Source organism: Armigeres subalbatus, chromosome 1, assembly GCF_024139115.2.
Source record: "Armigeres subalbatus isolate Guangzhou_Male chromosome 1, GZ_Asu_2, whole genome shotgun sequence".
Taxonomy (NCBI): domain Eukaryota; kingdom Metazoa; phylum Arthropoda; class Insecta; order Diptera; family Culicidae; genus Armigeres; species Armigeres subalbatus.
This window is the reverse complement of record NC_085139.1, coordinates 11,861,975-11,934,063: the sequence shown is the minus strand read 5'-3', so window position 1 is coordinate 11,934,063 and position 72,089 is coordinate 11,861,975. Positions and strand designations below refer to the sequence as shown.

Below are 72,089 nucleotides of genomic sequence, written 5' to 3'. Positions count from 1 at the left end.
CAAATAACGACAACAACAATATTATTCTCTCCAGAATAACAAATAGTCGTTTAATATACCATTTGATGTCTTTATTTCGAAATATTTCAATCAGCCCGAGTAATCAAATAAGAAATGCAATTCTTTTCAGTGAGCTCAATCGAAACGATTATTTTTATAAGATGAATATTGCATGCAAGTTATCAAAGTCACAGAATATTTCGTATGGTTCTTGTCTGGGATGAATTAATTGTGTATGTATAACAGTTTTTGAATATTTCATATTGGATTGAATTCAATTAGTGCACTATCACTTTATTACTGAACAACATAGCAATTCATTTTAAATTAGAGCTAATGCCTACTATTTTTTGTCTATTTAACTATCTCTCACTACAAGCTGTTCTTGTATTTTATTATTCAATTGACATTCATATGATAATATGTCAAAACTGCCGAAAACTGTTCTAACTAGAGCTATCGCATACCCACCAATACACCCACACTCATTCCTATACAAACGATGAGTTATTATGTCAATAATCAAGCCCTTGAGCCGTCAGTCTCACGCTCGTCTTTCCACAGCCGCCACACGGCTGCCGAGGTCGATTTCGCCGTTCTTCCTTCTACTACGAAACAACAACCAGCCTACTCTGATTAGTGGAGGCACATCTGTTATCGATTGCTACGCACAACGGAGACGGCTTTTCAGCTGCGGCAGCGGCACTGTGACGATGAACGACATCAGCAACATCTACTACGGACCCCTTCCGGAGGATTCGCCGTACGTGAAACCGTTCCGCTTCCACTACACGCAGAATGGGAAGGAGAAGTCGTGGGATTTGCTAAAAGTGCACGATTCCGTTTCGATCGTCGTCTTCAACACCAGCAGACAGAAGTTGGTGCTGGTGAAGCAGTTCCGACCAGGTTAGTTGGTAAATAAGGATGAATTGCAGTAATTAATCGATTTCTACTTTCTAAGCCGTCTATCACGGGTTGGTCAGTGCGGAAGCGGGAGCTGATGGGCGAAGTATTGATATGACCAAATATCCTCCCAGCTTGGCGGTCACCCTGGAGCTGTGCGCTGGAATCGTAGACAAACCGATTCCACTGGCAGAGATAGCAAGGGAGGAAGTGTTGGAAGAATGCGGATACGATGTCCCCGTCGAACGGCTGGAGCAGATAATAAGCTACCGGTCGGGGGTTGGTACATCGGGGGCATTGCAGGTGATGTTCTACGTGGAAGTTACCGACCAGGATAGGGTTGCTTCGGCAGGAGGAGGCGTCGGCGATGAGATTATCGAAGTGGTGGAATTTAGCTTGGAAGAGGCGGCAAAGCTGCTGGAAAAGGGAAGTGTACTGACGAGTCCACCGGCATTCCTGTTTGGAGTTCTTTGGTTCCTGACCAATCGAGCACCGAAGGCTTGATTGTAAAACAAAGGGTTTTATTAGTTTTCATTTGTTAACTGTTAGACGTTGAATAAAATAAGGGCAATAGTTTTTTGCCGAACTCATTTCAATTCAATTACTTTTCTAGGAACTTTTTTCAAATGGGCGTAATTGAATTTGGCCTTGAAATTTGAAACTTCCAATTCTTTTTTTATTCAACATATTTTGTTCAACTGACATTACTATCAGATAGATTCTTTCTGCTGGGCACATTAGTTAACGAAAATACAGTCGACTCTTCACATCTCGATATCTAAGGGACCATCGAGACAGGGAGAGATCGAAGAATGGAAGAAACATTACAGAGGCGAATGGCTGCCAGAGGCTGGCTAAAGTGTGGTGACCATATGGTATCCTAAAGGAGGACATGTCCTCCTTTTACATTAAAAATCAGATGTCCTCCTTTTGTGCTAAAAAAACCTCCTTATGGATATTAGAGAAAACAACAAATACAATACTACAACACAGATCAAACAACATTCTCAAATAAAACGTTGAACACGATTGTGCTTTTTTACTCTCTAATCTGAAATATTTTTCTTTAAGTTTTCGATAAAAATCAATGTAAATATAAAAAATAAATTACGGTAATTGGTGCCAAAGATTTCAGAAGAATCGGAAATGTGAAAAAATGCTTCTCAATACTTTCTACGATGGGTGTTTAAATCGAATTGCCTTTTGAACGCATCGCACATTACGTTTTTTTAATATGTGAGGCGAATAGAAGCTGCCATGCTATGCCTAAAATGGATTAAAAATTTGAACTAATTTGAATAGTTTTGAGTTTCTTCAGTCTAATTTTCAAATTGTTTTGAAAAATTCTACTGGTATGCTGAGCATTTTCTGATCGGTCCTGATAGAACCTAATATTAGGTCAGTTTACATTACTAAATGTTTAGAATTGTATGCGATTATTCTAGTATACATTATGTGGAATATCTAAAAAAGGCTAGCATAATTATTTTCAACATTTGTGCACTGTTGATTTAAAATCTCCCATTATAAAAATGGTGCTTGTAGTTTATAACTGGAAAGTGATAGGCTCTATCAAAACAGTCGGAAATGTTTCATCTGGAGATGTTATGTTAAAAAAGTAGAAGAAGCTACGAAGGACCTCCGTCGGCCTTCGCAACCTAGAGGCTACTGAACGAGCTCGAGATTCCCAAATTGGACGCATAGTCAAATCACTCGCAATCCATTTCTCAGGCCAATACTTCCACATGTGTATAGTACACGTCATATATGAATTTTCATAACATTGTAAATTAACGTCCAAGTCGGGTGGTTTAATCCTCGGAAATAGGCAATTAACTTTGATTGAACTGAATTCGAACGGATTTAAATTGGATTTGGATTAGATTTTGTTTGGATTTGGATTTGATTGGAATGGATTTGAATTGGATATGAATTGCATTTGGAATGGATTTGAAACGGACTTGGATTAGATTTTGGTTGGATTTGGATTGAATTTGGACTGGATTTGGATTGGATTTTATTTAGATTTGGATTAGAATTGCATTTGTTTGTATTTGAAACGGATTTAGATAGGATTTGGATCGGATTTGGATTATATTTTGATTGGATTTGGAATGGGTGTGGAACAGATTTGGATTGAATGTGGAATGGATTTGAATTGGATTTGGATTGGAATTGGATTGAATGTGACTTGAATTTTTATTGGAATTGGATTGGATTTGAATTGTTTTGTTTTCATTGTATTTGACAAAATCTCAAAATTGATTGTTCTCAATTCACTACATAGATTCAAATCTAATGGCTGCGATCGCTGCGATAGATTTGTGGGACAAAATAGGGACAAAAGTATGAATTTACAATGGAAAAAATCAGCGAAAGAGACAGGAGATTATAGAAGGATTACAATAAGCAATATCGGTTATAAAATTTATGCGAAATGATTGGTAAAGAGATTACGAGAATATGCAGGCGATCCTGGATATCATCAAACAGCATTCACGCAGAACAGATCAACGGATGACCAAATGTTTTTCACAAGAAGATACTTGGAGGAATATTGGAATAGTGGAAAGTCAATCATTCTTTCATCGATTGATATGAATAAGCTTTTGATTTCGTAGAAATTTCCTCGGTGAGTAGAAGATTGCAAATGATAATTATTTTATAATTTACACAGAAAAGAAATAATAGTTTTTGAATATAACGTAATATTCTTCCAATAATCCTAATAGGTACAACAAATACTAGAGGAACTGAATGTGCCAAGCCATCTCATAGATAGGGTGATGGATGCTTTGAACATTGAGCGTACCTGCGTGTTATGGGAAGGAGTAGGAAATTAAAAAGAACTACCCAAGCTTGAATCTACTAGAATCAAACAAAAGCAAACTTCCAGTAGTATTAGCCTTCGCATATGACCTATTAATAATCGCCACATCATTGAAACAGACAGAATCATTTTGTAAAACTGTAAAAACTGAAAAATAAAAAGCGAAATGGTGATAATAAATATAAGAAATATTGAGAAAAAATCCAGAATCACAGATTTATCATTGCAGATAACGGAAGCAAGTCACGAACGAAATCGCATGAAGTCACCATATATTCGAGGTAAGATCTAAATATTATGATCTTATAGTACGCATAATTAAATACGCGCCGTTTACAAAATAGTCTTGTAATTATGGTGTAAATACGCAGCTTATTATAAGATTGTTTAAATGATGGAAGTGTAAACACAATCCCATTATCCATATTATATTGGCAATATGTTTGTGCGGGGCTTGTTGATGGTGAAAGTGACCTCGGAATGGTTGTGAGTTACCAAACCTTCTGAAATGGGTCACCGGATCGCAACAGAGCTATCACCTTCCAACTCCCGGGCTAAAAACGATTGTAGGCAACTACAGTCATTTTTCTTCCATAATACCACTGCCAGACAGTGGGGGTTGGATTGGACACACACAAAATAGGGACAAAAGTATGAATCAAGATTCGTCTTTCGCAACCCATCATTGATCAACCCACGACCTCCCTGGGAGTCGCAGCCCACAGTTTGGAAAAAAGCTTAAATAACTTTTAAAAAAATCATTGCGTTCTATGGTAGAGGATTTTTTTTGCCTTTTTTAATGAGAAAAGAAGGGAAATGTGGGGTTTGAGTAAGTTACCATCATTGTGTGATTATACATTAAGGTCACTCCTGACAGAATCCCAGTTTCAAAGTGCTCGCGTTCTCGGGGGCACACCACTCGATACGGAAGCAACGCACAACTGTCACTTTTATATATTTCGACGCAGCAAAGCTGAATCAACAAAAATGACAGTTGTCCGCCGCCTCCGTATCGAGTGGTGTGCCCCCGAAAACGCGAGCACTTTGAAACTTGGATTCTGTCAGGAGTGACCTTAACACCTCAGCGTGTCTATCGGTGCGCAGCAAGCCATGACTCGGCCTCTTCTGGTCAGACCTCTGTGGCGTCTCCACTGCTTTTCTCAATTTTTATAAACGATGGCTCGCTGTGTGCAGATATTATAGAAATTTATAAAACATTAAAATACGACAGGACTGCTTGGAGCTCCAAAATATGGTGCGTATCTTCGCGGATTTGTGTGCCGCAGTGTCGAAAACTAAAACATCATTATATCCTTCCCGGACAATGACGAGTTCTTCTCATCCCCAATCGACAATTGGGCTTCATTATATCTCAGAACCCACTACTGTTCGGTAAGTTATGGGGTCAATTGCTGTCATATGGAGTCCATTCCATGCCAGTTGGATCGCTTGAATAGAAACTATTTGAAGAATGTAAGATATGCACTTCATGCACATGTGGCGTGACCCGATGAACAAGCCACCGTACGTGGAACGTTGCTGCCTTCTGAAAATAGAACCATTTCACGCGAGGCAAACAATTGTTTAGGGTGCTTTTGCTGGGAAGCTGTTAAGGGAGATACCGAATGTTCTGATATGTTCCTGATATACATCTCCTACGGATTCCATAGCGTCTTCAAAAATAATAGATTAATCATGGAATGCGGGACAAGTAGGCTTAATCCGGGACTGTCCCGCATAATCCGGGTAGTCTGGTCGCTTTAAACTAATCTTACGCATACAAAATTTGAACTTCCGAATAGCTTTGTAAAATCCGGCAACCTTATTAATTTTGCAAAATCCAAGATATATGATCCTACAGGTAATCCGAATATGGCTACTAAGTCAGTACATTCCAAGATAAATTTCCAGATAATATATTTGGCTTTCCGTGTACTGCACAGAATACTTCTCAATTTCTCTGAGATTTTGTTATATCATAGCTAAACTGGTAGTCTCATGTACATTAACGCCGACAAGTGGCTACATGAAATCTAAATTTGTTTTAACCAAAATCAATGCTCGCAGGACTTTGAGATTTTCTTGATCGTAAACATTTTTTTGTTGGTCTTCCATACGCAACTAGTAGTTTCACTAACTGCAATACATTTTTTCGGCCAGCTTTCAGACACGCCTTATAGTTTTCTAAACCATAAACCATTTCCCACCGGTCTTCCAGACGAGGCTTTGATGTTCTTTAAACCACAAAAACATGTTTCCAGTTCTCTTTCAGACGCGCCACCACAAACGAGCTTCCGACGGTATTCGAGACGCGTCTTGTGATTTTGCAAACCACAAACCAGTTTCCGACGGACTTCAAGGCGCGCCTTGTGATTTTGCAAACTAAAATACATATGGTCGGGGTTCAGCCAAACCGCACCAAGCGGCTTTTCGACTGACTTGTGATATTTTGTTCGTAAAAGGACAACGGAAATAGTTTCATATCAATTTAAACGTACATTTACAGTAGAATATCCTCAGTTATGGGGTTGAGGAATACAGGATACGATTTACGATCAATTAAATCTGCTAAACTAAAGTTTGAGCAGAAAAATCGGTAATTTTTCGTTGGCGCTTGGTGCTTTTTGGCTGAACCCCGACCATATATCACTCTTCACAATTTAGGGTCACTCCTGACGGAATCCAAGTTTAAATATGCTCGCGTTTTCGAGGGCACACCACACGATACGGAAGCAACGCACAACTGTCATTTTTATCAATTCACGCATGCTCAAGGAATCAATATTCGAGCAACGCCTAACAATATACCCTTTGTCGTCAACAGAGTTTGTTACTGACAAACGCATCTAGCGACAAACCTTTATCAGAACCTGAACCTGAACACAATATGACAAGAATCATTTGCCTTGCATGCTCTGATATTTCCGAGAATACGATGCTAATTTTGTAATCATTGTTCGATCCTCGAACATTTCCATAAAAGCAGAAACTATGATAGCATAAAACCGAAATTTGCTCTAGAAATAATGCAAAATAACGAGATGAAAAGTTAGCAACAAGATTGTCTTCTTTTTTGTTGCTGACAAAATTTTTCGAATCTTTGTCATTATTATCTCCGGCGCAGCAAAGCAAAATCAACAAAAATGACAGTTGTGCGCCGCCTCTGAATCGAGTGGTGTGCCCCCGAAAACGCGAGCACTTTGGAACTTGGATTCCGTCAGGAGCAGAGGCGCATCCACGTTCCGAGTCGTGGGTAGGACAAATAGGAAATGCCAATTTGGGAAACAGTTCTGGTATTAACAGTAGCATTAAGCGATTCGCAGGCGTTACAAGACTATTGTGTCACTTACATCCGTTAACACAAATACTACTTTTGGACTGGTCGCTGGAAGCAAGACACTCTTCAACAGTCGACTCTTGAAATGAAGTTTTGGAGCCTCCGAGACTTCTGAGCATCCTGAGCCCCTTGAAAGCGGCTTACGAGCCACTTAAAAGAAGGCTTCTGAGCATGTTGAAAGTACGCTTCTAAGCCTCTTGGCATAAAAATTTCGTGCCTCTTGAAGGGAAGCTTTCGAGCATTTTGAGAGGAAGCTTAAGTAGAGCCTCTTGAGGGGATTCTTCCGAGCCTCTGGAAGAAAGGCTTCCAAGCATCCAAAGAAAGGCTGCAGAGCCTCTTAAAAGGTAGTTTTCGAGCCACTTGAAGAGAGGCTTTAGAGCCTCTTAAAAATAGGGTTCTGAGCCTCTTGAAAGTATGCTTCCAAGCCTCTTGAAAGAAGAATTTTGAGCCTCATAAAGGGAAGCTTGCGAGCATCTTAAAAGGACCCTCCTTCTTGAAATTAGGCATCCGCGCGTTTTGAAAAAAAGGTTTCAAAGGCTCTTGGAAGTACGCTTTCAAGCATTTTGAAAGAAGAATTTCAAGCTTATTGAAAGGAAGCTTCCGAGCCTTTAAAATCTCTTGAAAATAGGCTACCGCGCCTTTTCAAAACAGGCTTCCGAGCTCAAGAGCTTCTTGAAGGGACGCCACTGAACCTCTTGAAAGTAGTCTTCCAAGCCTCTTGAAAAAAAACTCCGGATACTCTTGAATGGTGCTTCCCAGCTTCCTTAAAGGAGGCTTCCGAGAAGCGTAGAACGATTCTTCTAATTCTCTTGCAACGAAGCAACTGAACTTTTCGGAAAAAACATCCATGCCTCTCAAATGTAGACTTTCGTACCTTCAGACTCTAGATTTTAGTTCAGAAGCGAGTTGTTAGCATATTATTCAATATTTTGTTTCGAATAGGTAGGGGAAGATCCATAAAGTACGTCACGCAAAAATCTGCGATTTTCAACCCCTCCCCTTCGTCACACTTTTGTATGTAATACACCTCTAAATTTTTTGTATGGATCGTCACGCTGCTCTGAACCCCCTCCCCTGGGCGTGACGTACTTTGTGGACGGCCCCTAGATTGCATTGCAGTTTTTTAAAATTTGTTCATTCAACGTTTTGTCCTTTTGATCTTTTTATCGCCCTTTATACACTGTGCTCGTTTTGGAGGGCAGGATTCAATAGGCTTTGATTTACTAATCGTCATGCATATTATATACAAGACATAGTTTTGAAATAAAAAATTTCACAATTATCAAACTTTATCAATAATTTTGATTGTAATTGTAATACAGTCGACTCTGTCGAATTTCTAGACTACTAGACCATTTTCTGACAATAACAAACACAACAAAAACAAGAGATGACATTTCACGCAAAAAAAAGCGTTCCCGAATTCGTGAACCAGCGAAAATACACCGTGATTTAATTCATGTATGTGGGAACACCAGTCACGTTTTCCAGAACGTTCCAGAAAACGTGACTGTATTCCCGAATCCGTGACTGTTGTTCCCGAAAAAAACACCGTGAACTCGGTAGTTCACGAATTCATGAACTTTTTTTTTGCGTGTTGTTTTGTTATCGTTTTTCATTGCAACGAGCTTTTATCGATCTAGTACATATTTCAATTTTCCTTCCATTCCAAGATCTCTCCTTATATCGATGGTCCCTTCATTATCGAGATGTGTAGATGCGACTGTAGAGCCGCCATTACTCATTCTTGTCCGAGGTACCCCCTGGGGCCAGCGAAGGTACCCCCAGGAGTACATGTTCCCTGGGTTGAGATCCGCTAATATAGATTACCGAGACTTTCAGCCCGAGGCTGGCTCGTCTCGAAGAATCTGTTTTCGGAGCTCAGAACCCTTTAAGGTGAAGGTGGGTTGAGTACCAAAACAAAGCTTTGGAAATATTGGTACAATAAAAACTGTCATATACTGTAGTAGTATTGGTATCGTATTTTTAAAAAACATAAAATATTGGTAGGGTGGTTCAAAAAACGACCCAGCTCCAACACGCTCAATCGATTCCGTCCCATGCTCCGAGTGTACTCCAAAAATCGAATTGAACAAAAACTGGTTGGGCACAAGCCGGTTCAAGTTTGTATGAAAACTAGTATGGGAAACAAAACCTTCCGTTACACTGGCTACAGCGCCTCCCCTCCAAACGCTGGCGAAAAGAGAACCCACATAGCTGAAAGCAACATTCTAAAGACTTCACTGAACGAAAATCGCACCGCAGGAAAGATCCATTGATTACGTAACGCAAAAATAGCATTTTATACCCCGCTCACCCCCATGTCACACTTTTTGTATGAAGTATCTGCCCCTGGTGCAATAGATATCACAGACAAATTTTGGCTATTTTGTTGAAGCACACGTTTCTGATGCCACACTGATGCCTTCTGAGAAGCCTAATAAATATCTAAAAGCCTAATTAATCATGCTAAAGACACGCAACCTCGATTGAAATCGACTTCTAACTATTGGAACGACCATTCAATATGGATTGTCTACAGAGTTAAAGCTCTTGAATATTTCATCCATTCATATGGTCTCCCCCCTCGCCACCGCCCAAAGACGGAGCGCCACAATCAGAATAATGTAAAATTCAACCTCGCCATATCAACTGTCATACAAACCTGAAACGACCTGTGCACGGTAAGCCTCTATTCAAACCAGCCCAAACCATCGGATGACACCCAAATTATAAATTAAGGGTATGCGATAACACACTTTTTCTTAACGAAACGAAACGAAACGAAATTAAAAATGTCTATGTTAATTCGAAACGAAACGAATCGAAAAATAGATTTACTTTCGATACTTCGAAACGATACGAAATCAAGGTTCATTCAATTCGAAATTTTTCGAAACGAAACGAATTTTTTTTTTCTTTCCGCGGAATTTTTATTGAATTGGTTTAGGTTTTACATAATGTTTCTGATATCATTTTTTCGAAGTCAAATAACTGTTTTGCGACCAATAGAGTTATAGTAAAAGAAGAAGGGTATGATAAATCACCGCGTTTCCGTATATATGCTATTGACGATAAGGCAATACACCAGCATTTGTAGTGCTTCCAAAGGAATTAATCGTGGAACATGATCAATTTTTCATGTCTGATTACATTAACACTCTAAGCCCGACTTCTTCAATTTTGAGTCGGATCACTTTTGTACAAAATAGGATATCCCAAAAATTGAGTTAACCTGCCGGGACTCGCATTGTTGTAAAAAGTACAACACATTGAGTAAAAATGAAATATCTTTTTAGTCAGTTGACCAATTTGCACCAAACCACCATGTATTCCTCTACAAAATTAGTTCTCCATCACTTGAGAAAATAATAAAAGTGATTTGATAGAGTGACCAGTAATGAATTATCTATTTATTTCAATAAAAATTCATCCTAAAAGTAGCGCGATTTTTTCTATATTATTTCTGACCATAATCTTGGAGTTCATTCGCAGTTCTCACTCACCTATGACCGTAGGTGGCCACCAGGCGGCCTTCCGGAAAACCCAGAACGTCCGTAAAAATGGTCATTTTGGGAAGTTTGTCCTAGAGCAGCGCAATGTTTTCTAAACCATTTCTGACGGTGATTATGATGATATTTCACAGTTCTTACTCAGCCACCAGACGCCTTCCGGATAATCCGGAGCGACCGTAAAAATGATCATTTTGGAAAGTTTGGCTTAGAGTAGCGCATTTTCTTTTAAACCATTTCTGACAACAACCTTGAAGCAGAGTGTATGTGATTAAGAGTGGCGACACTTTCAGAATTGGAACAAGCCTTTCCGCAAATCTGGAACTTCCGCTAAAATGGTCGTTTTGTACAATTCGTCCTAGACCAATATTTTTCTTCTAAATCATTTTCGATAATGACCAGGGAGTTAGACAATGCTCTTTACCATACAATATTGTATAGAGTTTTCCACCTTCACCATAGGTATAATAATAACCCAAGAATATACTACGCAAACAAATGAATGATGAATTTTATCATAATAATACTAAAATAGTAGTCATTGATGAAAATAACCACATCAGGTATTCGAGCGATATTGAATACCAAATCAATACCTCATCTAAGTTAAGTTATTCGACAAGTATGATTTGTTTGTAATGGCCATCTAAGTTCCTGAAAATACCTTAATGAGGTACCATACCTACTTGATGTACATACAGTACACTTTGCCTTACTCTATGTACTGTAACTCGATGTGAATCTTGGCTAGTATGATCAGTTTCTTGATAATAATTTAGATGAATAACGATAATACGATAGATAAAATAACGATAATACGATAGATGAATAATTGATAATAATTTAGAATAATAACGAGTGGCCAACCCCAACAAACATTGAATGCTGGTAAACTGCCGCTAACCGCATGTCGAGCGCATCTGTATATAGACGCCATGTACATATGTGCTGGACTTGCGGTAAGCGGCAGTAAAGGTCTTGTTTAGCCAAAAAAAAAGCTACTTCAGCTAAAAAACTAAATTGTTTGTTGGGATGCGATAGGAACGCAAAAGACGGAATTGTAATTGGATGTAAAACACAAGATTTTACTGCATTGTCAATTTAAACAGCTACTGCTAGACTAGTCATGTTGAAGGTTAAGGATTGGAAACAAAATGGAAACGATACGGAAATTCATTTCATGTTCTAGCGATTGCTGGAACATGAGCAATATGGATCTTTATCAAAGTAGGCGAATGAAATGAGCTCGAGATCGAACCCAAGGCCTCCTGCGTATAAGACAAAAACAGGAGCCATTAGACTGTCAAGCACACTTTTCTGAACACATTGGTTATCAAATGTAAATGACGGCGCGTTTAAATGCCACATATCCTGAAATATCTAAGCTGGTTTATTTATATATCACCACCCAGCGAATGTAATCCAAACTAAACAGTTTTTCAGAATATTGGTTTTCATCCTTGAACAGCTGTGTAGAAGATGGATACTCTCTAATATCACAGATCCAGGGATATATAACCAAACTGGTGATCTCAGATACACTAGCACTACTCTACGGATGAATCATAATTTTTCAAAATATTAGTTTACAATCCCCAAACACCTTTGTAGAAGACGACAACTTTCTAAATCCCACAGATCCCGAGATATCGGAGAACTGATATCTCATATGTAGTGACTCCTTGCGGATGAATTCTAGATTATTCAGTTTTTCAACATATTGGTTTCCAATCCTCGAACAACTTTGTAGAAGACGGCAATATTCTAAATCCCACAGATCCCGAGATATCGAACTTAACTGATCTTTCATGTACACTAGCGCCACCTTGCGGCTGAATTCTGAAATAAACCGTATCTCATATTGGTTTCCAATGGTCGTACATTTTTATAAAAGATGTCAACTTTCAAAATCCAACAGATTCCGAGATAAACCAAACTGATCTATCATATACAGTAGCGCCACCTTGTGGCTAAGATAAATAGGCTCTCGACATATTGGTTTCCAATCCTCGAACAACTTTATAAAACACGCAATTTTCTAAATCCCACAGATTCCAAGATATCAGAGAACTGATCTCTCATATACACTAGCGCCGCCTTACGGCTGAATTCTGAATTTAACAGTTTCTCAACATATTGGTCTCCAGTCTTTGAACAACTTCGTAGAAGACGGAAATTTCCTAAATCCCATAGATTCCGAGATATCGAACCACACTGGTATTTTCATATACACTAGCGCCGCTAAGTGAGAGAATTCCAAATCATTTTTTTTTTCTTGACTCATGGGGCCACATGGGATTAAAGATGGATTTAGAATTTTTCTCACAACGCCAGGGTTTTTAGAATTGTTATAAGAAACATTGCGCCATTTATTGAGAAAATTGACTATTTTCACTGGTGTTCCGTTGGTTCCGGATCTTCCGGAGGACCAGCAGAACATCCATTGGACTTAAAAAATGTCCTCAATGATAGTATATATCCCCTTTATTATTATTTTACCGAAAAAATCACGTTGATATCATTTTAATTGGCTTCATTATAACGGATTTTCGGCCTGTTGTACTTTTTACAACACGCGAGTTCTCGTAAAGTTGAAAGTTGAAGCGAGTTGTAGAAGGTTAAAGATACTTTTCATTTCCTGTTAATTATTTTTTATAAAATGAATTCACAAATTTGTCTATTAACGCCTACTACATTATGTCTTCAGTCGTTTTATAGAAGAAAACTTAATACGTATTTATGGACTCAGAATGAGGTTATATAGTAGGCGTTAAAAGACAAATTTGTATAATTAAAAATTTTGAAAACAGCTTTATGATTTTGTTCAGCGGCGCAGCCGAAATTTTGGATAATATAAAGCAAGCTAGAAGTTTGGATTTGCTTCGAAATTCCGCGGAATTCCGTTAAATTTCGTTAAACGCTAGTTTTTTTCCAGCGAAATTTTTGTAATTTATCGAAACGAAACGAAATCAAGAAATCAGATTTCGCCATGCTCAAATTCCGCGAAATTCCGCGGAATTTCGTTTCGAACCACCTGAAACGAAATTTTTCGAAATACCGCATATGCTTATTATAAATCATAATCGACTGAGCGTGGCGGAGCAAAATTATTTTTGAACCACCCTAGTTATTAGTTTGCTGCTGCCGGTGCCGTTGTTGACATTCGCTCCGCGATCAGTTTTTAATCGTTTTTCGGGCAAAAATAGCAGTTTATATTAAGTTTTCGGTTTAACCAAGTGACTGTTTTCGAAAAGTGATGTTCAATTTGCATTCCATCAACATTTTGGGCTGCTCATGTGCGGAGAAGTGAGTAAAAACTTGATTTTTTCAGTGCCCTTTGAGAAGAAGTGAAGTGCAGCGATGAACTCACCAAATCGCGAACAACTAATAAATCGGCACGAAACTGCTGATTTATGATATTATTCGAGCTGAAATGCATAAGACTCTTTGGATAAACTTGTTCATTATCACGGGAAGTGAATAAATATGCTGTGAACAGGTTAGTAATTTGAATATTAAACTTTTGTTCGATGCTGTTCGATGCATTCGAAAGTTGGTGGGAGAGGAGTGCGGGAGGTGTGGGGTTGACCAGTGGGAGGATCGGTGCCATATTGACGGCCATCGTGGTACTCTTCCAACTATGTCCTTAAGAGCGGTCTTCGGTATGTTTCTGGTTCCTCAGATTTCAATAGACCTTTTGAGGTTTGAAGAAGACTTTTTCCGTGAGCTTTGAATAATCCATTCAATCGTGCCTAATCATAACTTCTAAAATATTTAATTAATCGCATTTGCAGATTTCAGCAACTTCTATTTCACCTCTGTAAAACATAGACATCTTTGAGCGCGTTAGGGATTTTAAAGTGCCTGAAGTCTTTTGAACAACAATCAGTCAGCAGTCTATTGCTTTAGGATACCAAAAACATCTATGATTATTGTTTGGACTGTGATTAACTTTAAAATCATCTTCTGCTAACACACAAATTCTTGCCATCCAATGACTTCATATGTTCTTACCAGAATCATGGGTAGGACAAGCTTTGACTGTCCCACCCAGGAAAATTCATGCGTAGGACATGTCCTACCTGTCCCACCCACTCCCGGCGCCACTGGTCAGGAGTGACCTTAACCACTTCAATATGCCAGGAGAAATGTCAAAAAAGAAAAAGCAGAGTCACAAACAAATTTCCACAGCGAGATGTGGGATGCAATTCTCTGAATAATTTTGAAAATTTCAAAATGATAAGTACCTACTTGAAAATAACTTTGAGCACCAGATAGACTTTTGATTATCTACATTGCACATATGATTTATTTGATTGATCGTGATAATAAATGTTTTTCTCGAATTGATTCCGGAAATGGTACTATTTTTGATATTTATTGAATTTCTAATCTCGTGGAAAAAACATCTTCAAAAAAAAAATCAGCTTCTAATTTTTAAAATTATTTTGAATTCCGTTGGCTAGACCTTGCCGTGGTAAATTTTTGTGATTCTACTTTTCTCTAATGACAGCAATTAGTTGGGAAGTCCAAAAGTGTTCGGCTCGGAAGAGAGGTACAGAAGGAACAAATCCATATGAAAACCCAAAGAACGGAATTGACATCTTTTGGGTTAACAAACGGAGAACCTTTGGTCTTTCAAACATTTTTGGGTTTCCGAACGGAACTCTTTATGCGCTTTTGAACTAAATTATTTTGGCTTCGGAATCCCAAAAGGATATCCCTTTTACAGAAACAGAAAAAAGTCCATTCAGATTTTTTTTCAGAAATTCCTTTCCAGAATCCCAAATAATTGCTTTTGCGCTTCCTAGGAAAGGACTGTATCGAAAATAAGTTATCTACATCATTTTATTCGAATAAAATCGGATGAATTTTAAAAAATTATTTGAATTTGTCTAGCATTATATGTTAATTTTGTTTGTTAAGTTTTATGAAAAAATGTAATACTGAATAAATATTGCCATATTCCAACATTTATTCAAGCATGTTTCTTCCTGGTCACAAATCGGCATAAAATTGCCTCGTTTTAAAACATGATTAATTTCTGGTCCAAATTCCGGTCACATGATTTTGATTTTCTTCCTTTTTCCGACAGGTTAGCGAACGTGTAGTATTCCCCAAGCTTGTTGACCATACATTTTTACCTTTGGGGGTGGATAGCGAAACGCTTGGTCAAATATTCCATCTCGATGCCCTTCTTACGGAGCCATGTGTCCAAAACTCGAATTCAAAGATCACTTTCAATATGCGATACATCGGGAACAACAAATTTTCAACAAAAAACAAATTCTGATTTGAAACTTAACATATGAATACATCGAATGCAGGGTAAAACAAACCAATACCTACATGAGCTTCTGAGTAGTAACACTTTGAAAGTGGATAACTTATTTTCGATACAGTTCTTATTCTAATCAGAATCTCTTGTCCAGAAGCAGAAAAAGATTCCGTACAGAATCCCAGAACGCTAGCGATTCAATCGAAAGTCCAAAAGTATTTTGTCCAGAAACCCATCAGAATTCCGTTTGGAAGTCCAGAAGAATTTCTTTGGGGATCCCAGAGTGATTCCTTTCGAAACCCAAAAAAAAATCATTCAGAAAATCGGAGGGATTCCGTCGGTAACCTCAAAAAAATAAGGTTCGGCAGTTCATATAATTTTGTACGGAAATCCGTACGAACGGAATTCTTTTGGGCCTTTAAACTGGATCATTTTGGGCTTCAGAATGGATTAATTTGGACTTCTGAATGGAATCTTTTTAGGTTTCCGAAAGGAATCATAGAATCTTTCCGATTGCAATTCTAAAAGAATTCTGTTTGGAACCCTAAAGGGATCCCGTTCAGAAGCCTAAAAGGCTCCGCTCGGAATTCTAAAACGATGCCGTTTGGAAACCTTATTGAATTCCGTACGAAATCCCCATAACGATTTTGTTTGAAAACCCAAAATGGTTTAATTGGAAAGTTTTTAAAAACTGAATGTCTGTAAAAGTCTGTAACTTCAATCAAAAGTCTGCATAATGTCTGTAATCTGTATGATGTCTGTATGCAAGACCAAATGTCTGTATAAATACAAACATGTCTGTATGTCTTGCATCCCTGTGTTGAAGTAAAGGACTTACCTTTAAAGTCCCTGTCAAAATGTATTGCCAAAAAAAAACAGAAGATCTTCGACCTTTCTTCTATGGAAAGGATGGGGAGGGCAATACCCGTTAGCCTTCGGTAAGGGTGTCTTCTGTGTCTTTATTAAGGAGACTTTCACCCCGAGGCTGGCTCGTCTCCGGAACCTTCGGTAAGGGTCCTCATCCCCGATGTATGGTGTTCGGGGGGCCGATAGGAGTACTAAAGTTGGTAGAAAAATCCTAGAAATAAAAAAAAATTGCTGCAATTGTCAGCATCACGGCCCTTTAGGCTTTCGCGGCCGGAGGGCGCTTTTCAATCATGGGATACCTCAACTCCCGTTGCACTTGACAAGCGCATGGGAAAACTCGCCTGCAGAAAAAGGCTGGTTCTGTTCATAGTAGCGATAGTCCTCTGGAATTCGCCTGCGTACTGAGAGACTGCTACCAGGAAGGCGAAGTAGTCACCGAGAGCATTGGCAACTCGTGCAGGGTCAGAAATTGTGCGGTTACCCTGATCGATGTGGATGGGAGCCGCCCTCGATTTTCCACTAATTGTATTTACCCGCCTCCAAAGTTCGGCGGAGGTCTGGGACGGGTTTATGCATCTGCCTCAAGTGCTATTTTGAACCTTTCATTATCTACCATAATGCACGAGAAGGGCATCATCACTGCTGGGAGGATTGAGCTTGGTTTTAGCGCCTCATGGCTATTGAAATAAATGAATTACTCTTTTTCTTCAAAATTAGGTGGAATTTAGTAATTTTTCTTCATTTTTAACCGAATTTTCAAGGGTGCCCACAACCGAACCTCAAAATTGAAATGTCTAAAAAGTCAAATTTGCAAAATGGTCAATACACTTTTAATATGGTCCAACCTGATTGAACAAATCAAACTAATTTTTCTTCGCCAGTAGTAAGGTTGTTCCTCTAGCATTCCATTGGTGTATAAATGATGACATAATATCAACTAGAGTCAAAGTTTCCTTACACAAGAGAAAATTGATCCGTAACTTATTTTCTTCATACATCGCATCGCAATCGCTTTGCATTTCTGATTATTTTACAAATTGAAATTTGCAAGTGAAATATCGAAAGATATGAAAATTTTGACGATTTTTCGATAAATAATAAATAAAAACTGCAATAAATTTGAAGATTTTTGTTGTTTTATTTTTGAATCAAACGAACGAAACTTAACCATTATATCAACTAATACTCCTCACATTCAGCATAATAACAAAAAAGGTAACTTACTTTTTTTTACAGCGGGATGCACATACAACATCAAAACAATTATTTTTTGATATTTATGCGTGATGGACTATCGGAATAAAATGGTCATTATTTTTTTCGCTTTTCTACAATCAATAGCAATCAATCAAAGCAAACTATGAAGACTCGTATTGACGCATTGACTGTTGCATTGTCATCCATTTTTGTTTGTAAGTTTTTGTAAGTGAAAATTCACAAACTAACAAAAATGTCGCTACTACTTGTGTGAGTCGATTCTATGTTTTGCATCTTTGACTATTTGAACTTGTAACTTTCATACACTGAATTACAGATCTCGTTCCCAACGAATTTTTAAACTGAAACACCTTATTTCGTCTAACCGTGCACCAACCATCAATCGAACATTTTTCGAAACCAACGGTCAGATTCGGGGAATCGATCACCTGCGGGAACCCAAACTGAACAAAGGTCTCGCCTTCACGCTGAATGAACGACAATCGCTGGGCATTCACGGGCTGCTCCCACCCAAGATTCGCACATTGGACGAACAGTTGGAGCTGTGCCGAATTGTGATCTCTCGCTACAAGGAAGACCTGAACAAGTACGTCTACTTGGTCGAGCTGCACGATCGCAACGAGAAGCTATTCTTCCGACTGCTGACGGAAGACATCGAGAAGATGATGCCGATCGTCTACACGCCGACGGTGGGACTGGCCTGCCAGAAGTTCGGGGTAATATTTCGGCGGCCACGGGGGTTATTCGTGACGATCAATGATCGTGGCCACGTGTACGAAGTGTTGAAGAATTGGCCCGAGATGGATGTGCGGGCGATAGTGGTGACGGACGGTGAACGGATTCTGGGGCTCGGCGATTTGGGAGCGCAAGGCATGGGAATCCCGGTGGGAAAGTTGGCCCTGTATACGGCACTGGCCGGGGTAAAGCCACACCAGTGCTTGCCGATGCTGATCGATGTTGGAACGAATAACGAGGAGTTCTTGAACGATCCGTTGTATATTGGGCTGAAACAAAAGCGTGTGAGCGGGGAGGAGTATGATGAGTTAATCGATGAGTTCATGGCGGCCGCGGTGAAGCGATATGGGCAAAACACTCTGATTCAGTTTGAAGATTTTGGGAATAAAAACGCTTTCAAATTCTTGGCTCGGTACAGAGACACGTACTGTACGTTCAACGATGATATTCAGGGGACGGCGTCCATTGTGGTGGCTGGGTTGATTGCCTCGCAAAAGATTGTAGAGAAAACAATGTCTGAACATACATTTCTATTCTTTGGTGCGGGCGAAGCAGCTATTGGTATTGCTAATCTTCTGGTGAGAGCGATGGAGTCCGAAGGCATGTCGACTGAACAAGCTTGCCAGAAGATTTGGATGTTCGATAAGCATGGATTGTTAGTGTTAGAAAGAGAGAAGGAAAACTTGGATGCGCATATGGTTCGCTACGCGAAAGATATATGTCCAACGAAGGACTTTTTGGCAATCGTCAAAGAGATTAAACCATCAGTGCTGATTGGAGCATCGGCCGTCGCTGGAGCTTTCAACGAAGAAGTACTGAAATCTATGAGAGAATGTAACGAACGTCCAATCATATTCGCCTTGTCAAACCCAACGGCAGTCGCAGAATGTACACCCCAACAGGCATACGATGTTACGGAAGGCACTTGTTTATTTGCTTCTGGGTCACCATTTCCGCCGGTTCAGAGGGATGGAAAAACCTTCATCACTGGTCAAGGAAATAATGCGTATGTCTTTCCGGGTGTGGCTTTGGGCGTTATTGCCTCCGGAATTCATCACATTTCAGACGACATATTTCTAACGGCAGCGCAAGTCATTTCCAGGAAGGTTTCCGAGGAAGATTTATCCAAAGGTCTACTGTATCCTCCATTGAGTAGTATCAAGCAGTGTTCAATCGAAATAGCTGTTGCAGTGGTTGAATATGCTTATAAGGAAGGTTTGTTGAAATTTTTAAATGTTTAAACGATGTTTGATTTACGAATTCATGAAATTTTAGGTATTGCTTCCAGGTATCCCGAGCCGGAAGATAAACTGGCACTTGTCAAGTCACACCAATACTGCTTCCGCTACGAGCCATCACTTCCTGCAACCTGGGCCTGGCCGGAGCAGCATTTTAATCCTCACGGAGCATCCAAGGATCCATGTTCAAATAATAAACAAAAATAAATGCATAGTTGGAAATGTATTCATCTTGATTCGGACTAATACCAAGAAGTATAGTCAGTAGCGTCCAGATGATCCGTAAATTTTTCTTCCATTCAATTAGTCAAAACTGACAAAACCATTCCCACATTTAAATAAGTTTAGTTGGCAATGTCCATAAAGCTGTTGGTTAAAATCCATTACTTGTGCAGGGTATCTAAAATGAGAACATTTTTCGGGATGTTCGGCCACATTGAGAGTTGACGTAAAGTCAATGTCAACCTCTCTCCCCGAACAGCCAAGATAGCTGTGTGGTGTCGGCAGCCAGTTATCTGGCTAAGAATAACGCTACGGATTGCATGTTCCGGTGGTAGAAGTCCACCATACAGGTGACCCCAAATTCTTGGTGTGATGCGGCTTTATGCTTACCGTGCCTACGAATGAATGGTTAGGGGGGTCTAAAAAGAACCTAACCGCAAACGGAGCCTGTGAAGCACCAGGGCACCCTTCACAGTATCTAGCCCTTACTGCGCTAACCGGAGCTATGGCGTAGTTGACTTTTTGCTTCTCCGAAATAATCGGCTACTCTTATTCAATCTCAACTTGAGATTAAATAAGGGTGGGATTATGAGCATGTTTTTATTTAGTTTTTCAACAAATTGTCACCTATATGGATTCCCTTTGCGTTATACAAATTGTACTCTGTGTTTCGTCTTCGACTTTCTTGATAAGATACCAATTTAGTTTCATCGTTGCTGTTCATATCAATGCTGAACTTGTGGAGTGTATTATCTTAATTTGCAATGGCTTCAGTTAAGATAGCTCAAATCAATCTTCAGCATAAAAGAATAGCAACGAATAATCTTTGTAGACTTATGTAAAATGGCAAATCCCAAGTGGCTTTGGTGCAGGAACACTATTTTTGCAAGGGTACCTTCTGCCTAGGTAACCTAGTGAACCCGGTTTTTGCTGCTTTCAGTAAAGAAATGGCAAACTCTCGATCAACGCCGCGTGCATGTGTGCTTGTTAACAATGCTATTGTTGCTACACTTATCTCTGAACTAACAACCAGAGATGTATGTGCTGTCACAATTGATGCCACTGGCGGAACCCCCGTCAGGAAATACGTCTATTGTTCGGTTTATTTACCACATGATGAACCATCCCCTACGGATGCTTTCAAACGAGTTGTCATATAAGGCCTTCCGCTAATTGTCGGCAGTGATGCTAATGCTCATCACATCATCTGGGGTAGCTCGGATATCAATCTGAGAGGCTCCAGGTTGATGGAATACTTAAGTAGTACCGAACTTAGTTTACTTAACATAGGCAATCGCCCAACCTTTATGGTATCTAATAGAGCAGAGGTGTTAGACATTACCCTTTGCTCCAATAGAATCAGTCACGAGTTGACGAATTGGCATGTGTCAGATGAGGAATCGATATCTGACCATCGCTACATCTACTTTGATCATTTGAATGTCACTTCGCCAGAAATCCTCGTTCAACAAACTGGGATCTTTACACAGAGTTGCTCTCTACCAAATTTTATGAATATCTACCTTCTATAGAAACTCCTACTGACTTGGATGATGCAGTTGATACTACAACGTTGCACATCGTGGAAGCTTTCGAAGAAGCTTGCCCTTTACGTTCTGTAAAAACCTCAAGAGGAACCCCTTGGTGGAATTCCGATTTGGCTAAGCTAAGGAAGCAGTGCAGAAGGAGTTGGAACAGACGCCATTCAGCAGGGACGGATTCTTTCAAGTTGGCTCGCAAAGCTTACAAGAAGGCTCTACGATCTGTTTAACGATCCGGCTGGAAAAACCTGTGTGCAAATGTTTCCAATTTGAGTGAAGCCAGTCGATTGAATAAAATTCTTGCGAGATCCAAGGATTTCCAAGTTGGCGAAATTCGCAAGCCAACATAATACACTTCTTCTGATGAAGAATCGTTAGAGCCCTTATTTGATATGCACTTCCCTGGATATGTCGATATAACATCTTCGGATATAATATCGGAAATAATTCTTCTCCAATCGAACTGAGCAATCAGTTCGATTTGATTAATGATGAAATTGAGCAAATCGAATCTACCTCTAGCCCAGGTGATTCGATTCATGCGAAAAAGCAAAGGATTCCGCCAATTGTGGTATCTGTTGCTTTCTGGTTTCATTTCAGATTGCTAGGAAGGGTGACTGCCGCGTTTTGCCGGGATCCTTTGACGATTGCAAACGTCTTCTTCACTATTTAACTGAGAAGCGCCATAAATTCTTCACATACGACGACAAAACTGAGCGATTGTTCAAAGTCGTCTTGAAAGGTCTTCCCAGTGATGACAAATCACTGGATGAGATTAAAATTGAAATTTCTCATTTACTTGGATTTTCACCAGTCCAAGTAATTAAGATGAAAAAGAAATCCCATTCTGGTACTTCCCAGAGGGGCATTTCTCAAGAATTTTATTTAGTTCATTTTAACAAAAGTGAACTAAATAATATGAAAAGTTTGGAAAAGGCCTGTATTATGTCTCATGTCCGTGTTACATGGGAACATTTCCGCAGGCCTGGGGAAATTTCAAAACCCTACCCAGTGCCGTAAGTGCCAAAAGTGGGGTCATGGAACCAAACATTGTCACATGGATGCTAAATGCATGATTTGTGGTGGAACCTCTCACGCCAAGGACGCATGTCCTGTGAGAGAAGATTCCAATAAATTTAAGTGCGCAAACTGTGGGGGCAATCATAAATCCAATTTCTGGGAATGCCTTTCACGCAAAAAAGTTTTGAATTCCCGTGCAAAATTGATGACGGGAAATTCCAATCGGATCCCAGATTCGACGGGTAGAAATTTTTCAAACGCTCAAATTTCGAAACCGGTCATACCCACCACAATTTACAAACAAATTTTGCCGCTCGTCAACGGCATTTCAGTAAATTCCAATTTTTCCAATGTACCTACGTATGCAAACATCGCTGCTGGTAGACAAAATTTCTCTTCTCAAAATGAGGTTTATACCCATGTCCCAACGGAAAATAACGGTCATGTTGCCGATTCAGGTAGCATGACTGCTTCCGATGTTGATTTTTTAACTGAACAATTGCATCACATGATTGATGCAATGTTCAAAGCAAATACCATTCCTGAAGCTGTTCAGGTTGGTATAAAGTACACACAAAAAATTGTTATCGGACTCCGTTTTAATGGATCTAAATAATTGTGTGAAAGTTCTAAATTGGAATGCCCGCTCTCTAAAGGGTAAGGAAGATGAATTATTCAACTTCCTTTCAGTTCATAATGTGCATATTGCCATTATAACTGAAGCGAATTTAAAACCAGGACTCTCCATTAAAAGAGATCCAAACTATTTTATCTACAGAAATGATAGTCTTGACAGTGCCTATGGTGGGGTCGCCATCGTCATTAATAGACGTATCAAACATAAATTATTTTCTTCGTTCGAAACCAAAGTTTTCGAAACCTTGGGAGTTTCTGTTGAAACAAATTTTGGACAATTTTCCTTCATTGCAGCCTACTTGCCTTTTCAATGCAATGGGCAGCAAAAGAATTTGTTGAAAGCTGATCTTCAAATTCTGACTCGCAACAAATCAAAATTCTTCGTAATTGGTGACTTCAATGCCAAACACCGTTCATGGAATAATGCTCAAAGCAATTCCAGTGGTAAAATTTTATTTGAAGATTGTTCTGCGGGATATTATACTATTCAATATCCCAATGGCCCTACTTGTTTTTCTTCCAGTCGAAATCCTTCTACAATTGATTTAGTTTAACGGATTCAAGTCAGCTGTGTGGCCAATTGGTAACTCATGCTGACTTTGACTTGATCACCTTCCTGTGACATTTGAAATCTCACAAGAAGCCATTTATAATCCAATCAGCTCTACTTTCAATTATCATAGGGCTGATTGGGATTTATATAAAACGTATATCGATAGGAATTTTGATGTTGATATTCCTCTCGATACCAAAAGTGATATTGACAATGCGCTCGTATCTTTGACAAATTTAATTATCGAAGCCAGAGACATTGCAATTCCGAAATGTGAAGTTAAATTCAACTCCATTATTATTGACGACGATCTTCAGCTACTGATCCGTCTTAAAAATGTGAGAAGAAGGCAATACCAAAGAACTCGCGATCCCGCGTTGAAAGTTATTTGGCGAGATTTGCAAAATGAAATACCAACTTTGAGAATAATGTCTTGAAGTTGGATCCCAGTTCGAAACCCTTTTGGAAATTAACAAAAAATCTTAAAAAACCTCAAAAGCCAATTCCAGCGCTTAAAGAGGGAAATAAAATTTTATTAACAAATGGCGAAAAGGCTCAAAAACTTGCTCAGCAGTTCGAGAGTGCCCATAATTTTAGTCTAGGTCTCACTAGTCCAATTGAGGATCAGGTTACACGGAGCTTCGAAGACATTCTCAATCAAGAGAATGTTTTGGCCCTTCGTTGGGAACTAATTTGGATGAAGTGAGATCTATTACTAGAAAAATTTAAAAATATGAAAGCCCAGGGTGATGATGGTATTTTCTACATACTTATCAAAAACTTCCTGAGAGCTCTTTATCCTTTTTGGTTAATTTATTTAACAAATGTTTTCAATTGGCATACTTCCCAGATAAATGGAAAAACGCCAAAGTTGTTCCAATTTTGAAGCCGGACAAAATCCAGCTGAGGCTTCTAGTTATCGCTCAATCAGTTTGCTTTCTTCAATAAGCAAACTGTTTGAAAAGATTATTTTAAATAGAATGATGGTTCATATTAATGACAATTCTATTTTGCTGATGAGCAATTTGGTTTTCGCCATGGGCATTCAACCACTCATCAGTTATTAAGAGTTACGAACTTAATTCGGCTCAACAAATCTGAAGGATATTCGACTGGAGTTGCTCTTCTTGATATAGAGAAAGCATTTGACAGTGTTTGGCATGAAGGTTTGATTGTAAAATTGATGAATTTTAATTTTCCTCTGTACATCATTAAACTGATCCAAAATTATTTATCAGATCGCTCACTGCAGGTAAACTATCAGAATACTAAATCTGATAGATTACCTGTAAGGGCTGGTGTCCCCCAAGGCAGCATACTGGGGCCCATATTGTATAACATTTTTACTTCTGACTTACCTGTTTTACCACCAGGGTGTCAAAAATCTTTATTTGTAGATGACACGGGTCTTTCAGCCAAAGGGCGAAGCCTTCGTGTCATTTGTAGTAGATTGCAAAAAAGTTTGGATATTTTCTCCACTTACTTGCAAAAATGGAAAATTTCCCCGAATGCTTCCAAAACTCAGCTTATAATTTTCCCACATAAGCCGAGAGCTTCTTATTTGAAACCTTCTAGCAGACATATTGTCACTATGAATGGGGTTCCAATTAATTGGTCTAGCGAAGCTAAATATTTAGGACTTCTGCTAGATCAAAAATTAACTTTTAAAAATCACATTGAAGGCCTTCAAGCCAAATGTAACAAATATATTTATACTTATAAACAGAAAATCAAAACTTTGTCTTAAGAACAAACTTTTGATTTACAAACAAATTTTTAGACCTGCCATGTTGTATGCTGTGCCAATATGGACTAGTTGCTGCAATACCAGAAAGAAGGCACTCCAGAGGATTCAAAATAAAATTTTGAAAATGATTCTGAAGTTGCCTCCGTGGTATAGTACCAATGAACTTCATAGAATTTCTAATATTGAGACATTGCAACAAATGTCCAACAAAATAATTTCAATTTTAGATAAAAATCGTTGCTATCTCCTATTGCAACGATTAACTCCTTGTGCCCTTAGTATAAAATAGGTTAAGTTTAGTTTAAGTAGAAAACATTGTAATTCCTACATGGTTCAATTCAACCAGAGGAAAAAATTCTAACTGCTAGAGGCAATTGAAATGTATTAATAATAACTAAAAGCGTAACATAGCAAATAAGGATGATAGTGTTAAGAAAACACGGAACACCTAGTCTATGAGATGAATGCATGTATTAGATAATTAGCAAATAAAATTAGTTAAAAAAAAAAAAAAAATTCCGTACCGCCGTCTAACAGTAAAGTAAGGCTGTTGGCATTTCATACTTAACAACCAATCCGTGCCAATTGGGGTGTGTGTTTTTATACGAGGGATTCCAAAATTCATTTACCTCCAATATTAAGTAACAGGCCAAGAGTAGGGGACATTGTGTGACGCTCCAACCATGCCTAAAAAGGATCATTATTAAATCCAAGTTGTTAGATTTACTTACCTTATCACAATCCTTTTGGAGCAGTTGGCAATTATTCGGCAAGTCGGGAAAAAGATAATAAAAATATTGCATCGAATCATTTTAAATCTTTCGAATGATTCAAAAGTTTTCCTCCTTGCTACAGCTTTCATTTTTGTAGTTTGTTATTAATTAGCATTAGCATTAGCATTAGCATTGTTACGGTGTAATTCGTAGATTGGACACTAGTGATACTCATGTTTTTCTTTTGAGATCCTTATCTAGAATGCTATCAGAAATCAAGAAGGGGAGTGGTCCTTGATTCCAGTCTTAAACAAAAATAACAAAAGCATGAGGATTACTACTCCTGGCCACGCCCATCTTCACCGTAACTAGGGAGAGGAAGGAAGTGTTGATGTAGTACTTACTTAACGAGAGGCCACCGACTTAGCGACACCCTCATAAGTACTACGGAGTTGGATAATGAGGAAGGTATTCGTTGGGTCAGGATTTGCCTGTAGCTGGCAATGTAACCGTGGTAGATCTTACCCCGTAACACACCACGTAAAGGTGTCTACCCAGCATTACGGGTCATTTTTGTAGTTTGTTATTAATTGAAGAAAAATCAACATACGAAAATGTTGCTATGACAGCAGTGCTAAAATTTGTTCTAAAGGGCATCAATAGATTACGTACTGAAGCGCCGCTTTCATTGCTGGGTACCGAAGACCGTTCATAGCTTACGAAACTGGAACCACAAAAAATCTCCAGTTTCATATTGATTGTTGATAATACGCTCGAGAAGCTTTGCCATGCAGCTTATGAGCGAGATTGGCAGGTCCTGAATCGTGGCAGTTCGGTTTCGAGATAGGAACGACGATGGCATTTCGCCAGCTGCCCATGCGCCAGTTATTGTTCAACAACTCGTGAAGCGTCATTTTTACGTATAGCGGAAGATGTTGCACCAGGTGATACCCGATCGAATCTGGATTGGAGACACTTCCGCCTGTGTCGAATTGCGGCTTTCGCTTCAGTGGTAGCCGCAATTGGTGTTGCTTTCGGTCCAATTTGGCCGATGATTCGCGGGTAGTATCATCTCGGTAAGGTGATGGTTGACGTTCCACTCGGTATCTGGCCGGATGGTTTCAGCCATCAGCTTGATCGTAGAGCCACTTCTGTCGTGTCGTTCGATGATTCATCCATCCGGGAATTAACAAAGTGATCGGGAGGTGGTCGCTATTATGTGCGTCCGACAGGGATCGCCAAATAAACCTAGAGGCCAGACTCTCGGTTTAGATGGTTACGTCAATTGCCGAGGTGTTGCCCGTAGCTGAATCGATGCGGGTGTTTGAGTCGTAGTTCAAGATCGCCAACTTATGAGTCAAAGTCGGTGAAGAAGCGACCAAGCGGGTGTGCCCTCACGCGTGACGGTGCGCATTGAAGTTCCCAAGAAGCAACAATGGTCCCTCTAGCTGCTCGAATACCTCACCCAGCGCATCCTGATACTGCGTAGAACTCGACGTGATGTAGACAGATACTACCCTTACCTGTATCGGGGCGTGGATGCGTACCGCGATTAGTTGCAGGATGGTGTGGATCTGTACATGCTCAAACTGTATGTCTTCTCAGCTAGGCCAACCCCGTGTAACGACACAAGGCTTGAGATCGGCAAAAAGGAGCTTCAGTTCGTTGATATTGCCTCTGAGGCCACGCAGGTTCCACTGTAGTACGAAAATGCCTCTGGAACGACTATCCGTGGCGAACCGTGTAACGGACGATGATGTGGATGTCCTACGCATATCGGTGGGTCGGATGTAGGAAAGGAAATTGCCGCGGTAATCTCTGCAGGCGTTGGTACTGTACTTGTACTGTACTCACAGTTCCAGCCACTGTCAGAACCATTAGACTAGTTTTGCCAATACATACAATAGCCGGTACTGGGGATGCACTTTGCGTCATATTTCTTCAGCGGGACGGGTCTTCTCCGGGTGTGAGAATTACTGTGGTGTTGTGTTGACCTGTAAAGCTATGCGAGACAGTATCTGTTTTCTGAAAGGAACATTGAGGACAGACCTGTAGGACTTTGCCCCACAGTACCCCCACAGTAGCCCCACAGTACCAGCCACTGCCGAAACTGCTACACGGTTGCCAGCCGGCATTGGGAAAAGGCTTTGTGCAGTTTCGTCGACTGCGCCGCTATTGACGTTAACATCGGGTGTAGGTTCTAGATGTCTCATGGTTGGTGATGTAGGGCGTCGGCCAAGGCATGAGAGGGCTACCCTTCCCCGAAGTATCTGGTGTCGTGGTGTGATTAATGTTTTCATCAGCTATAGAGGCAAATTCATCATCAACGGGTTGGAGTAGGACGTCCCGGATGACTCCTTCAACCTGCCGTAGTTGCATCAGAAGAGGTACACCGATTCTGTTTTTAGACGGATTATTTTTACACGGTCGTGTGAAAAAAATCCCATACAAAGTTTTTGCAAAGTTGCTCCATTTTGCGTGATTCATCGAGAAATCATAAAACTTTTCTTACACGGATATATCTTCTTACAACGAAGAAGGAAAAAGGAAGAAGGAAAAAGGAAGGAGGAAAAAGGAAGAAGGAAAAAGGAAGAAGGAAGAAGGAAGAAAGAAGAAGGAAGAAGGAAGAAGGAAGAAGGAAGAAGGAAGAAGAAAGAATGAAGAAGGAAGAAGGAAGAAGGAAGAAGGAAAAAGGAAGAAGGAAGAAAGAAGAAGGAACAAGGAAGAAGGAAGAAGGAATGAAGAAGGAACAATGAAGAAGGAAGAAGGAAGAAGGAAGAAGGAAGAAGGAAGAAGGAAGAAGGAAGAAGGAAGAAGGAAGAAGGAAGAAGGAAGAAGGAAGAAGGAAGAAAGAAGAAGGAAGAAGGAAGAAGGAATAAGGAAGCAGGAAGAAGGAATAAGGAAGAAGGAAGAAGGAAGAAGAAAAAAAAAAGGGAAAAGGAAGAAGAAAGGAGAAAGTAGGTATAATGCTGAAGAAAGGAGCAAAAAAGAAGAAAGAGGAAGGAAGAAATAAAAAGAAAAAAAAAGGAATAAAGGAGAAGGAAGAAGGAAGAAGGTGGAAGGAAAAATGAAGGAAGAAGAAAGAATGTGGAAAGAGAAAGAAGGAAGAAGGAATGTAGAATAACGAATAAGGAAGAAGGAATGAAGTGTAACGAATAAGGAAGAAGGTAGAAGGGAGAAAGAAGCGAAGAAGGAAAGAGAATGAAGAAGAATGAAGGAGGAAGAAAGAAGGAGGAAGAAAGAAGGAGAAAGAAAGAAGGAGGAAGAAAGAAGGAACAATTGAGAAGGAAGAAGAGAAAAGGAAGACACAAGAAGAAAAATAGAAAGTAGAATAAAACAAAAAGGAAGAAGGAATCAAGAAGAAGAAAAGGAGAAAGAAGAAGGGTGGGGAAAAGAAGAAAAAAGATAGAAGGAAGAGGAAGAAGGACGAAGGAAGAAGAAAGATGGATAAGGAGAAGGAAGAAGGAAAAACAAAGAAAGAAGAAGCATGAAAAAAGAAAGAATGAAGAAGAATGCAGAAAGAAAAAGGAAGAAGGGAGAAGAAATAAGTAACATAGAAGAAGGAAATACGAAGGAGAAAGAAGGAAGAGCGAAAAAAAAGTAGAAGGAAAAAGAAGACAGATATACGAAGCAAGAAGGGATAAGGAAGAAGGGGTAAGGTGAAGAAAGAACTTCTCATTCTTCAATTTTCGCTTCTTTTTGCTAAATAATTCGGCCTAATGACCATTCGGCCTTGTGACCTTTGGCCAAATGGCTTTCAGCATAATGGCCTGACACCAAAGTGTACATATATGGCCTCTTTGTACATTTATTTGCTATGATACATGATCTTGTGTTTGCTGGGGATCTCACAGGCGCACGATTTACTCGTACCGGTCGGTGGTCGATCAGCTCCATTGTTACATTCACCAACGATTTGACGTTCGTGGAGGTCAACCACACCCAACCCACCTTTCCGAGCATTTTGATCAATGTGGTAAATAAAGGCGTGTATCCATTTCATCTGTGCTTTCTTATTTATAACATTGGTCAGAACTGCTCGGAATGCTCGGAACGGTTAGTGTTGTTGACCCCCACAAACGTCCAATCAGAGACTAACCAACAGGCAAGCTGGTGCTTACGCATTGGATAACAGATTTAATACAATGCCATGTTTGACATAGTTATAGGATTTCTAAAACGGTACACGTTAGTCATACGTTTATTATCTTACAATGATGTCTAGCATCGCATAGGAAGAAAGGTCCTCGAGGATTAGTCAAATGGATTCCAATGATATTCTACAACACTGAGTGATACCATTCCAATAATGTCTGAAGTATTGCAAGGATTGTGAAACACATATTCGATAATACTCTACACCGTTTTTTAAGGGTAACACAATTTTATTGTAGTCACGAATTGTTGCTGGTTGGATAAATGATATTCAACTTTGTCTTCATTTCATCGAATCCCTCCAACAGATCTTAAAACTTAAATGTCCTACTAGGTGATAATTCAGTACGGCTTTTGTTTGGGAGGCATTCCTCCCTTCTCTTATTTTTCAAGGTTTTAGTTTTTTATAACAATGTAGTTGCAGCTTCCTTTTTTGTTCGCTCATATCTGCTGCCGTGCCTCTAATAATAGCTAATCTAATTGTCGCCCACTGTGTTGGTTGGTGCTCGAACTGTCCTTCTGAGTAGTAGATCTTTGGAGTAAAGTAGGAAAAAATCTATCCACATTTTTCTTCATGCTTTTGCTTTTCAAGAGGAACATCCAATGGTTTGCAGTAGAGCGCGTTTGGCCTACCTTTGATAATGATAAAAGAGCAATTTTACACGTAATTCTAGTCGATTAGCGTTAATCAGCGTTGGTATCACAATCGGTGCGAATTTTTTTTTCAAATGAAAAACCTGATGAAATGTCGTTACTGAGCTTGAGCTCAATCGACCTCATGTCGTCCGACAGAAGAGAATATCTAGGGTAATAAATAAGAAACTAAATTGATACAAAACGAGGGCGAATTGACGATGTGTAAAAGTAAAATAAATACTGGCTGCACTTGAGAAACTGAGCCAAGGTCTTATGCCTGCAGCTTGGTAGGGGTGATGGGGCGAGTAGGAGCTTCCTTCTGTGGGGGCCATTTCCAGGTAACGGGCATGGCACTTTCGTAGTTGAAGTTGTACAAATGAGACTTGATGTACGCCAGCTTGTCCTGTGGTTCGGGGTATGTCGAGGCGAGACCTGGAAAAAACGTTTTTCCAACGATCAATTGTTGTCATTAATGGCGTGATTTGGCAACGATCTTACCTTTCTCGTAAGCATACTTGGTGACTCCGACGGCGATTTCAAGAGAACAGTCCTGAATGGAGCCTAGAGGTGGGTAGAGCGAACCCTTGTCCAGATCTTCCTGAGACACGTGGTCGGCCACAGCCTGAGCAGCAATCAGGAACATGTCCTCTGGGATGTGATGGGTTCCGGTGACGATAACTCCCAAGGCAACACCCGGGAAAATGTAGGCATTGTTGCCTTGACCGGGACTGAAGGTCTTACCACCGAACTGAACTGGAGGGAATGGAGATCCCGATGAGAAGATACAACGGCCCTATGAAAATAAAAAGAAAATTATAATGATTTGAATATCCGTAGGTCTTGATGTAACTAACTCACCTCAGTATTTTCGTAGGCTGCTTGTGCGGTACATTCGGCTTTCGACGTTGGATTCGAAAGAGCAAAAATAATAGGTCGTTTATTGTTCTTGGCCATGGTTTGCAGAATCTCCGGTGTGAAGGCTCCTCCAGCAGCCGATGCACCGATCAGCACAGACGGCTTAACTTCATTGATCACCTCGGCAAAGTTCTTCATCACCTTATGGTCCTTGGCATAGAATGCCTTGTGGCCACCCAATCGGCCTTCCGGACGACCCTTAGCCAGGAGGCCGTCAATGTCGAACAACCAGATCTTGTCGCGAGCTTCCTGTAGTCCGCAACCTTCTGTCTGCATGGCCTTGACCACCAAATCGGCGATACCGATGGCAGCTTCTCCTGCTCCCAGGAAGCAGAAAGTATTTTCCGAAATCTTCTTGCCGGTGATTCGCTTTGATGCCAGCAGTCCTGCTACTGCCACCGAAGCCGTGCCTTGGATGTCATCATTGAAGGTGCAGTACGTATCCCGATATTTATCCAAGAATCTGAATGCATTGTGGTTGCCGAAATCTTCGAACTGGATCAGCGTATTCTGGCCGTACCGCTTCACTACCGCCTCCATAAACTCATCGATAAAGTCATCGTACTCCTTACCAGAAACACGCTTCTGCCGGAGTCCTACATACAAAGGATCCTCCAGCAAGGCCTGGTTATTTGTTCCGACATCAATTACAATCGGAAGACACTGGTGTGGTGGAATTCCAGCCAAGGCAGTGTACAACGCGAGCTTACCGACTGGGATACCCATTCCGCAAGCTCCCAAATCACCCAAACCAAGAATACGCTCCCCATCTGTTACAACGATGGCACGCACATCGTGTTCTGGCCAATTACGAAGGACTTCGTAGACGTAGCCACGATCGTTGATCGTGACGAACAGACCACGGGGTCGTCGGTAGATCAACCCAAACTTCTGACAGGCCAGCCCCACAGTGGGCGTGTAGACGATCGGCATCATCTGCTCGACATCTTCGGAGATCAACTTGAAGAACAGCTTCTCGTTACGATCCTGCAGGTCCACCAGGTAAAGGTACTTGTTGAGATCCTCCTGGTAGCGCGAGATCGAGATTCGGCACAGTTCCAGCTGCTCATCCTGGGACTTGAACCGGGCAGGTTGCAGCCCGTGGATGCCCAGCACCTGGCGCTCCTCAAGGGTGAAGGCCAAACCTTTGTTCAGCCGTGGATCACGCAAGTGATCGATCCCTTGGATCATCGAGGGGCTGATGATGTCGCCGGTAACTTCATGGTAGTCCCGGGTTTGCTGGTGCTGGACGGTGGCAGTGACAGCGGCTTTCGTTAGGGCCCGCTTTGGTGACGCAGTGGCGGCCGAGATCGTTTTCAGTGCGGACGAGGCACCACTCGCTCTGAAAGTGAGATGATAATTTATGTCAGAAAGGGTAATTTAGATAACGATGGGATTGCGCTGTGTTGAATTCACTAACACACGATAGCTATGTAATATATGCCACTTAAGCCAACTGTTTGAGACTATGATAGAGCTAAAGTGTCATGAAACGGAAAAAACTAGATGTAGTGAAGCGGTTTGATAAAAATAAATTAGGCACTGGGTGCTGATTGAATCGAGTATGTAATAGGGCTTTGCTGTAAGATTAAAATAGAAGATCCAACCGATTCGATAATTGAGTTTGTTTCAGTTGGCAGGGTTATGCTCCGAATGCAAGTTCGAGGTCAACATGTGATATGTCAATCAATTTCTATTAAAGAAGTGATGAGTGGATGAGTTTCAATCACGGTCGACAATTCCTTGATTGTTATACCAATCATGAAATCTACGACAAATTCGCGTCGTCTAGATGCATGTAGGCAGGATAAGTAGAGATTATATTATTTAACCACATTAGAGCAAACATCATATTGGTTTGTGGGGTCACGACATTCTGAAACAACTTTCTTTAACTTAGCGTTGTTTTTCAATTAGCAAACTTTTAAAATTAGCAAATCGTATCTAAAACGAGATACAAGATCAGTACAGCTTTGTACAATTCGGACAAACTTGCAGTATTTATGAAAGAATAAGATAAAGACTCTTGGGGATCTGATTTTGGTAAAGAATAATTTGCTACTTCGTAGTGGCATTTGAATTGAATTGAATTCAAAATGAAGCTTTGATTTATAACTTGATAACGGTAATAATTTCTTTAGTAAAATGTCACTATCAATTTTGCATTTTCAGGAGCGATGTTGAAGATTTTTCACCATTTCTACTATTTAAAATACTTGTACACTGGCGTCGGTTTTTACGCGGGGGATACGTTCCACGTAAATCAAAACAACATAAAAAAAGACTTCAATAAAAATCGTTTTTTTTGTTTTCACCTGTTTCCGAACCTTTAAAAAAAAACCGCGTAAAAAAAACTTTTGAAAAAAATCCGCGTAAATCCCGAAAATCGCGTAAAAAACGACTTTTAATAAAAAAATTTCTCTTTTTTCACGCGTAACCAAAGATCTATCGACCTGTTTTAAATATGGTGCATGCTCTTTGTGGAACATAGAATAGAATGTGAATGAAGAATAACTTCTTGGCCATCCAAGAAATTCCTGGAGTAAGGCCTTTTGATCTACACGCGTAACCACACGGCAACAAATCTGATCCCGTTATCATGATTTGTAAATCGTGAAACCAGAAGCTACATTCCTTTATGAAATCATGACTGTGAATCATGAAATCATGACTATAAATCATGATTGCAAGACCGCAATTACCATTTTCGTGATTCCGCGCACCCATTTTATGAGCCAGAAATCATGATCACAGCAAGCGTTATGCGTATCTGTCAAAACGTGCAATCAATCATTTTGCAGCATCGTTCGCGTTCGAAAGTAAAAATGCGAAACTTTTGAAAAAGTATTTATTTTTTATGAAATAAGAAACATTTGACCATTTCTTTTTCATCAGCTCAGTGCCAGTGTTTTCGTGCCATCGTTTTTGTAGGTGTTCTTGTCCGCCAGTGAAATTTTAAATTTCGTTTATTTCGTCGCCATCCTGTTTCCGCTAAAGTTCCGGTAAGTAAGAAAAATTGATGAATTTGAAAGAATAACTTTCCTTTTCTCTCGACTTTTTATGATTAAGTGCTCGTTTTATTCACTTTTTTTAACACAGTTCCCGTTATCGTACGTCCGTCTCCAGTCCGACCAGTTATGTTTCTACTTGCGTCGATCAGTTCCATCCAGTTGCGTCAGTTAGTTTTGTCTACGCTGCATCAGGTACGTGGATCATTTTGCCTTTTCATACAATTTTTAATTCGTGAAATTAAAACTAATACAAAACTAAATTTTAGCATATGCATCAGTATGGATCATGGAATGAACCTCTGCTGCCTGCAGTGATAGCGAAAATAACCCATGAGCAGAAGCTCTATAATCCACTTCTGGACAATGAGACTCTAGAGGTGGATTTTGAAACGATCTTGGACCGTGCAGGGCTGGCCAATTACTCCTACGTAATAATCGTCAGTCACGGAATCACTACTGCCGAGGAGTTCTGCGAGCTAAAGGAAGGCGATTAGAGCTTTTCTGTAGAGTTGCCAGAGATCGTATCTTACTGCGAAAGCTCCAAAAGAACTTGGTAAGACATTTATTTCTTAACTCCCATACTTCCCAATTCCAAAAAAATGGTAGTGAAAGCTTCCTAGTGCATTGGGGTCTATTTTGGCCCAGAGATGATTTAAAAACGTTGCAGCTTTGTAACCAAATGATATAGGGTTTTGAAATTTTCTGACTACTCCTAACTTTTGGAAACGAAAATTTTTGAATGATAACCAGCTTTTAGCGACCTCTAGGAACGCCACAACAAAAAAGTGACACTTTGTGCATTACCGGGTCATTTTTGACGGGATTCCCGATTTGAAATTCAGTGAGATGCGTGCACATGGACATCAAAAACGATATCCCGGCAACAATACATGTGCGATATTTTCACGCATCTTCTACTAAGGGTTACAAAACAAATATTTCCTTTGTGGAAGTGCAGAGCACATGAAGGTCAACCGTTCCAAGCGAGCAAATATCAATCAGAGGCTGGTGATGACCACCACAGCTACGGAAGCAACTAGTACAGTTGCATCTTCAAATGACAGAGCTGGTACGGTACCGACGTTCAGCGACGTTACGGCTGCACGCTGGTTAGCCCGGCCGTTAACAAAAACGAGGATAGCGGAGAATGATGGAGGTATGGTCGTATTGAACAAACTGCCTGGCGGTAAGAAGCTTGCGACTGGGGCAGCGTTGTATGGTGAATATACCTCAGGCGAGCGGTGATCTGGCTGCTTCCAGTGATAATACTGGAAGTACGATCGCGTCGGAGAATGGAAAATGTGTTGAAGCTTCAGAAGAGAGGGATGCTGATACAGGTAATGATACGGGAGCGGTGGAAAGCGCCAGTGCTAGTGGTCAGTCTTCAATCATGGAAAGCCAGACTGCAGATGATGATTTTCAAGTGGTAGTAAAAAATAAAAAGCGTGGACGTCCTTTGAGTAAAGACATCGCCAGAAAAAGACAAATGCAGCAATGCTTTGACGATCACCGAGAAAACGATCAGCATAGGAAAAAGTCAGGAAATTCTTACTAGAGGCAGGTCGAAGAAAATGATGATAGAAGGCAATGAGAAACGGGAGAATAGTATTTAATTTTGTTAGATGTTATAGAACTTTCGATACCCTCTCAGGCTTCAATTGGAGGCTGTTAGTTTTTTGGGATAGTTTTAATTTTTTTGGCTATCAGTAATCTAGCTTTTAGTAGTCAAAATGAATCATGTTTTGAAGATAGCAACGGTAAATCTAAATAGTACAAAAGCTACAGTGAATCAAAATTTGATACGCGACTTCGTTTGGAATCAGGATATAGATTTAGTTTTTGTCCAGGAATTATGCTATGAAAATTTCTCATTTCTCCCATCTCATTTTGCTATTGTCAATATTGGTGAACAAGGTATGGGTACTGGTATATTGTTGAGGAAATTGTTTGAGTTTGATAAGGTGGTTCTTGATCCGAATGGACGAATATCCTCTGTTGTTGTCAACAATATCAACTATATTAACATATACGCCCACTCAGGGACGAATAAAAAGAAAGATAGGGAAGATTTATTCTTAAATGGACTGGCTGTTCATTTGAGTAAATCTGGGATTTGTTATTCGGTTATTGGTGGAGACTTTAACTGTGTTCTCAACCGTTCGGATTGCTCTGGATTCTTCAATGACTCAGCTGGTCTCAGACGTTTAGTAGAATCCTTCCAATGGAAGGACATTATGATGGAATTGAATAAGAATCAATTTACATTTTTTAGAGCCGGGTCGACATCTCGCTTAGACCGCTTTTACGGTCCTCCCAGTTTTCTTAATACCGTTTTAGATGCAGAAACTTTGTCTGTTCCTTTTTCTGATCATTGTGCGGTTGTCGTTAAAGTAAAAGTGGATCCAGACTGCCTTCCATTGAAAGGCAAAGGTTATTGGAAGATCAACTCGAGAATTTTGGAAGATGATACTATTTGTGACGATTTCATAAGAATATATAACTCATGGACCCCAACGGAAGAGCAGCTAGGCGCAGCGTCTCTTGAAGATGGCTGGAGAGATATTCGATCCGCCATTGGTAGCACCGCAACCGCTGCACTTGGCACGGTGCCCCGGATCAGAGAAATGACTGGTGTGACGGTGAGTGTGAGTAGTTAGTGGAAGAGAAGAATGCAGCATGGGCGAGATTGCTGCAACACCGCACGAGGGCGAACGAGGCACGATATAAACAGGCGCGGAACAGACAAAACTCGATTTTCCGGAGGAAAAAGCGCCAGCAGGAAGATCGAGACCGTGAAGAAACGGAGCAACTGTACCGCGCTAATAACACACGAAAGTTCTATGAGAAGTTAAACCGTTCACGTAAGGGCCACGTGCCACAGCCTGATATGTGCAAGGACATAAACGGGAACCTTCTTACGAACGAGCGTGAGGTGATCCAAAGGTGGCGGCAGCACTACGAAGAACACCTGAATGGCGATGTGGCAGACGAAGATGGCGGTATAGTAATGGACCTGGGAGCACGCGCGCAGGACATGATTTTGCCGGGTCCGGATCTCCAGGAAATCTAGAAGGAGATTAGCCAACTGAGAACAACAAAGCCCCTGGGGTTGACCAACTACCAGGAGAGCTATTTAAACACGGTGGTGAGGCACTGGCTAGAGCGCTGCACTGGGTCATTACCAAGATTTGGGAGGAGGAAGTTTTGCCGCAGGAGTGGATGGAAGGTGTCGTGTGTCCCATCTACAAAAAGGGCGATAAGCTGGATTGTAGCAACTACCGCGCAATCACATTGCTGAACGCCGCCTACAAGGTACTCTCCCAAATTTTATGCCGTCGACTAGCACCAACTGCAAGGGAGTTCGTGGGGCAGTACCAGGCGGTTTTATGGGCGAACGCTCCACCACGGACCAGGTGTTTGCTATTCGCCAAGTATTGCAGAAATGCCGCGAATTCAACGTGTCCACACATAATCTATTCATCGACTTCAAAGCCGCATATGATACAATCGATCGGGACCAGCTATGGCAGCTAATGCACGAACACGGATTTCCGGATAAACTGATACGGTTGATCAAGGCGACGATGGATCGGGTGATGTGCGTAGTTCGAGTTTCAGGGGCATTCTCGAGTCCCTTCGAAACCCGCAGAGGGTTACGGCAAGGTGATGGTCTTTCGTGTTTGCTATTCAACATCGCTTTGGAAGGGGTAATACGAAGAGCAGGGATTAACACGAGTGGTACAATTTTCAATAAGTCCATCCAGCTATTTGGTTTCGCCGACGACATAGATATTATGGCACGTAACTTTGAGAAGATGGAGGAAGCCTACATCAGACTGAAGAGGGAAGCTAAGCGGATCGGACTAGTCATCAACACGTCGAAGACGAAGTACATGATAGGAAGAGGTTCAAGAGAAGACAATGTGAGCCACCCACCGCGAGTTTGCATCGGTGGTGACGAAATCGAGATGGTAGAAGAATTTGTGTACTTGGGCTCACTGGTGACTGCCGAAAATGACACCAGCAGAGAAATTCGGAGACGCATAGTGGCTGGAAATCGTACGTACTTTGGACTCCGCAAGACGCTCCGATCGAATAGAGTTCGCCGCCGTACCAAACTGACAATCTACAAAACGCTCATTAGACCGGTAGTCCTCTACGGACACGAGACCTGGACGATGCTCGTGGAGGACCAACGCGCACTTGGAGTTTTCGAAAGAAAAGTGCTGCGTACCATCTATGGTGGGGTGCAGATGGCGGACGGTACGTGGAGGAGGCGAATGAACCACGAATTGCATCAGCTGTTGGGAGAACCATCCATCGTTCACACCGTGAAAATCGGACGACTGCGATGGGCCGGGCACGTAGCCAGAATGTCGGACAGTAACCCGGTGAAAATGGTTCTCGACAACGATCCGACGGGCACAAGAAGGCGAGGTGCGCAGCGGGCAAGGTGGATCTATCAGGTGGAAGATGACTTGCGGACCCTCCGTAGACTGCGTGGTTGGCGACGTGTAGCCATGGACCGAGCCGAATGGAGGAGACTCTTATATACCGCACAGGCCACTTCGGCCTTAGTCTGAATAAATAATAATAATAATATAACTCATGGAAAAGTTTTGCTGCATACTGCTCTAGTAGAAATAATTGGTGGAATTCAGTGTTCAAAAACAAAACAAAACAATTTTTTAAATCAGTAAGCTGGGAAAGAAACAGACGTGTAAGCCAGGAGAAAAGGTATTTCTACTCCGTCTTGAGCAGTCTGCACAACAGACGGTGTCTCGGAGAAGATGTTTCAAAAGACGTACAATTAGTAAAATCAAGATTGTTTGAGATCGAAAATGATATCATAGCTATTTTTCGACTTATTTGGGAACAGCTAGTGCTGATAACACAATGCTTAATCCGAAGAATGATCCATTGAATCACGTTACGAAAAAGCTAACTGCCGAGCAACATTGGGATTTAATCAAACCTATTACAGAGGACGAAATGTACAATACATTGAAACTGTGTAAAAAGAAGAAAAGTCCAGGTCCTGATGGATTAAATTACGAATTCTATCTGAAAAATTTTGATTGCGTGAAGGAAGATTTAATTAGGGTTTTCAACGATTATTTAGCTGGGATTGAACTTCCACCAAAGGAGTTTTCTGCTGGAATAGTCACTCTAATACACAAAAGTGGTAGTAAGCATAATCTTGAAAATTACAGGCCAATCAGTCTCTTAAACTGCGACTATAAATTATTTACTAAGATTATAGCAATACGGGTATCTCGCTTTTTAGAACATTTATTAGGCTCAGCACAAACCGCTTGCATTCCTAACAAGTCATGTACTGATAATTTGAAAGACATTCGTAGACTTTTGCTCCGTGCCAACGACTCGTTACGTTTTAAAGGTGCATTAGTTAGCATAGATTTACAAAAGGCGTTTGATAAAGTTGATCACAGTTATCTTTGGAAAGTATTGAAAAAGTTCGATTTTCCTGATGTTCTGATTCAGTGCATTCAAAATTTGTACAATAGTGTATCTTCAAAAGTTTTATTCAACGGTTTTCTAACAAGCGATATCAAAATAAATTGCTCTGTCAGGCAGGGATGTCCGCTTAGCATGGTATTATTTGTATTATATATTGAACCACTTTTATGCAAAATAAACAATAGCATCTCCGGTGTCCTTGTCTATGATAAGTTCATCAAAACGATTGCGTATGCTGATGACATTAATATCTTCATCAAAAACGATGAAGAGTTTGATTTGCTTATACAAATTTTGAACTCTTTTGAATCGTTTGAGAAAATAAAGATAAACGTAGATAAATCAGCGTATATGCGACTGAGAAAATGTTTTTTGGGGCCTCAAGTGATTGCAGAAGTAGATAATCTAAAGATATTAGGAGTGAATTTCGCTTATAAAACAGCTGTTACAATCAATACAAATTATGACAGACTTATAAAGAATATCAAAAGAATAGTTCATTTACATAGTAGTCGAAACTTAAATTCAATGGAGAAAAGTTGGCTAACCAACTGTTTTGTGCTTTCAAAGTTTTGGTATTTAGCGCACTGAAAAAACATATCGCTGAGCCTGTCATAAGACGAGTTTAAACAATCCCATTGAATTCCACCACTTAATTGTATCCTGACAGATACGTATTTCGACCTCAACAGTAAGGCCGTCTTCAGTGTCTCGTGCTTTACTCGACGCGAGTCAAATCAAGTCCGAGACGCTGAAGACGGCCTTACTGTTGAGGTCAAAATACGTATCTGTCAGGATACAATTAAGTGGTGGAATTCAATGGGATTGTTTAAACTCGTCTTATGACAGGTGAAAACATTCCACTAAAAAGCTCAAAATAATTTTCTTATCAACATATCGCTGAGATAAAATCATGTGTGGGGAAGTTTTTATGGTCCGGTTTTATATTTAAAGCTAACAGAGATCAACTTTATTTAGAATATTTTAAACTGGGATAACACCAACTATTCTGAAGAGTACATTTTAGCTAATATAAAAACTCAAAATTTACCACTGAATTTTAAAGAATATATAGAAGAAACAAGTAATATTAGAGCAATATCGTATTTGAATTCAGCTATTTATAGACATTTAATTTCAAATAAAAACATATTTCCGACAGTTAAGGTTGATCTTCCAACAATTCAATTGGAGACTGTTTGGAGAAATCTAAGGTTTAAATTCATTTGTTCTGACAACAAATCTACATGTTTCGCGTTTTGGAATAATAGCAAATAAAGAAAAACTTGTTGCTTATAACATTGGAAGGATTGAGAATAGCATCTGTGACCAGTGCTCACTTTCTGATAGTAATCAGAATAGAATGGAACAATGCACTTCTGCCCAGATTATCTCAAGTTGGACAAAGTCCACAATATTAAAACATTGCCATATCAAACTAAATAAATTAGAGGATATTCTTCAATTCGAAATCAACGAATCCAAACAAAATGAAAAAGCTGCCTTATGGTTAACTCTCAGGGCAATTTCTTTCAACATAAAACATTACCCAAAGCCGAATCTGTACATGTTCAAAAAAGAAATTCGTGAAATTAGATGGGAAAATAGAATTTTCTTCAGACGTTGCTTCGGAAACTTCATAAACATCTGTTAAAAGTAGGAGTTTTGTAGGTACGCTAAACATGTAAACTATAAAACAGGTAGACTTCGATATAACGTACATATCGTTTTCAAGTTTGTACGTTATATCGAATTGTACGTTATATCGAAGCATGAGTAATCATTCTTATTTTACACTACATAAATGTTGTACTATCATGTACTTTATGGGCGATTTTTTTTTATATAATGCTCAGCTAGCTTTTCTTGTGAACAATTCCTATATAAATTCTATATAGTACTTTATTTTATATAATCTATCTATCTATCTATCTATCTATCTATCTTCTATCTTCTATCTTCTATCTATCTATCTATCTATCTATCTATCTTCTATCTATCTTCTATATATATATAAAAACTCAATGTTTGTATGTTTGTATGTATGTTTGTATGTATGTTCCAGCATAACTTCGGAACGCATTGACCGATTTTAACCAAATTTGGAATACACATTCTTTATCTTAAGGAAACGACGATAGGGGGGTTATAGATGCTGTTCGGAAAAGGGGGAAGGGTGTGGGGGGAGGGGTATTGCTTAGTCATCCATCAACTCAGTGTACTTTCTGAACCCCTTGGCCGATCTCAACCAAATTTGGGACACACATTCTTTATATTAAGGAGCCGACGATAGGGGGGTTATGGATGCTGTTCGGAAAAGGAGGAGGGTGTGGGGGGAGGAGTATTCCTTAGTTATCCATTAACCTAGTGTACCTTCTGAACCCCTTGGCCGATCTCAACCAAATTGGGAACACTCATTCTTTATCTTAAGGAGACGACAATAGGAGGGTTATGGATGCTGTTCGGAAAAGTGGGAAGGTTGGGGGGGAGGGGTATTGCTTAGTCATCCATTAACTCAGTGTACCTTCTGAACCCCTCTGCCGATCTCAACCAAATTTGAGACACACATTCTTTATCTTAAGGAGACGACGATAGGGGGGTTATGGATGCTGTTCGGAAAATGAGGAGGGTGTGGGGGGAGGGGTATTGCTTAGTCATCCATCAACTCAGTGTACCTTCTGAACCCTTGGCCGATCTCAACAAAATTTGGGACACACATTCTTTATCTTAAGGAGACGCCAATAGGAGGGTTATGGATGCTGTTCGAAAAAAGGGGAGGGTGTGGGGGGAGGGGTATTGCTTAGTCATCCATCAACTCAGTGTACCTTCTGAACCCCTTGGCCGATCTCAACCAAATTTGGGACACACATTCTTTATCTTAAGGAGACGACGATAGGGGGATATGGATGCTGTTCGAAAAAGGGGGAGGGTGTGGGAGAGGGGTATTGCTTAGTCATCCATCAACTCAGTGTACCTTCTGAACGCCTTGGCCGATCTCAACCAAATTTGGGACACACATTCTTTATCTTAAGGAGACGGCGATAGGAGGGTTATGGATGCTGTTCGCAAAAAGGGGAGGGTGTGGGAGGAGGGGTATTGCTTAGTCATCCATCAACTCAGTGTACCTTCTGAACCCCTTGGCCGATCTCAACCAAATTTGGGACACACATTCTTTATCTTAAAGAGACGACGATAGGGTGGTTATGGATGCTGTTCAGAAAAGGAGGAGGGTGTGGGGGGAGGGGTATTTCTTAGTCATCCATCAACTCAGTGTACCTTCTGAACCCCTTGGCCGATCTCAACCAAATTTGGAACACACATTCTTTATCTTAAGGAGACGATGATAGGGGGGTTATGGATGCTGTTTGGAAAAGGAGGAGGGTGCGGGGGGTGGTGTATTGCTTAGTCATCTATCAACTCAGTGTACCTTCTGAACCCCTTGGCCGATCTCAACCAAATTTGGGATACACATTCTTTATCGTAAGGAGGCGACGGGAGGGGGGTTATGGCTTTTGTTCGGAAAAGGGGGAGGGGTATTGCTTAGTCATCGATCAACTCAGTGTACCTTCTGAACCCCTTGGCCGATCTCAACCAAATTTGGGACACACATTCTTTATCTTAAGGAGACGACGATAGGGGGGTTAGGGATGCTCTTTGGAAAAGGGGGAGGGTAAGGAGGGAGGGCAATTGCTAAGTTATCGATCAACTCAGTGTAACTTCTAAACCCCTCAGCCGATATCAACCAAATTTGGAACACACATTCTTTATCTTAAGGAGAACGACGATAGGGAGGGTAAGCATGCTCTTGGAAAATAAGAGATGGTATGTGGGGAGGGGTATTGTTTAGCAATCGATCAACTCAATGTAAGTCTTGAGCCCCATGACCGATTTGAACCAAATTTGTATCAAATATTGTCTGTCCTAAGGAAACGATTTTAGTGGATATTGGTAGGTCCGTTTAAAATGGGGAGGTTGTGAGAGAGAGGTATTGTTTAGTTGGTGATCTATTCAACATAACTTCTTAACCCATTTCCGATGTTCATCAAATTTGGAACCCATATTCTCTGTCTATGAAAGACTATATCAGACTGGGTAGGACTGTCATAGCTGAACGAGAGAGAATATATTTATTAAACGAACAGTTTAGTATACCTTTTTATCGCATGGGTGAATTCAAACCAAATATTTAAACACGTATTGTTTACCCAAAGGAAACTATTTTAGAGAGGCTTGGAGGGTTTTTGAAATGCGGAGGATGTTGGGGTTAGGTATTGTTTAGAAAACGACTTAATTCAAAATCCTTCTTATTTAGTTCATCCGAGGTTCTTTGACATTGTACAATGCTCCGAAAACAATTCTTCAAAAATAGCAAATCCTCGACAATAACATTTCCCTGAAAATGACATATCCCTGACTGAAGCAGGCTATTAACATAACACTATTTGGCCTAAGGTCATTCGACATGGAGTGAATTTGGGATAATACTGAACAGCATCAGAAAAATCTTTCATAGAAAGCATGCATTTGCTGGGTATAAAGCAATGATAATTGTTACCCTTCATCGGAATCATAGTTTGCCCAGTGAAAAGCAATGAATAATGTGTTTCCTTCTGGATGGTGGATGTGATTTCTTCTTTAAAAGTAGGCATTTTTCTGGAATAAGGCAATGGTGAGTGTGAGTGATATGCGTTTGCCCGGAATAAGACATCGGTGGATGTTTTTCCTTCTTTAGAAATAGACGTTTGCCCGGAATAAGGCTATTCAAACCCCCTTCTTCAAAATCAATCAATGTTTCCAAAAGCTTTCTTTTAATCAAATGATGAAGTATCAACAAGTAAACACAATTACCCTGTTAATCAATTGGTTTTATTATTTTTCGATTGTGAAAAAAAAAACTGCGAACCAAACTGGCAACTCCGAGCAAGGCCGGGTACATAAAGCTAGTTCTATATAAAGTACAGGAAATAAGAGGCTAAGAGGCACTGGAAACACAAGGCTTGCACCGTTTGTTTTATTTATTGAGTATCCGCGATCTTAAGTGGATTTAAACTAGGACACGATGGGGCACGTGACTCGCCAAATTGAATATTTTCATAAATATTTAATTATATACGCCAACATTATTCTGAAAGAAAGCTGATATCACGGTAATTTTTATCAATTTTATTCGAAATTTCCGATGGAATTTCTAGAGAAGTTCCTGAATAAGTCTGGAGTCTGGAGTCTGGAGAATTATATGATTTTTTCATCGGAAATTCCTTTGATATTTTTTCAGAGATTCTTTTAAGAATTCTTTTCTTCAATTAAATCATACAAAATACCTGAATTCTATCCTATATTTTGTTGGATGCATTCTTCCAGAAATTTTAATACTTTCTTGAAGGAATTTTCAACAAAATGTTTGAAGGGATTTTTGATGGAATTTTCAACGAAAAAGTCAAAGATTTCCTAAAGGGATATGCCAAGAAATTCCAAACGGCATTTCCAAACTATTTCCCAAAGGAATGCCTAAAAAATCAAAAGAATTCTCCGAAGTATTTTCCGCTGGTATGTCCGAAAAACATTCTAAAGGAATTTCCTGAGAAATGCTTAAAGAAATTCTGGAAATTCTAAAGAAAATTCCAGAGGAATTTCCGAAGAAATTTCTGAAAGAGTTGCTGAAAAATTGAGGAATATGCGTAATTTCCTACAGGAAGATCTGAAATATTTGCTGGAGAAAGTTCTAAACGAATTTCTGGGGTACTTTTTAGAAAATTCAGATTTTTTTTATTTTTGTCAACGTCTTTTTTAATTTAGAAATTAAGTTCGCCGCTTACAGGAATTTCTGAAGAAATTTATTTGCGAAGGAATCTCCATGGCGATTTCCGGTGGGATTCCTGAAGGAACTCTTAAATGAATTCCTAAAAAAAATCTAAAGCAACTTCCGAAGAAGTTCTTAAGCGAATTTTCAAAACCTTAATAATTTTCCGAAGGAATTTGTAAAGGAATTCCAAAACGAATCACCAAAGGAATTTTTGAAGGAATATTCGAAAGAATTCGATTCGAAGAATTTTCTCATTAGGTAGATTCTGAAGTAATTCTTAATATTCATTCTTTTCGAAAAACATTGAGGAGGAATTTACGCTGCCTCAACGCTGTCTCTTGTCCCAAATACTTTCTCTCTACTCTGTAACTTCCAACTTTGGTAACTTTGTAACATCCGTTTGCTTCAAAATACTTTGGAATAGTGACCGCATCCCAGGGTCATGACCTCCTTTTTCAAGTCAGTGACCTCATCTCACAGTATCGACTCAATTACGGCACCACTTAATGGCTAGTTAACGAAGATACTTCAGGCCTTCTGGTGTTGGGTTGGAGGACTATTGTGAGTGGTTGGATGTGGTCTTAAAGGGTGGTGGAGGCTAATCATGCCCTGCTCTACTGCAGTTCCTAAGGTACTGGGAAAACCTACGAGACGAGTTTTACCTGCCATTCACAAACAATTAACGCATTAGACTACATTTTCAAGATTTTTTTCGGAAACACTCATCACTTTTATTCTAGAATTTTTTTTTAGATATTCCTGGGATGATTTCTAAAAGTGGGCTTTTCTTGAAAGAAATTAAAGAAAGAATACGATGAGAAAGTATTGACCTAATGTCTAAGGGAAATTCTGAAACAATTGCTGGAAGAATTTTCGAAGGAATTACTGGATTCATTTCGGGATGATGTTTTGATGAAATCCCTCCGGGAATTGCCGGAGTTCCTGAAGGAATTTCCGAAGGAATTCCTGTAGAAATCTAGGAATTTCTTCGCAAATTCTATATCAAGTTCTTTCCTAAATTCCTTTAGGAATTGCTTGAAAATATATTCAGGAAACTCCTTCGGAGATTCTTTTAAGAATTCCTTAAAAAATACCATTGAACATTCTTTAAAATATTCTTCCAGAAATTACTTTACGAATTCGTTTCGAAAATTTATTTAGTTTTTTTTTCATCCATTCATGAATTTAATCAGATTTTTTTAAGAATGAATTCATATATTCTTTTTGCAAATATTTTGAAATTTCCTACAGGAATTCCTCTACAAAATTCACCAGAAATTATTTTGGGAGCTTCTCCAGGAATTTCTTCTAGGATTAATTTTAAAATAATCTGGTACACATTCATAGCCTGGATCTACAATACCATTACTTCACTCGACATTAGCTGACTTAGACCTGAAACCAACCCGTCATCAATTCTGACTTTGACTAATATCAACTAGACATTCCCAAAACCTCATTAACTCAATATCATCCAATACCTCGGGAGAATTCTGAGGATAGTGGGGAAAACAGTAATTAATGCTTCTAGTTGATAAAATTAGACAATAATGCCATCCCTACATCCCTACATGATCATAACGATTTAGTAAATTATTTTGTAATAACTACCAAAATTAAAATTATTTATCAAACTGTACGTTATAACGGGGAAAAATGTACGCTATATCGAGTGACGTTACATCAAGTGTATATCGGGGGTACGTTATATCGAAGATTACCTGTATCATGTAGCGCTAAAATATTGTTATTAAAAAAAAAAACAGTTTTGCATCATGTTCAAATGTAACTAAGTTCCTGTTACATAAGTAAAGACATTATTCAGAATAGTAATATTTTTCACGTGGTTTAAGTTGTAAATATTAAAAATTATTAGTAGAGCTTATTTGACTCTTCAGCTAAATTTGTTACATCCTAATCCTTTTTCAATGTTCTATTCAATTTTTGTGTCTGATAATTTCTGTGGCTTTCTCAGCAAAAAGAAACAATTGAATTTAGTAAATGTTACAAAACAAGTGTGAAGAATTTTTATTCAACTTCAAATTTTGTACAAAATTTATCACATGAAGATCTGATATTCCTTGCCGTTAGAAGCCTTTTCAATAGCTTCCTTTTGTACTTAATAAGATGAAGGAGAGATCTCTGAAAGTAGTGTCGTTTTAAGAAGTGGCCGGTATTGGGAGGTGTGCGGCGCTGGGGAATCTCCCCGTAAATAGTTACCCGGGCAGAAGCCATGAACAGAATAGCAAAACATGATATGGACTTGCTTGCTATAAGAGATAAAAGAACAGGCAACAATATCAAAAAATTGCACCGAGATATCATTTAAATATCAAGATATGCTATGGATAGGAACAAATCAATGGCACATGATATTGATCACTTATTACAAATAGCATAACTTGATCTCTTCATGATATTTTAGTGCAAAATATTGATATTGTCGTCTGATCTTTTATCTCTTATATCAATCATGTCCATATCTGATTTTGCTATCTTATCAACATTTGATATTATTGAGATATTTTATTCTACTCGGGTAATGATCCGCCTCACGAAACGATCTTTCACATACGGGGCGATTTCTAAAGTAATTTCCATACAAACTTCAAACTGCTCGTACTCAGTTAAATTATAACCAATTCAGTTGAAAATTTAGGAGGTTCACCAAACAAAACAGCAAATGTTATCGTTCACGCTCTAATCAAAATGATTATCAAAATGTTTTACGTAATTTACGTTGGGCGGTTGTATCTTGTATATAACCCTTCTGATTTTTTATTTAATACATCTATATATCGTATAAATAATTGTAAGTTGATAGCCGAAAAATAAGTCAATTTAATATCGAATAAAGGGTATTTTGGGTTTGGTATTTTTTTTTCACATGTCCTCCTTTTTCAACCACATGTCCTCCTTTTTGGCACGATTCGAAGGAATCGATTGGCGCGATTTCATATTATCACCCTAATCAAAACAGAAAGCCATTTGTTTTCTGTTTGTTCCCACTGAAATCTAATCCAACAGAAATTAATTCTCTAATTGAAAATGCCACCTACATGCTGCAGCGCTTGTCGTGTTTGTCATTGATAAGGAAATATTTTAATTCCTTTAATGGATTCATTTGCATCGAAGTGTCACCATTCCCATCACGTGTGAATTCGCGTAAATATATCTACATAAACATCAACGTACAAATTCACAGCCGTATCGTGCTATCTGTCAACTTCCGCAAGCGCTTACAGCTGATACCGACCGTACGTCGTATGGCTACCACTTGTTTGTACGGTAAGTTATCACTTCATCGGCCCCCACAACAAATAGCCAGCGATAAACCTCTCGCAAAGATGCGCATTGGCGGCCACGCACCATACACACACACCGCCGCTTCTCAACATTCATCGCGCGTATACGCGCAAACGTCATGGATTACTTCAAGGTCAATGTTTCGCCGTTCCCCCGTGAGTCAAGGCTGCTGATGATGCCGATTTGTCTTCGTTGGGGGGATTCAAAATTAGGTCACAGTACCTCGTCATAGTAACGAGTGCTAAATTAATGAAATCCACACATTTTTTGCGTTTAGATGGCATTGTAGAACAGAGGGGAACTTTCACATGACTCACTCCAGTATGAGCGAGTTATAAGCTCAGGAAGTGTCGTTCAATGAAGTGTATCGAGTGTGGCCTCTGCTCCGTGTTTTTTCAGGGTTACTGATAAAATGTATACAAACAAACAGTCGAGGAGGCAGATGCGGAAACATGTGACACAGTGGAGTCGCAGGGTATTTTGTGTGACACGAGTCGTGAGGAGCGTGCGCGTGCTTTGTGCTTCTCTTTACAGAGAGTACATACACTTGGCTGCTCACCTGATGAAAAAAGATACTTCAATTGAACAGTTTTCTTCTGTTACGTCACCAATCGCTTGGTGGTTTCTTGGTGAATGGATTTTCCCTTAAATTAATTCATAATGATTATTTCAGATAATTTTAGTTTAGTTCATTGACCCGTTGAGGAAATTTTACTGAGTCATTCTGGTTGATGAAAGCCATGACCATTCCAGATTCAGTCCATGGACACACAAATACATACGCTATAAGATCAAACAAAAAGAAGACCAAAATTTCATCCCCAAAAAATTCCAATCGATCATTACTGACTCCGTTCCTTCAGCTTGACGTACTCAAATGCACAAAGTGACATAATTACTCTCATTACCAATGATGAACAACTTACATAACTTGTCTCGCCAGCATTTTGCTGCTATTTTCGGGTCTAAATAATCCCCAAAATTCTGCACAGGTTGCTGCGATCTGGCACCAATTTTGCACTCCACAAAGAAGAAAAATCCGCACTCTCACTCGCGTGAAGCAGATTCCAACTTTTCTACGACCGTTCCTGCGAACGAGCAACTAGCTACTTTGCTATCCACCACCGCACCGTTTCGGAACCTTCGATCCAATCGAAGCCGTGTCACACCCGCGCGAATCACAGGACCTTCAGGGTCACCAGCAAAATTTCTGAAAATTTTGCCTGAAACGACGCGAAACCAAACTCACCCGTACCGTTCTACTTTCTGTCTGGCGGCCGTGTCTCTCGGCTTGCGTTGTCCAACCCGCCTGCTTGGATATATCAATGAAGGGCGAAAACGCTCTCCCCATTCTCGGAAGAGTTCCCAATCCTGCTATGAATGCCAACCGCCGAGCAATTGAGGTAACGGCGTATATGTGCGAAATCACTCTCTCGCGAGCGGGCGAACGGTAGTTATCCATCCCTCGTTGTCATCCATAACCTACAACATCAGCAGTCAGAACAGAGTTTCGCAGAACCGGTCCGAGTTGGTTTTACCAGCTGTCAGCTGGTTGGCTTCTCCGTTCGCGAAAAGGGGTTCCTAGGGAGTGCCATAGCATCACGGGGTTCAACTCGTTCATTGAAAACTTGTTTGTTTTTGCGTTGTGTTTTCCGTTTGGTGGTACCTGTTTAGGGCAAAATGCGTAAGAATATTCTTAAAGTTGGTGTTTTTTAGCAGCTTTGCGAGTGCAATATTGGCGCCCAATAAAATAGATTGGCGAATAGAGTTTCTCACTAAGTGTCAAGAACGTCATTGTATTGGAAAAGTTAATATTGCAACATAAATGCCATCCTATGTAGTAGACTTTACAAACAGACTGACTTAAGAGCCACGCACAATGAATACGTTTGCGTGCGTTTTGACAGTTTTTCCATGAGAAAACTGTCAAAACGTACATTTAGTAAGATAATTTTCTGAACATTGAACTCTAGCGATTAGGGAGATAAGGGGGTAACTGCATTGATCGATTTTTCTTCATCGATGTTTTCTCCTCTTCAATGCTGCGAGTTTCATTTTTTTTGGGTGATAAAGGACTAACCAAAATTCCAAAATCCAAGCCTCGGCCCATTCCCCCTTTGATCCCACTAAACAACAATGGCTCTAATGATCGCTCGATAACTCCTGCAGAGAAGACAACCGAAATAGGTCGCCATTTCGGAGGAGTTAGAGGTCACAGCTGACGAATTGACGGTCTATATCAAATCATCAAAAAATATGATCAACGCTACAATCTTCCCAGCCACCTGGTGATAATCATCAACAATTACCTATCGGCAAGGACATTCCGGATCTCAATCAACGGAGTGAATTCCAATGCGCACAATATCGTCGCAGGCGTCCCTCATAACAGTAAGGGAAACTGGGGTAATATGCACCCCGTGGCAAAACGACCCTTTGGCATTTTAGTGTACATTTCGGCAGTTTTTCCAGAGTGTTTAATACAGCGGATGTAGTTAGGATCTCGAACTACCAATCCAGTAGTACACATTCTTGAAAATATTCCTGAAACGTCGCTAAAAATGCCAAAAGGTTTTCCCCGGGGTGCATATTACCCTAGTTATCCCTATCCTCGGTCCTCTGCTTTTCAATCTGTTCGCCTCCGCCATGCTAGAACCTCCGGAAGGCGACATTCTGTCTCTGTTCACAGATGACACCTCCATCGTCTACAACGGTAGAGTGATCAGAGCGCTAGTGGCAAAACTCCAACGAGGCCTGGAAGCCCTTGCACCAGCTGGAAGATTTGTATCAGCGCGGGAAAGACCCAGGTCACTATTTCCCCCACTGTAAATCCCTTAAACATGTTCCTCCTAAGGACTGTAAAATCATGCTCAATGGCACGACTGTGGAATGGTTGAAACTACTGTACCCTTTGAATCGGTCTGAATTACCCCGCTTGGGGAATCATCGGATGTCGGTCGCACGGTCAAGTAGTTGCTGCTCCAGAAAAAAATTCAAGCGTTATTCTGAGTTCGATTATGTGTTTTAGTGATTTAAAATGCGTGTTGTTGGGGAAAGTAACAAAGAGAAAGCTGATTTTAGACGAACTTTCTTCATAGAACAAAGTTTAATCGTTTGGGGTTGGTACACCCAACCGGTGATTGCTAGGTTTTCTAACAATTTTGTATAAGAACCTACCAAAACCTGTTGAAGAATTGGGCATATGCGAAAATGCTAGATCCTTATACTAATATTGTATGGGACCCAGTGGCGTAGCCAGAAAATTGGCTTGGGGGGGGTTTTCTGAACATTTTTTGTTTTCGTAAAATAAAATTTCTCCCAAAATTATGTCTCTGGGGGGGGGGGGTTATACCCAAAACCACCCCCGTGGCTACGCCACTGATGGGACCTAACAATTTTGCATACTTTTCTTACAATATTTGTTTGTGAGCTTACATTTTATACATACGAATCCAACAATTTCGCCCAGTTTTTATACAGGTTTTGGTAGATTCTTATACAGAATGTGTTAGAAAATCGAACAGTCACTGGTTGGGTGTAGCGGAATCATGGCGTCAATGTTGGTCCGAGCATCGGCTGTCGGCAGGTGGTTGCTGCAGAAATTTTTTCACTAATGAGGTGTCCGTAGCGATTTGGAACTCGTTCTCACAACTGATCCGTTCGTCCGCTGATGGTCCTGTGATGTCCATCGCTTACTGCTTCCGTCGATAAACTGGCTGGAGCACGAAGTGTGCGCTCTTTATACCATGGATCGGCATAACTTCTTCTCCTGAATTTTACCTCCGCTTTGACAGATGCCCATGTCTGAAACTTGATTATGAATCTTATTCTGGGGTCGTGGGATCAAAGCCCACCGAAGGGGCGGTTACCCTCCAATACCTTTTCCGAACTAAATCTATCACATGTTGTACATATGCATAATCAAGTTTCAGACATAGTAACTAATTTCCACTCCGGGTGGCTTAATACCCGGCATATAGGCAATTAACTTTGAATGTGAAATGTGAAAAGCAATGGTGGAAATTAGCAAGTCCAGACACCGAATTTCGGATAGCAAGAAATCGTCCAAATTGTCCGATGAAGAATTCATTCGGACCAAATTTGAACCATTTGATTCACATGACATTGTACGTTACACAGAAACATATTTGACGAAGAAACTTTAACAAATCAACCCCTTGAAAAAGGCCCTAAATGGACCGAAACGTCGGGAAAAGATTGAAAACATAGTTTTCAATTCCCTCCAAGACTGCGAAGCCAAATATTTCCCAAATAATGTTCCTAGATGTATAAGACTGCTTCTGCTTCTTGCAATGGACATAATAACTATATCGAAGCAGCCAAACTTATTCTCATTGAAGTGTTCAAAAAATGCATCCATAACGTTTGAAAAATCTAATAATCATAAAGGTCTATGTAAGTTTTGACATAAATTATGATCTTGCACAATGCACATCTTCCCAATCCGTTGCCCCCCTCAAGGAGCTCGGGTGCCCCCTCAAGGGGCATTGTGCCCCCTATCAAGGGTCATGGTGCCCCCCTTTCAAGGGTCATAGTGCCCCCCTTTCAATGGGCTCGGGTGCTCCCCCTCGGATACCCCCCTCAAATATGCCCCCCCTTTCAAGGGGCTTGGGTGCACCCCCCCTTTCAAGAGGCCAGTTCCCCCTTGTCAAATGTGCCCTCCTTTAAAGGGGCTTGGGTGCCCCCTCTAAGGGCTTGGGTGCAGCCCTTTCAAGGCATAAGTGCCCCCCCTTTCAAGGGGCATGAGTGCCCCTCTCTTTAAAGGTGCTCGGTTTCACCCCCTAGCAACACACATATTCCATATAGGTTACTGCAACTCATATGTGACCGAAATCAGTCACAAACAAGTTGCTGCAACCATTTTGGTCTGACTTGTGCTGCTCGGGCCCCCTTTCAAGGGTGCCCTCCCTTTCAAGGGGCTTGAGTGGAGCTTGGTGCCTCGGTGCTCGGTGCTTTCGCGGGGCTCGGTTTCCCCCTCCTTTCAAAAGGCTCGGTGCCCCCTTTTCAAATGTGCCCTCCTTTCAAGGGGCTTGGGTGCCCCCCCCCCCCTCTAAGGGCCTGGGTGCACCCGCTTGGGTGCCTTCCCCCTTTTGCAAGGGGCTAAGGTGCACACACTTTCAAGGGGCTTGGGTGCCCCCTCCCTTTCAAGGGAAGATCCATAAAGTACGTCACGCAAAAATCGGCGATTTTTGACCCCCCCTCCCCCCTTCGTCACCCTTTTTGTAATAAACCCCTAAAATTTTTGTATGGATCGTCACGCTGCTCTGACCCCCCCCCCCCTAGAGGCGTGACGTACTTTGTGGACGGCCCCCAAGGGGTTCGGGTGCCCCCCGCCCCCCTCAAGGGGCTTTAGTGCCCCGCTCAAGGGGCATGGTGCCCCTCTTTCAAGGGGCATGGTGCCCCCCTTTCAATGGGCACGGTGCCCCCTTTCAAGGGGCACGGTTTCCCTCTCTTTCAAGGTGCTCGGTTTCCCTTTGTTTCAAAGTATTCGAATGCATCCACCTTTCAAGGGGCTCGGGTGCCCCCCCTCAAGGGGCTTGGGTGCCCTCCTTTCAAGGGGCTCGGCTGCCCCCCTCAAGGGGCTTGGGTGTCCCCCCTCAAGGGGCTCGGCTACCTCCCTTTCAAGGGGCACGGTGCCCTTTCAAGGGGCTCGGTTTCCCCCCTTTTCAAGGGACTCGAAAGCCCCCTTTTTCAAGGAGATCGGGTGTCCCCCTCCTTTCAAGGGGCTTGGTAGCCCTCCTTTCCAGGGGCTTGGTAGCCACCCCTTTCAAGCGGCTTGGCTGCCTCCCTTTCAAGGGGCTCGGGTGCCCCCACCCCCCTCGAGGGGCTTGGGTGCCATCCTTTCAAGGGGATCGGCTGCCCTCCTCAAGGTGCTTGGTTGCTCCTCCCCTCAAGGTTCTTGGGTGCCCCCCTCCCTCGAGGGGCTTGGATACCCTCCTTTTAAGCGGCATGGGTGTCCCCCCTCTAGGAGCGTAAGTGCCCCCCCTTTCAAGGGTCTCGGGCGCTCCCCCTCAGGTGCCCCCCCGCAAGGCTGCCCCCCTCTAAGGACTTAGGTGTCCCCCCATTTCAAGAGGCATGAGTGCCCCCCCTTTCAAGGAGCTAGGGTGCACCCGCTTTCAGGGACTATGGTGCCCTTTCCCTTTCAAGGGGTTCGGGTGCCCCCCCTTTCAAGGGGTTTGGGTGCCCCCTCAAGGGGCTCGGGTGCCCCCCCTCAAGGGGCTCGGGTGCCCTCCTCAAGGGGCATGGTGCCCCCCTTTCAAGGGTCTTGGTGCCCCCCTTTCAATGGGCACGGTGCCCCCTTTCAAGGGGCTCGGTTTCCCTCCCCCCTTTCAGAGGACTTGAATGCCCTCCTTTTCAAGGGGCTCGGGTGCCCCCCCTCAAGGGACTTGGTTGCCCTCTTTCCAAGGGGCTCGGCTGCAAAAGGCTTGGGTGCCCCCTTTCAAGGGGCTCGGTTTCCCTCCCTTTCAAGGGGCTTGAGTGCCTCCCCTCTAGGAGCGTGAGTGCCCCCTCTTTCAAGGGGCTCGGCTGCTCCCCCTCGGGTGCGCTCCCTCAAGGGTGCCCTCCTTTCAAGGGGCTTGGGTGCCCCCCCTCTCCTTTCGAGGGGCGTGAGTGCCACCCCTTTCAAGGAGAAGGGTGCTCCCTTTCAAGGGGAATGGTGCCTTTAGCCCTTTTTAAAGGGCATGGGTATTTTGGCCATAACTTCTGATCCCATAGTCCAATCTGACCAATTCTCAATAGCAAACCATAAGTGTGACCACAAAATTTTGTACACGTACACACACACACATACATACATACGCGCAGGTGCGCAGGTTTAGAGGAAACGGCGGAACACGTGTTGTTCGTGTGCCCACGTTTTCGCGCAATGCGTGACCACATGCTTGCCACATGTGGTCTGGACACTACCCTGGACAACCTAGTTCGGAGGATGTGTAAAGATGAAGTTGGCTGGAACGCCGTTTTATCGTCCAAATCGTCTCGGAGCTACACAGAAGGTGGCGCGTGGACTCAAGGATGGCTAGTTCAGGCGCAAACAAGAGGTGGTCCAAGGGTTCGGAGTCGGCTTCATGGGTCATACCGGTAGTCATGCTCTGTGGTCGAACTCGATCCTTTTATCGAACAAGTGGCCGCGCGAAGAACAACATGGTATCGTCGCTTTCGCGGCGTCGGTCAACCGGGCGGGTTCCGATCCCGATAACGGAAAGGGGTCCTCGTCAAGGCCGGGGTAGGCGTAGGCACCGCGTCGACAAGTCCCTCTGTGTGTTGGAGAACCGACCCTATCACAGAGAGGTCAATTTGGGGTGCACGCGGCATCATCATTCTTGATACCAGTCGTGCAGAGGGAAGTTTGATTCTAGAAGTTACCTATACTGCCACTAACCGCAAGTCGAGCACATCTGTATATGGAGTCCCATATACTGTAAAACCTCTTTACGCTCCCTCTTTTACGCTTCCTCCTTTTACGCTCCCTCTTTTACGCTCAAAATTCCAAATAACGCTCCCTCTTTCTACGATCCAAATTCCTCTTTTTACGCCCTATAGGAGCGTAAAAAAAGTTTCAAGCTTTTATATGAGGCAAATTTGGATTAGTTTCGGAGGTTGGTTTTAGATGATCTAAGTACTGCGGATGTTCTAGAAACAAAATATAGGCTTGCATGCGCAGTGGTATTAGCTGTTGTCATGATCCACGAACTCCACACAGTCAAGATCTGTTGATCAACCTTCGTAATGGAGACAGTTATTTAAGAATAAACAAGTTGTGTGACCCCTTCTTGGTATATGTTTGTATTCCAAGTAGTTCTTGTTGTTGTCGTGGGCTCCAGGTAGTCTACGAACTCCACAGAGTCAAGGTCTGTGGATCAACCTCCGTAATGGAGGCAGTTATTGAAGAAAAAACAAGTTATGCGACCCCTTCTAGGTACATATTTGTGTTTCAAGTAGATCTTGATGTTGCCATTGATGCCAGGTAGTCTACGAACTCCATAGAGTCAAGGTCTGTTGATCAACCTTCGTAATGGAGGCAGTTATTGGAAAATAAATAAGTTGTGTGACCCCTTCTGGGTATATGTTTGTATTCCTTGTAGTTCTTGTTGTTGTCGTGGGCTCCAGGAAGTTAACCAACTCCATAGAGTCAAGGTCTGTGGATCAACCTCCGTAACGGAGACAGTTATTGGAGAATAAACAAGTTCTGTAACCCCTTCTTGGTATATGTTTGTATTCCAAGTAGTTCTTGTTGTTGTCGTAGGCTCCAGGTAGTTTACGAACTCCATAGAGTCAAGGTCTGTGGATCAACCTCCGTAATGGAGGCAGTTATTGAAGAATAAACAAGTTGTGCGACCCCTTCTAGGTATATATTTGTGTTTCAAGTAGATCTTGATGTTGTCATTGATGCCAGGTAGTCTACGAACTCCATAGAGTCAAGGTCTGTGGATCAACCTCCGTAATGGAGGCAGTTATTGAAGAATAAACAAGTCGTGCGACCCCTTCTAGGTATATATTTGTGATTCAAGTAGATCTTGATGTTGTCATTGATGCCAGGTAGTCTACGAACTCCATAGAGTCAAGGTCTGTGGATCAACCTCCGTAATGGAGGCAGTTATTGAAGCATAAACAAGTTATGTGACCCCTTCTGAGTATATGTTTGTATTCCTTGTAGTTCTTGTTGTTGTCGTGGGCTCCAGGAAGTTAACCAACTCCATAGAGTCAAGGTCTGTGGATCAACCTCCGTAACGGAGACAGTTATTGGAGAATAAACAAGTTCTGTAACCCCTTCTTGGTATATATTCGTATTCCAAGTAGTTCATGTTGTTGTCGTAGGCTCCAGGTAGTTTACGAACTCCATAGAGTCAAGGTCTGTGGATCAACCTCCGTAATGGAGGCAGTTATTGAAGAATAAACAAGTTGTGCGACCCCTTCTGGGTATATGTTTGTATTCCTTGTAGTTCATGTTGTTGTTGTAGGCTCCAGGAAGTTAACCAACTCCATAGAGTCAAGGTCTGTGGATCAACCTCCGTAACGGAGACAGTTATTGGAGAATAAACAAGTTCTGTAACCCCTTCTTGGTATATATTCGTATTCCAAGTAGTTCAAGTTGTTGTCGTAGGCTCCAGGTAGTTTACGAACTCCATAGAGTCAAGGTCTGTGGATCAACCTCCGTAATGGAGGCAGTTATTGAAGAATAAACAAGTTGTGCGACCCCTTCTAGGTATATATTTGTGTTTCAAGTAGATCTTGATGTTATCATTGATGCCAGGTAGTCTACGAACTCCATAGAGTCAAGGTCTGTTGATCAACCTTCGTAATGGAGGCAGTTATTGAAGAATAAACAAGTTGTGTGACCCCTTCTGGGTATATGTTTGTATTCCTTGTAGTTCTTGTTGTTGTCGTGGGCTCCAGGAAGTTAACCAACTCCATAGAGTCAAGGTCTGTGGATCAACCTCCGTAACGGAGACAGTTATTGGAGAATAAACAAGTTCTGTAACCCCTTCTTGGTATATATTCGTATTCCAAGTAGTTCATGTTGTTGTCTTAGGCTCCAGGTAGTTTACGAACTCCATAGAGTCAAGGTCTGTGGATCAACCTCCGTAATGGAGGCAGTTATTGAAGAATAAACAAGTTGTGCGACCCCTTCTAGGTATATATTTGTGATTCAAGTAGATCTTGATGTTGTCATTGATGCCAGGTAGTCTACGAACTCCATAGAGTCAAGGTCTGTTGATCAACCTTCGTAATGGAGGCGGTTATTGAAGAATAAACAAGTTGTGTGACCCCTTCTGGGTATATGTTTGTATTCCAAGTAGTTCTTGTTGTTGTTGTGGGCTCCAGGAAGTTAACCAACTCCATAGAGTCAAGGTCTGTGGATCAACCTCCGTAACGGAGACAGTTATTGGAGAATAAACAAGTTCTGTAGCCCTTCTTGGTATATGTTTGTATTCCAAGTAGTTTTTGCTGTTGTCGTAGGCTCCAGGTAGTTTACGAACTCCATAGAGTCAAGGTCTGTGGATCAACCTCCGTAATGGAGGCAGTTATTGAAGAATAAACAAGTTGTGCGACCCCTTCTAAGTATATATTTGTATTTCAAGTAGATCTTGATGTTGTCATTGATGCCAGGTAGTCTACGAACTCCATAGAGTCAAGGTCTGTGGATCAACCTCCGTAATGGAGGCAGTTATTGAAGCATAAACAAGTTATGTGACCCCTTCTGAGTATATGTTTGTATTCCTTGTAGTTCTTGTTAGTGTCGTGGGTTCCAGGAAATTTACCAACTCTATAGAGTCAAGGTCTGTGGATCAACCTACGTAACGGAGACAGTCATAGGAGAATAAACAAGTTGTGTAACCCCTTCTTGGTATATGTTTGTATTCCAAGTAGTTCTTGTTGTTGTCGTAGGCTCCAGGTAGTCCACAAACTCCACAGAGTCAAGGTCTGTGGATCAACCTCCGTAATGGAGGCAGTTATTGAAGAATTAACAAGTTGTGCGACCCCTTCTAGGTATATATTTGTATTTCAAGTAGATTTTGATGTTGTCATTGACGCCAGGTAGTCTACGAACTCCATAGAGTCATGGTCTGTGGATCAACCTCCGTATCGGAGACAGTTATTGGAGAATAAACAAGTTGTGTAACCCCTTCTTGTTATATGTTTGTATTCCAAGTAGTTCTCGTTGTTGTCGTAGGCTCCAGGTAGTCTACTAACTCCATAGAGTCAAGGTCTGTGGATTAACCTCAGTAATGGAGACAGTTATTAAAAAATAAAAAAAGTTGGGAGACCTCTTCTAGGTATATGCTCGTATTTCATGCAGTTCTTGTTATTGTCGTGAGTTACAGGTAGTCTACGAACTCCATAGAGTCAAATACTACGGATCAACTTCTGTAATAGAGACAGTTATCGAAGAGTGAACAAGTTGTGTGACCCCTTCTTGTTATATGTTTGCATTCCAAGTAGCTCTTGTTGTTGTCATTGGTTCCAGGGAGTCTACGAACTCCATAGAGTCAAGGTATGTTGATCATCCTCAGTAATGGAGCCAGTTATTGAAGAATAAACAAGTTGTGTGGCCCCCTCCTAGGTATATGTTTGTATTCCAAATAGTTCTTTTTGCTGCTGTGGTATCCAGGTAGTCTACAAACTCCAAGAGTCAAGGTCTGTGGATCAACCTTCATAATGGAGACAGATATCAAAAAGTGCACAAGTTGTGTGACCCCTTCTTGGTCTGTTTTTGTATTCCAAGTAGTTCTTGTTGATGTCGTGACCTTCAGGTTGTCTACGAACTCCAAGGGTCAAGGTCTGTGGATCAACTTCCGAATTGGAGGCAGTTATTTAAGAATAAACAAGTTGTGTGACCCCTTTCTTATATATGTGTATATTTAAAGTAGTTCTTGTTGTTGTCGTGAATTCCTGGTAGTCTACGATCATAGAGTCAAGGTCGGTGAATCAACCTCCTTAATGTGGGCAGTTATTTGAAAATAAACAAGTTGTGTGACCCCTTCTTGGTCTATGTTTGTCTTTAAAGTAATTCTTTTTGTGGTCGTGGGCTCCGTAATGGACGCATTTATTGAGCGTTTAACACTTGTTGTGGCCTCTTCTTGGTACAGTAATATCCCGATTTTATCATTCCTAGTGAATTCTGGGTGATGAAATAGACAATGTGACAAAATTGGAACAATTTTAATTTTTTTTTGTTTCTCTAATATGAATCAGTTTATGCCTTGGAAAGGCAAAATACGTGAACGGAATCCGTAATTTCTTGTCGAAGAGGCTTACAAAATTCTTGACAGGTTCTCTGAATTTATTCATAATAAACCACAGGCGGTGAACGTTATTTCACGAAAATCATTGTAGTTTGCGGTATTATTTGAAAATAATAAAAACCCAGATTAATCCACCTAGCGGTGATGGTGCCTTTCTCGTTCGTTCAAAAGGTTTGGAAAAATCTCAAATAACACCAATATGTGGATTGGTCTTATCTTTCATATTTGTTTATATGCATGAAAAAAATTCTCGCCGAACGCAATTTGTTGCAAACAAATCGGATGAGCATAAGAGCAAAAAATGGCATTTTATTTAGTAGTTTTAAAATTAGTATTTTCGCCATAACTTTTGACAGAATTGTACGATCCGGCCAAGTTTCTATAGGAAACAATGGGACAAGATTCTGCGTCGAATGCAATCTGTTGCGAGCGACCTGAGAAGCATACATATTGCACATCAATCACAGTAACTTGTATATGACCGGATTCAGTCACAATATGGTTACTGCAACCAGATTTGTTGACATTGTGTTGCTTGGGGAATAGATGAAGTCTAAGTGCTAAGAAAGTGAGCTAGACTTTTTTGAACTCTTTTTCGCAATAAATAGTAATTTGACCATTACTTCTAAGCCCATAGTCCGATCTGGCTAATTTTCAATAAGAAAATATGAGACATTCTGCGTCGAATGCAATTTAATGCGAGCAAATCGGTTGAGGAAAAGTGCCTGAAAAATGAGGGACATTTTTTTAGCGATTTATTCATAAAAAAGTATTTTGGCCATAATTTCCGATCCCATAGTCCGATCTGGCCAATTTTCAATAGGAATGAGACACAATTCTGCGTCGAATGCAACTTGTTGCGAGTAAATCGGTTGAGGATAAGTGCCCGAAAAATGAGTGACACTTTTGCTACATTTTGGTACGTGGGTGCGCACGGACGAACACACACACACACACACACACACATACACACAGACATCACCTCAATTCGTCGAACTGAGTCGATCGGTATATAACACTATGGGTCTCCGAGTCTCCTATAAAAAGTTTGTTTTTGGAGTGATCATATAGCCTTTACCGTATACTTAGTATACGAGAAAGGCAAAAATGGTATAATTTTCGATCCCATAGTCCGATATGGCCAATTTTCAATAGGAAACAACGGGACAGGATTCTACGTCGAATGCATTTTGTTGTGAGCAAATCGATTGAGGACAAGTGCGCGGAAAATGAGTGACATTTTTTACGCGATTTTTTCGTATGAATTTGTATTTTGGCCATAACTTTCGATCCCATAGTTCGATCTGGCCAATTTCAAATAGGAAACAATGGGACAGGATTCTGCGTCGAATGCAACAAATGCGAGCAAATCGGTTGAGGATAAGTGCCCGAAAAATGAGTGACATTTTTTACGCGATTTTTTCGTATGAATTGGTTTTTTGGCCATAACTTCTGATATATTGTTGCGAGCAAATCGGTTGAGGATAAGTGCCTGAAAAATGAGTGACATTTTTTACGCGATTTTTACGTATACATTTGTATTTTGGCCATAACTTCCGATCCCATAGTCCGACCTGGCCATTTTCCAATAGGAAACAATGGGACAGGATCCTGCGTCGAATGCAATTTGTTGCGAGCAAATCGGTTGAGGATAAGTGCCTGAAAAACGAGTGACATTTTTTACGCGATTTTTACGTATAAATTTGTATTTTGGCCATAACTTCCGATCCCATAGTCCGACCTGGCCAATTTCCAATAGGAAACAATGGGAAAGGATTCTGCGTCGAATGCAATTTGTTGCGAGCAAATCGGTTGAGGATAAAGGCCTGAAAAATGAGTGACATTTTTTGCGTCGTTTTGTGCGCACACACACACACACACACACACACACACACACACACACACACACACACACACACACACACACACACACACACACACAGACATCACCTCAATTCGTCGAACTGAGTCGATTGGTATATAACACTATGGGTCTCCGGGCCTTCTATAAAAAGTTTGTTTTTGGAGCGATCATATAGCCTTTACCGTATACTGAGTATACGAGAAAGGCAAAACGACAAAAATGCGGGGTCGACAAAATCAGAGTAGGAGAGATGACAAAATCGGGTCAATACTGTATACAAGTGTTACGATAGACGAGGATACCTTCGAGGTGGTCGAGGAATTCGTCTACCTCAAATCATTGCTAACGCCTGATAATAATTTTAGTCGTGAAATACGAAGGCGCATCATCTGTGGAAGTCGGGCCTACTACGGGCTCCAGAAGAAACTGCGGTCAAAAAAGATTCGCAACCGCACCAAATGTGTCATGTACAAGACGCTAATAAGACCGGTTGTCCTTACAGACATGAAACATGGACAATGCTCGAGGAAGACTTACAAGCACTCGGAGTATTCGAGAGATGGGTGCTTAGGACCATCTTTGGCGGTGTGCAAGAAGACGGTGTGTGGCGGCGAAGAATGAAGCACGAGCTCGTTCAGCTCTACGGCGAACCCAGTATCCAGAAGGTAGCTAAAGCCGGAAGGGTACGTTGGGCAGGACATGTTGCAAGAATGCCGAACAGCAACCCTGCAAAGATGGTGTTCGCTTTCGATCCGGCAGGTACGAGATTGCGTGGAGGGCAGCGAGCGAGTTGGGCAGATCAGGTGCAAAATGACTAGGCGAGCGTGGGGCGTATTCGAGGATGGAGAGATGCGGCCTCGAACCGTGTATTGTGGCGTCAAATTGTTGATTCAGTGTTATCTGTTTAGATGTAGACTAAATAAATGAAAATGAACTGTATATTTTCGCATTCCATGTACTGCTTGTTATTGTCATGGGTTCGAAGTAATCTACGAACTCCGTAGAGTCAAGGTCTACTGATTACCCTTCATGATGGAACCATTGATTGAAAAAAAATAACAAGTTTCGCAACTCCATCTGTTGGAATGTGTGCATGCCAAGTAGTTAAAATTGTTGTCTTTAGCTTCAGGCAGTTAATGAAGAACAAACCCGGTGTGTAACCTCATTTTGAAATATTTGCATTCCAAGTAGTTCTTGTTGTCATGGGTTCCAGGTAGTATACAAAATTCATTCGTATCACGTAATTAACTGTTTATTCCTTGGAAATGCAAAATATGAATAAATTGGAACGAGACAACTTCACGCCGGAAACGTAAGGAAAAAAACGGGCTAATATTGCATAGACCATGTACCGTATTTATATCAGGTTAAATACCAACTAGTTATTGGTGTAAGCCTAGAAGTATTACTCCATAAATTTCTAGGATGGCCATTAGCATATGCCATGGATACATTTTATTCTATGGACCACAAAGGGGTTGTATCACTTTTGAAACAAGCCGAAAGATTTCTGGTTACGCGTGTAGATCTTAAGGCCTTTTCAAGAGTTTTTTTTGATGACCATGAACCTATGCAATGGACGCATTATATTTTATGTACCACAACGAGCTTGTACCACTTTTGAAACAAGGCGAAATATTTTTGGTTGAGCGTGTAGATTTTAAGGCCTTTTTCTAAGGGGTTGCACCACTTTCAAAACAAGCCGAAAGATTTTAGATTACGCGTGTAGATCTTAAGGCCCTTATCCAGGGTTTTCGTGGATGACCATGAACCTATGCAATGGACGCATTCTATTATATGAGTTATTGACCACAATCTAGATTCAACCATAGATCTAAAGCCATCGAACATCTAAGTGAAGACGATTACCATAAGCCATAATTATCCTTCATCATCAGCGGATTGCATCCCAACTTCCAGAAGCCCGGCACTTAGCAACAAGTTACACAGCCGAATCTGCTGATAGCGCAACATGTGGCAACGGCGACGAAGACGACGCAGCACCGGTGGAATTCAGGCCAACTGACACTTGCTAGGAGCTAGGTCAGCATTTTGTATGCTGTAGGGACTTTGATTCATTTTAATTTAGCAACAATAAATCATTCCGTTCCGATCGTTCGAGGTAGTTAGTTCTTTAGTTGAAATTCCCTTGTCTTTTTTAAAACCCTTTTTGAAAGTTAAAAGTAATAATTGGCGCAGTCGGTAGGATCCGCGAGTGTTCGATTAGTGAGTTCCGGTAGTGTACCAAGCGCGAGAGAATATCGTGTTTTTGTGGCTCATCTAGTGAAGATACTCCTTCGGATCGGGAACAACCCTCCCTGGCTCATCGATACGAGAAGACGGAATCCCCGACGGATCATCGGGCTACCCAGCGAAGTAACATCGCTACTTAGCCGTAAGTAATAAAATCAAACCATTCAAATCAAAAAGAAAATAACAAGTGTTTTTAAGTGAATAATTAATTATTATTAGTGTAATTCATAAGTGCTAGTTCAAAAAAAAAAAAATTTAAAAGTGCGTTGTTGTGTAGTGTGTACTGAAGTAATTTATGCTGACACGCGGAATGTCGCAAGAATTAAATGATAGAGTCGAGGAGCTCGAGCAGCTGTTAGAGCGGCAGAGACTCCAGATCGACAGATTAATAAACCGCCGAGCTGATGCTGATTTAGCACCTCAACCAGCTCCAGCGAGATTCGATATTACCCGCGTTCCAGATATTATTAAAGTAATACCTGGATACGATGGAGATACAAAAGGTTTACCCGCATGGATAAATTCTGTGGAACAAAAATTAAATTGCGCAAAATCACAAGTACCGGATGACGAAAAGGACCGAGCGGAAGCGGTCTACACATCAGTCATTCGTGATAAAATTTCGGGAAAAGCAAACGAGATTTTGCTCAACAATCAAACTTCGTGCAATTGGGCAGATATTAAAGCCCAGTTGATCGACAGATTTGGCGACAAGAGAGATCTCGCGTCAATTTTAAATAAAATTCCATATATAAAACAAGGAAATAGATCTGTAGATGCGTATTACGACGAGTGTACAGAAATATTATCCGACGTTAATGCAAAAGTGATATTGGACAATGCATGGGAACCTTTTGCTAAAGTTGTAATGGCATCCTATGAAGCCATATTGACTACCGCATTTGTCGATGGGTTACATGAACCCATTTCTTCTCTAACACGTACCAGTAAACCTAATAGTTTGCTTGCTGCGTATCAACATGCATTAGAACAAGATAATGCTGCTAAACGACAGAGAGAAAGAAATAAAACGTTTTTCAAGGTAACCCCCGAACCTCCCAAACTGTATAAACCAATCCCTAACCGCAACGGAACCTGGAATCAAAACTTTAGACCACCGTCGCAAACCCAAAATTTGATAAACCCTCGACCCCAAATCCAGTATAGGAACCCTTATCCATATACATACCCCTATCCAACACACCAACACCCCTTCCAACCTCAAAACCCAAATCGAAACCAAAATCCTCAAACAGCTGTAAGGCAAATTCCAGCCATTAAACAAGAAGCTACGTCAACATCCAACATCCGCAACCACCCTCATATCAATACACATGATGAGCAAGTAATTTCTTCAACAGACGAATGCACTTATATAGAGCAAGTACCCACAGACGAAGGTTATCAAGACCTCAGCCTAGAAGTTCAGCCAATCCCTGAAGATTTAAATTTTCAACTTCCTCAGCAGGAAGATACCGAAACGTAGAACCCAATAATTTTTTACCCTTCATCGAAGTTAATACAGCTTCTGGACCATTGAAATTTCTTATTGACACAGGAGCAAATCGAAATTACGTAGATCCAAGTAAAATTGAACCGGCGAAAATTGAAAATTGTCATGCCTCTGCTGTCACCAATGTAAATGGAAAATTTGAAATTTCACAAACTACTAAGTTATCCGTATTCACAAACAAACCCCCACTTACATTCAGATTGTTCAAGTTCCATTCATTCTTTGATGGACTATTAGGCTACGAGTCCCTTCGTACTCTACAGGCAGAGATAATAACTTCTGAAAATATTCTAAGATTCCCGGACTACTCTGTTCAAATGTCCAGAAAATATCCAGATTCTTTCTCAATAACCTTAAACGCTTTGGAAGAAATCCCCACCATTTTGAATACTAAATTAGATAACGGAGACTTCTACATTGAATATCCACTTCCTTTGACTCAGGATGTGATGATCATACCTGGCATTTACACAGCAAAGGGTCATAAAGCTAATGTCGTATTGAAAAATTGCTGTAACTTTCCCGTGAATATCAATCCAAATCTGGAAATGCTTTCTGAAATAAATAATTTTGAGGAAATATCACAATCAAAGATATACAGTTTTAATTCTAGTAATCAGTTAAACTTCGATAACCGCACGATTGATCCAAGGCTAAGGAACCAACTTCGATTGGATCATCTGAGTTTGGAGGAGAAAAACAAACTTTCAAAACTTATTTCAAAATACCCGCATATTTTCTACGTCGAAGGCGATAATCTAACTTTCACCAATGTCGTAAAACACAGAATAGCAACGAGTGATGATATCCCCACTCATGCTAAAAGTTATCGGTATCCATATTACCATAAGCAAGAGGTAGAAAACCAGATAACGAAAATGTTATCCCAAGGTATCATTAGGCCTAGCACATCTCCATGGTGTTCACCCATCTGGATAGTCCCTAAGAAGGTCGATGCCTCCGGTAAACAGAAATGGCGTTTAGTAGTGGACTATCGTAAATTGAATGAAAAAACAATTGGCGATAAATATCCACTTCCTAACATAACCGAGATTCTCGATAAACTCGGAAGATGCCAATATTTTCCACACTGGACCTTGCCTCTGGGTTCCACCAGATAGAGGTTCATCCGAATGATGTCCCTAAAACAGCCTTCTCAGTTGACCACGGGCTATATGAATATCTCCGTATGCCTTTCGGTTTAAAAACCCCCCGCTACCTTTCAACGCGTTATGGACAACGTGTTGAGAGCGCTTATTGGCAAATGCTGTTTAGTGTACATGGACGATATAATCGTCTTTTCAACCTCTTTACAGGAGCATATAGAAAATCTGGAAAAGATCTTCAAAGCTCTAGAGAAAGTTAATCTAAAGGTTCAACTCGACAAGAGTGAATTTTACGTAAGGAAGTTTCCTTTCTCGGACACATTGTTACCGATCAAGGAGTAAAACCCAACCCCAATAAAATAGAGGCAATTGAAAAATGGCCATTACCTAAAACTCAAAAGGAATTGAAAGGATTCCTAGGAATTTTAGGGTACTATAGAAGGTTCATCCGTGATTTCGCCAAAATCACAAAACCTTTGACGGCCCAATTGCGTAAGGACCAACCTACAGAACATACTCCCTTGTTCAAAAAAACATTCGAATTTTGTAAGACACTTCTAACGCAAAATGACATCCTACAATACCCTGATCTCGAAAAACCTTTTATCCTGACCACAGACGCTAGCAACTTTGCTATCGGCGCGGTCCTTTCCCAAGGAGTAATTGGCAAGGACAGACCAGTGGCATATGCATCGAGGACTTTGACAAAAAGCGAAGAGAATTACTCCGCTATTGAAAAGGAACTCCTTGCAATAGTATGGGCTACAAAATACTTTCGTCTATACCTTTTTGGACAAAAATTTATGCTTTATACCGACCACCAACCTCTTACGTATGCACTTAACCTTAAAACACCAAATACTAGATTAGTGAAATGGAGGTTACAGTTAGCCGCATACGATTTTGACATAAAATATCGGCCTGGAAAACAGAATGTCGTAGCTGACGCTCTCTCCAGAATTCCCGCCGAAATAAACTTAAACGAAGAGGACTCTGATTCCAGTTCAGTTCATTCTGCAGATACAGACTCCTCGGAATTCATTAAATGCACCGAAAAACCATTGAATGCGTTCCATAATCAAATTATTTTGAGAATTGGAAACGAAGATTCAGAAACTTATGAAGAAGTCTTTCCTAAAGTACATCGACGGACTATTACTAAAATTAATTTCGGAATGGCAACGTTAATTCGAATATTCAGAGATTGTATGAATCCTGGTAAGGTTAACTGCATTCTTTGTCCAGAAAACATTATACAATCCCTACAAGTAGCATATAAAAATTATTTTAGCCGATGCAAAACGTTCAAAGTTCTAATTACTCAAAAGTTGTTAACCGATTTAAGAACAACCGAAGAGCAGAATACGATTATAGCAGATACGCATGAAACCGCACATCGCGGAATTCTCGAAAATAAAACCGCCATCTCCAGACGGTTCTATTACCCAAATCTCAAACAAAAGGTGAGAAAGTACATTATTCTTTGTAAGATTTGTAATAAACAAAAATATGAACGACACCCCTATAAAATTCAGCTATCCGAAACCCCAATTCCAAAACAACCTCTAGATATTATACATGTAGACATTTATATAGTTCAACCAAATCTGTTTCTAACTGTAGTGGATAAATTATCAAGATTCGGCACCATGCTTCCAATTAAATCCCGATGCATTGCAGATGTTAGAAAAGCGTTACTAAAATATTTCTCAATGTACGGTACACCGAAATTGATTGTGTCAGATAACGAACCTGCACTTAAATCAATTGAGGTGAGAGGACTGTTATTTGATCTTAATGTACAACAGTATTTCACACCTTCAAATTGCAGCCAAGTTAACGGAATCGTAGAGCGTTTCCACTCTACAATAAGCGAAATTTTTAGAACCAATAGCCATAAATATGAAGAATTATCCAACAAGGAAAAATTCTTCATCGCTTGCTCATTATACAACAACACTATTCATTCTTCTACGAAACTCAAGCCCGCGAAGTATTTTACGGAATAAAAGACGGAGTTGAAAGACCTCTGAACATTGACGCTATTGTAGAATACAGAGATAAAATTTACGATGAAACTGTTCTGGCAATTACGAAAACTCAGAAAAAACAACTTAGCTACCACAATGCAGATAAAGAACCACCCCCGATTTTAGAACCCGGCTCAAGAGTCCTTGAAAAGTTACCAGGCGTAAAATCAAAAACAAGGAGACAATATAAATCAGCAATAGTTGCAACTGATCGGAAACAAACATACGTAGATTCGAAACGACGGAAATTACACAAATCTAAATTACGCCGCATTAGAAAGTGAGCAACCGGTCTCTCTTCTGATAATTTCACATAGAGTAAATAAAAAAGAAACTTCAAGGCAAATACTAATTCTTTTCTATTTTTAGGCAAGGACTATGCTTTGGATATTCTTAAAAGGAACACAAGGAATGACTCGTTGGAACCACAACGTCATAACAATCATCATCCTCACCAGTGGCGTAGCCAGGGGGGTGGTTTTGGGCATAAAACCCCCCCAAAGACAAAATTTTTAGAAGAAATTTTTTTTTTCGAAAAAAAATATGTTCAGAAAACCCCCCCAGACCAATTTTCTGGCTACGCCACTGATCCTCACCATCATCCTGAACGGAAACCCCATATCCTCTCAAATCATCCGAATCACTAACCTGGCCCTCAATCCCGGACTTCTTACCCTTCAGGACGGTTATAGTTTTCTGAAAAAGGGTGATCATCAACTTTTCCATGTTATTGACCTAAAACGATACGAACCCATCTTCAGAAACCTAGAAACCAATATAGCTGGTGTGAACTCTCTTGGAAACCACACAGAAATAACTGATCTTCTAAACTCAAAGTTAAGCAATACTCTGGAACTGTTCAATGAACTCCAACCTAAGTCCCGTAACAAACGAGGATTGTTCAACCTTGTAGGATCAGGAATCAAAGTTATTACTGGAAATTTGGACGACAATGATCTCATAAAGATCTCAAAAAATATCGATGAATTATTTTCTAAATCAAGCAATTTAATTACCGAGAATAATGAGCAAAGACGTATAAACTCTCAATTTCAAGATAGAATCAATAGGATTATTAGGAAGTTAGAAATTCAACAAAATCAAATTACTAAAAATTTAATTGCAGTTAGGAATAAAAATTAGCAACAGATTTCACTATAATTAGAGAAGTGTTCAAAATCAACGTAAATCTAGACTTTTAAAATCACATCTTGAAGATATTTTCGAAGCCATAAAACTTTCTAAACTTCAGATTCTCTCGAAAAACATATTGTCATCACTAGAATTGGAATTCGCTTCAAAAGGTTAGAAGAAAAGGTTTAATTATAAATAGCTCAGAGGAAATTTACGACTTTCTGGAAATATCTGCTTATCATAATCAAACAAAGATTGTTTTTGCTATATCAGTGCCGTTGCTAGAGAATCAATTGTATGAAAACTTCATTATCGAACCATTACCAGTAGGGAACAAAATTATTCAAATCAGTCACAGCCAAGCCATGAGAAGCAACACGTCCACCTACATCGTAGCAAAACGCTGTAAACAAGTGCAAAAGCGGAAGTTATGCAACCAAGATGATTTGATCGATATTACCCAGGATGAATGCATCCCCAACCTACTACAAGGACAATCGGCGAATTGTTCGTTCACCGAATACACCATTCCTTCAGAAACTAAACTTGTAACAGGAAATTTGGTTGTGTTAAAACAAGTCAAATCGATGGAAGTAAACTCTTCTTGTGGTATATCTAGCCGAAATTTAACAGGATCATACCTCGTAGAATTCCATAATTGCTCAGTTTATCTAAATGGATCTAAATTCGAGAATATCGAAATGGTTGAAGCAGAATCTCCTATGATACTACCCTTGACGGCCTTTCCATAACAGAAAGTAGCT

At 40.7% G+C, this 72,089-nt stretch overlaps 3 protein-coding genes across 4 annotated transcripts; 2 read left to right on the top strand and 1 right to left on the bottom strand.

The window, feature by feature from the left end:
* The first annotated feature begins 539 nt into the window (after positions 1–539).
* LOC134208091 (uridine diphosphate glucose pyrophosphatase NUDT14-like) lies at positions 540–1,504 on the top strand. The gene is made up of 2 exons (XM_062684179.1): positions 540–906; positions 962–1,504. The coding sequence occupies exons 1-2, from the start codon at positions 714–716 to the stop codon at positions 1,405–1,407; spliced, it is 639 nt and encodes a 212-aa protein (XP_062540163.1). The 5' UTR covers positions 540–713; the 3' UTR covers positions 1,408–1,504.
* Positions 1,505–18,065: 16,561 nt separating this feature from the next.
* LOC134208090 (NADP-dependent malic enzyme-like) lies at positions 18,066–20,141 on the top strand. Of its 2 annotated transcripts, none has more exons than XM_062684177.1 (3): positions 18,066–18,194; positions 18,262–19,895; positions 19,956–20,141. In XM_062684177.1, the coding sequence occupies exons 1-3, from the start codon at positions 18,178–18,180 to the stop codon at positions 20,123–20,125; spliced, it is 1,821 nt and encodes a 606-aa protein (XP_062540161.1). In that variant the 5' UTR covers positions 18,066–18,177; the 3' UTR covers positions 20,126–20,141. The 2 variants fall into 2 exon arrangements, with proteins under 2 accessions (XP_062540161.1, XP_062540162.1); XM_062684178.1 differs by having other exon boundaries at positions 18,101–18,192; positions 18,356–19,895.
* Positions 20,142–30,714: 10,573 nt separating this feature from the next.
* On the bottom strand, positions 30,715–50,964 carry LOC134221786 (NADP-dependent malic enzyme-like). The gene is made up of 4 exons (XM_062700971.1): positions 50,584–50,964; positions 32,000–33,398; positions 31,640–31,934; positions 30,715–31,573 (listed from the first exon to the last, which is right to left on the bottom strand). Exons 1-4 carry the CDS (start codon positions 50,601–50,603, stop codon positions 31,413–31,415), a joined length of 1,875 nt encoding a protein of 624 aa, XP_062556955.1. The 5' UTR covers positions 50,604–50,964; the 3' UTR covers positions 30,715–31,412.
* Between the last annotated feature and the right edge of the window lie 21,125 nt (positions 50,965–72,089).

Coding starts and splice junctions, on each gene's coding strand:
- LOC134208091 (XM_062684179.1), top strand. CDS start 714: ATGAACGACATCAGCAACATCTACTACGGACCCCTTCCGGAGGATTCG. Junction 907..961: donor GGTGAAGCAGTTCCGACCAG/GTTAGTTGGTAA, acceptor CTACTTTCTAAG/CCGTCTATCACGGGTTGGTC.
- LOC134208090 (XM_062684177.1), top strand. Junction 19,896..19,955: donor TGAATATGCTTATAAGGAAG/GTTTGTTGAAAT, acceptor ATGAAATTTTAG/GTATTGCTTCCAGGTATCCC.
- LOC134221786 (XM_062700971.1), bottom strand. CDS start 50,603: ATGCTGGCGAGACAAGTTAT. Junction 31,935..31,999: donor CAGCCTACGAAAATACTGAG/GTGAGTTAGTTA, acceptor TTATTTTCATAG/GGCCGTTGTATCTTCTCATC. Junction 31,574..31,639: donor CAAGTATGCTTACGAGAAAG/GTAAGATCGTTG, acceptor CGTTTTTTCCAG/GTCTCGCCTCGACATACCCC.